General features: G+C 46.0%; 3 protein-coding genes and 1 long non-coding RNA gene across 8 annotated transcripts; 2 read left to right on the top strand and 2 right to left on the bottom strand.

Moving 5' to 3' along the window:
• Positions 1-14450: 14450 nt before the first annotated feature.
• Positions 14451-16878, bottom strand: LOC120964118 (uncharacterized). Of its 2 annotated transcripts, XR_005755774.2 has the most exons (4): positions 16477-16878; positions 15717-16084; positions 15498-15638; positions 14451-15075 (listed from the first exon to the last, which is right to left on the bottom strand). It is a non-coding gene; the product is annotated as an uncharacterized lncRNA (long non-coding RNA). The 2 variants fall into 2 exon arrangements; XR_012183753.1 differs by having other exon boundaries at positions 15498-16084.
• A 1211-nt stretch (positions 16879-18089) lies between these two features.
• LOC109775538 (B3 domain-containing protein Os08g0324300-like) lies at positions 18090-64380 on the bottom strand. 4 transcript variants are annotated; one of them, XM_040391020.3, is made up of 8 exons: positions 64272-64380; positions 23007-23094; positions 20991-21120; positions 20327-20646; positions 20123-20249; positions 19232-19702; positions 18860-19143; positions 18090-18624 (listed from the first exon to the last, which is right to left on the bottom strand). In XM_040391020.3, the coding sequence occupies exons 3-6, from the start codon at positions 21102-21104 to the stop codon at positions 19541-19543; spliced, it is 723 nt and encodes a 240-aa protein (XP_040246954.3). In that variant the 5' UTR covers positions 21105-21120; positions 23007-23094; positions 64272-64380; the 3' UTR covers positions 18090-18624; positions 18860-19143; positions 19232-19540. The 4 variants fall into 4 exon arrangements, with proteins under 4 accessions (XP_040246954.3, XP_073354422.1, XP_073354423.1 ...); XM_073498321.1 differs by having other exon boundaries at positions 20351-20646; positions 64272-64379; XM_073498322.1 differs by lacking the exon at positions 64272-64380 and having other exon boundaries at positions 20351-20646.
• On the top strand, positions 23911-25126 carry LOC141023088 (putative protein FAR1-RELATED SEQUENCE 10). The gene is made up of 5 exons (XM_073499398.1): positions 23911-24045; positions 24120-24185; positions 24279-24404; positions 24485-24657; positions 24712-25126. The coding sequence occupies exons 1-5, from the start codon at positions 23911-23913 to the stop codon at positions 25124-25126; spliced, it is 915 nt and encodes a 304-aa protein (XP_073355499.1).
• Positions 40971-42554, top strand: LOC123494099 (protein FAR1-RELATED SEQUENCE 5-like). The gene has a single exon (XM_073499397.1). The coding sequence runs from the start codon at positions 40971-40973 to the stop codon at positions 42552-42554; it is 1584 nt and encodes a 527-aa protein (XP_073355498.1).
• Positions 64381-72089: the final 7709 nt, after the last annotated feature.

Below are 72089 nucleotides of genomic sequence, written 5' to 3'. Positions count from 1 at the left end.
TCTTGACAATGGCATCCCGTCCTCCATGGCCATCTTCAGAGGAGAAAGAATCTCCTTCAAAAAGAAATGAAGATAGATTGACCTTCTTCTTCCTGAGAATGTAATTGGAACTAGGCACATCAAGTGTTTGGACGGCGATGGCTTGGCGCGGCGGAGGCCAGGGCTGCGGACGCTGCGGATGGCCCTTCGGGCGGCGGCTGCGGTGGCGTGCATGCTGCCTTCAGATCGGCGACGGCGGCGTGTAGGGCCTGGTGGTCTCGTCGGCGGCACCTCCGATCAGATCTGTTCTGACCGGTGCAGCCGGCGGTGGTGGTCATCTCTTCCGTCAGAGGTGGTCGGCCTGAGGCTGGGTGTTCAGATCTCGGGATCCATCATCTGGCACCAGCTGCGAGTCGGGGAGACGTAGTTGCCGGTGAAAACCGAGCCGACGGCGGGCGATGGCGGCGTTCCACGTCGTTACCTTGATGAAGGCATCGTCATGTGACTACCGTCGACCCACTCGTATTGCTCCGGGGGAAACCCTAGGATCTGGTGTTCCAGACCGGACGATGGCGGCACTGCAGTGTCGTTTCTCTCTTGGGAGCATCGTTTTGTGGAGCAGCGCTGGAAGTCAGAGGCAGGAGGTGGAGCGGCTTCGTCTTGCACGGAGCTTCGGTGGAGATGTCGAGTCATACCTGACCGACAGATGCTACGCTTGGTCATGCCTTGTCGGCAGGTGCTACGCACGACAGATCCTCCAAGGGCTTCAAGCTGTGTCGGCTGGTGATACTTGGCAGCATGGCGCTAAGGTGTATCAGTGGCGACCGCGACGTGTTCAGCTGTTTGCGCGCAGGGAGGAGGTGCCGTTGGGCGCCGTGGTGGCGTCGACGATAGCTGGACCGAGCCAGGTTGATGCATCAATACAGTTCTGAAGATGGAGCGGTGGCAGTTGGCGACGGCGGCCTCTGAGCACGCCGGACCAGTGTGTGCCCCAGACCCGGCAAGTGGCTAGGTTGGGGTCTCAGGTCTTAGATGTTAGGCTTGGCTGCGATGTCTGTTTGGTATTAGGCCCAGGCTATTTGCGCCCCTTCATCAACTGGATAGGTGTAGCGACAGTTTGTTGCTTAGACGGCGGCTTTAGTCTTACTGTTGTATGACTTTGTAAGGTCTTGTGAGAATATTTAATAAAGTGGCCGTATGCATCGTCCAGATGCAGAGGCCGGGGGCCATCCTCCTGTTCTAAAAAAAAGAGGCACATCAAGTGTTCCATGGTTATCTTCAGAGGAGAAAGACTCTCCTGCGCCAAGAAAAGAGAACTACTAAATATAGCCATAAACATATGAGAATGATTTTGCCTTGACATGACTCGTCCACTTCCATTTGGAAGTGCCGCTGCCTTTTGGTTGGTGGTGACTCTGGTAGTACCATTTGTATGGGCTGAGGATGTAAATGAGAACTTTTCACAGTTGTGCGCCTTTCTTGCACAAGAGGCGCAAAAGATCCACAACTGAAAGTGCCTTCTCATAGCCAAGTGTATCAAAGATTATGACACTAAACTGGGAGTTTCCATTGTATCTGAATAATATGGTGTCACCCATCTCTAGACCAAAGGTTTTAACAAATATGCCCCATCCCACTGTAAGGACAAGCTTTTCTTGGTTCTTGGCAACTGCAATAATGTAACTGCAACGATTTTTTGTTTCAAGTATCATCTCTCTTGGGAACTCGCCCTTGAAACGCCGAACAAATTCTTCTGAGATGATCTGGAGAAAACAACCAATATTTTTGTTTGAATGAACCGTAACCAGGATAAAAAAAATATAGTCTCTATAATCAAAGTGAATTTGTCTGTTCAATATACCTGACAGCATGGTACAATTTGAACTATGAGGAAATTTTGTGCAAATGAATATACCTGAATGTGCTACCATGCTGGATTCAATCCAGGCATCAAATTAACATGAGACATGAGCAAAAGTTGCAAAGACTACATATAATTGTGTATATGTCTCTAAAGCATTATATATCTCCACATAATCTAAAGTAGAAAGTAGAAAATCGTTGGTCTACAGAAAAACACCGAAGTAACAGATAAAAAGGAGTGTTACTGCATTTGGATATAAATTTACCATCTCATGTTGAAAATCACCCATCATAACCATTAAGAAATATTTCTTTTCATCATCCAAATTTGTGTAGTGATATTCAGTCCAGCTTTTGTATCTTTCAGAAGGCACATCTATCTTTTTAGAAGATCTGCAGTGCAAAATCCATTCGAAGTGAAATTTGGTACCAGGAAATGAAGGCATGAATAGTGAAGACTGGTATTTCACCCGATTTCATGTGCCTTGTTGGGATTTTCTTGGACCTGAGGCAAAAAAGGATCCACAACAACTGATAATGCTTTTTCACGGCCAAGCTTATCAAAGATTATGACATCAAACTGGCAGTTCCCATTGTATTTTAATATTAAGGAATCACCCATCTGTAGATCATACTGTCCAACAAACTGCCTCCAACCCACTGTAAAGACAAGCTTTTCTTGGTTCTTGGCAACCACAATAGCATGACTGTAACCCTTTCGGCTTACTAGCTTGATCTCTCCTGGGATCTCACATTTGAAACGCCACACAAGTTCTTCTGGGAATATCTGCAGAAAGATATAATAAAAAAGATTGGATGGATGGACAGTTTATGCACAAGATCCAGAAGACACTAGTTACAATCAAGGTGTATCTTTGTCTTTATGATACCTGGCTAGTATCTTACAAAAAAAACAAGGAAAATGAGTGTAGATCTTACCTGTATTTCTGAAATAAAAACTATGTGGAATCTGACTGCGACGCAGAATTTAAAGTAGAAGATAGTAGAAACATCAATGGTCTTAAAAAAATAGCACAGATAGATAATAGGGTTACCATCGCATCTCGGAAATCACCCAACATAAGCACCAAGAAATGTTTCTCCTCATCATCCAAAAGTTTATAGCGATAGTCATCCCATAGGTTCAATCTTTCCAAGGACGTGCACATCTTTTTAGCAGCCCCCCCCCCCCCCCCCCCTGCAATGCAAAATTTATTAGCAATGATATAAGCAGACATGTACTCTTTTTTTTGTTGTACTTGACACAATGCCATGTACTACTCCTCAATGTGAATTTGGAAAATTGAAATTTTCTTTATTTTTTGCGAAGGCTAGAAGCTGTATATTATTTTCTCTCAAAAGAAGCTGTAAATTAACCAAGTCCAAGCACCTCTTGACGAAGAAAGTCTACAGACAGGCCGAAGGGGAAATATTCGCCCTCTCCCGCAGTGAGCCTAGCTCGATACCGCACCTGCTCCGCATCACCGGAGTCAGTGATTCATTGTAACTGTGGCCGGATCAGTCACCGGACATTGCAAGGGGACACCAGCAAATGGCAATCCGAGGCACGAGCTGTTTACACGGAGAAGAATGCGAAGGCCGGATAAGGAGACACTCATCACCGCCGAAGAATCTTATTTACGAGACCGCCAACGCCGCCTCAAGCCGACACAGAAGTATTGTGGGTAACTAGATCTGCCATGGATCTGTGGGGCGGCTAGGGTTTTTTTTTTTTTGCAGGGGAAAAGTATTTTCTTTAGTTAGAAGAAAGGAACTTTGATTCAAACCATAAGTAATCGATCAGAACTGGATTTGGGATGGATTGGACAAGAAGAACAAAAATCTCCATGAGACCACCCCCACGCCGCCTCCTACCCTCGTCGTCCCCATGGCCAATGGGGCCTCCCCTCTGCCAACTGACGGCTCGACGTGGTAACCTGCAGAAACCCCCGATGCTCGTTACGCCGCCGGCACCGACCACCCCGCCGGCAGCCGGTTCTCCGGCGTGTCGGAGTCGGAGAGCTCCGTCGACCCCAGCGAGAGCGCCTGCGGCGCAGACCAACACGGCGTGGCCACCGGAAAGACGCATGTCCCTCGTCTCCCACACACGCATAGATGTAATACTTGTGTTGACATTACAAATGGAGAAAGGGAGATGTCAATGTGATGTTGGATCCACAGGAAAAGATGGTGAAAATCGCCTGGGTTATTTAGCACTAGCAGAGGAACAGAGGAAACAGGGTTTTCAGAAAGAATCACCCCCACTACCCATGGAGAACTGAATCGAAAGAAGTCGTTAGGAGATTTAGATTTATTCTGGCATAGGGGCTACGGTTACGATGCTTAGATTTTACCATCTCGTGATTCTTACCTTGCTTATCTTGTCAGCTTTGTTCCTCTTCACGCTGCCTTCCGCTTGGTCCTGCTACTCTGCTGGTAGGATGTGACCAGGCGGTGAGCGGAGAGAGCTCGTCCAGCAGTACTAATCCAGCTCTTGGAGACTGAGTGTTTGTTTGTTACAGTAAAAATAGACGGCCTTAGCATTTGTTGTTTCACTGTCTTCGTGACAACCGAGGCCCCGTGAGCTGCTTTTTATTTGAGTTAACGCATTGTCTCTTAGCACGGTCTTTTAGGATAAGGAAGATACTTAAGCTGGAATATACAAGAGGAATAAAAAGACAAAGATTTTGAAGGATAATAAGATTTGAATAGATAAAAATATTTTGGTATCGTTTGGAACAAAGGTTACAGAACTGTGCAGTAGCGTCGTTGATGAGCTGAACCTGCATATGCCTCCATTCCTTGTTCATTCCATTTTATTTTTCTGCTGGGGGACTGTCAATATATATTGGATGCTGGTTTGCAGTTAACTGTGGGCGAGGTGGTCTGGCATCATGGGGGACGTGGTGGCGTGTAAATGCATGGTGGTGTGTACCATTCTGGGGACCTGCCCGATAATTGGCATCGTTTGCGGCGGGGATGATATGTACCTCCATGGTTCTCTCATCTCTCAACAGCTCAAAGAGGCACATATCACCCATCTTCAGATTGTTGTCTTCTACAAACCGTTTCCATCCATTTCCGAGCCTTTTATCGTAACTGTTTTCACGAAACCACACCGGCCACTCCTTGCCCATCACCTGAAGAGACAAGTGTCGCTTCTCTTTAAGATATGTCTTAGCATAGCGTTTTGGGAAAACCTGATTACAGTGAACAAAAGAGTTAGCAGATGATGGCAATAAGACTCTGTAAAATAACATGTTCAACCGCTTCCTAAATTTGTATGATATTAGGAAGCAATCTCCAATATGTATTTAAGTTCATAGATGTCTGCTTATGAATTTACATTATTAGATAGCGCTTTCATTAGTATTCCACAAGCAGCACTTTACAGTTTAAACAGGCACCTACATGATCGAAAGAAAATGGAACTCACCAGAAAGAATTCTAAAACAATGTTGCACTTGCGCATCACAGCAACAAAGAATGGGATCTCTGGTTGTATGGATTGGCAACTCCAATTTCATAAATGCAACGATTTTGTGTTTCAAGTATCATCTCTCTTGGGAATTCGCCCTTGAAACACTGAACAAATCCTTCTGGGATGATCTGGAGAGGAACAAATAATATTTTTGTTTGAAAAATGGACCGTAAACAGGATAAAAAAAGATACTCTCTATAATCAAAGCAAATTTGTCCGTTCAATAAATCTGACTATATAACATACCAAGGGAAATAGAGAAGACTACTATCATAGGAAGGATGTGATGACAAAAGCATAGTATCTTTACTTTGAACTATGAGGAAACTTTTTGCTAACAAACATCTCTGAATGTGCTACCATACGCTGGATTCAATCCGTGCATCAAATTAATAGGAGACATGATCAAAAATTGCAAAGACCACATATAATTTAATACAAACTACAAAGTAGAAATTTATTGGTCTTCAGGAAAACAACAAAATAACTGATAAAAGGGAGTGGTGTTGTATTTGAATATGAATTTACCATCTCATGTTGAAAATTGTCCATCATAAGCACCAAGAAATATTTCTTCTCATCATCCAAGTTTGCGTAGTGATATTCAATACGGCTTTTTCTTCTTTTCCGAGGCACTTCCATCTTTTGAGAATACTTGCAGTGTGAAAGCCATTTGAAGTGAAATTTGGTGCCAGGAAATAAAGACATGAATAATAAAGTCTAGTATTTCACCCGATTTCATGTGCCTCGTTGCACTTGTCTTGGACTTGAGACCAAAAAGGATCCAGAACAACCGATAATGCTTTTTCAGGACCAAGCTTATCAAAGATCATGACACTAAACTGAGAGTTCCCTTTGTATCTGAATATTAAGGAATCATCCTCCTGTAGATCATAGCTTTCAACAAATTGCCGCCAACCCACTGTAAGTTTTGGGGAACGTAGCAGAAATTCAAAATTTTCTACGCATCACCAAGATCAATCTATGGAGTAATCTAGCACCGAGGGGAAGGGGAGTGCATCTACATACCATTGTAGATCGCGATGCGGAAGCGTTGCAAGAATGCGGATGAAGGAGTCGTACTCGTAGTGATTCAGATCGCGGTTGATTCCGATCTAAGCGCTGAACCACGGCGCCTCCGCGTTCAACACACGTGCAGCCCGGTGACGTCTCCCACGCCTTGATCCAGCAAGGAGAGAGGGAGAGGTTGGGGAAGACTCCGTCCAGCAGCAGCACAACGGCATGGTGGTGATGGAGGAGTGTGGCACTCCAGCAGGGCTTCGCCAAGCACTGCGAGAGATGAGGAGGGAGAGGGGTAGGGCTGCGCCAAGAGAGAGATGTTCTCGTGTGTATGGCAGCCCCAAAACCCCCACTATATATAGGGGAGGGAGAGGGGCTGCGCCCCCATCTAGGGTTCCCCCCCAAGGGGTGCGGCCAGCCCTAGATGGGACTTGGAGGGGCGGCCAAGGGGGAAGAGAGGGGGCGCACCACTAGGTGGGCCTTAGGCCCATCTGAGCCTAGGGTTTCCCCCTTCCCCCTTCCCTGCGCCTTGGGCCCCTTGTGGGAGGCGCACCAGCCCACCTAGGGGCTGGTCCCTTCCCACACTTGGCCCACGCAGCCCTCTGGGGCCGGTGGCCCCACCTGCTGGACCCCTGGGACCCTCCCGGTGGTCCCGGTACGTTACCGATAGCACCCGAAACTTTTCCGGTGACCAAAACAGGACTTCCCATATATAAATCTTTACCTCCGGACCATTCCGGAACTCCTCGTGACGTCCGGGATCTCATCCGGGACTCCGAACAACATTCGGTAACCACGTATATCTATTCCCTATAACCCTAGCGTCATCGAACCTTAAGTGTGTAGACCCTACGGGTTCGGGAACCATGCAGACATGACCGAGACGTTCTCCGGCCAATAACAAACAGCGGGATCTGGATACCCATGTTGGCTCCCACATGTTCCACGATGATCTCATCGGATGAACCACGATGTCGGGGATTCAATCAATCCCGTATACAATTCCTTTTGTCAATCGGTATGTTACTTGCCCGAGATTCGATCGTCGGTATCCCGATACCTTGTTCAATCTCGTTACCGGCAATTCTCTTTACTCGTTCCGTAACACATCATCCCGTGATCAACTCCTTGGTCACATTATGCACATTATGATGATGTCCTACCGAGTGGGCCCAGAGATACCTCTCCGTTTACACGGAGTGACAATCCCAGTCTCGATTCGTGCCAACCCAACAGACACTTTCAGAGATGCCTGTAGTGCACCTTTATAGCCACCCAGTTACGTTGTGAAGTTTGGTACACCCAAAGCATTCCTACGGTATCCGGGAGTTGCACAATCTCATGGTCTAAGGAAATGATACTTGACATTAGAAAAGCTCTTAAGCAAACGAACTACACGATCTTGTGCTAGGCTTAGGATTGGGTCTTGTCCATCACATCATTCTCCTAATGATGTGATCCTGTTATCAACGACATCCAATGTCCATGGTCAGGAAACCGTAACCATCTATTGAACAACGAGCTAGTCAACTAGAGGCTTACTAGGGACATGGTGTTGTCTATGTATCCACACATGGATCTGAGTTTCCTATCAATACAATTTTAGCATGGATAATAAACGATTATCATGAACAAGGAATTATGATAATAACCAATTTATTATTGCCTCTAGGGCATATTTCTAACAGTCTCCCACTTGCACTAGAGTCAATAATCTAGTTCACATCGCCATGTGATTAATACCCAAGAGTTTACCAGAGTCAATAGTCCAGTTCACATCACCATGTGATTGTAATGAATCCAACACCCATGGGGTTTGTTCATATCTCGCTTGTGAGAGAGGTTATTAGTCAACGGGTCTGAACCTTTCAGATCCGTGTGTGCTTTACGAATATCTATGTCATCTTGTAGATGCAGCTACCACGCGCTACTTGGAGCTATTCCAAATAACTGCTCTACTATACGAATCCGGTTTACTACTCAGAGTCATCCGGATTAGTGTCAAAGTTTGCATCGACGTAACCCTTTACGACGAACTCCTTTTCCACCTCCATAATCGAGAAAATTTCCTTAGTCCACTAGATACTAAGGATAAGTTCGACCGTTGTCATGTGATCCATTCCCGGATCACTATTGTACCCCTTGACTAACTCATGGCAAGGCACACTTCATGTGCGGTACACAGCATAGCATACTGTAGAGCCTACGTCTAAAGCATAGGGGACGACCTTCGTCCTTTCTCTCTCTTCTGCTGTGGTCAGGTCTTGAGTCTTACTCAATACTCACACCTTGTAACACAGCTAAGAACTCCTTTGCTGGTCTATTTTGAACTCCTTCAAAATCTTGTCACGTTATGTATTCATTTGAAAGTACTATTAAGCGGTTTTTGATCTATCCTTATAGATCTTGATGCTCAATGTTCAAGTAGCTTAATCCAGGTTTTCCATTGAAAAACACTTTTCAAATCACCCTGTATGCTTTCCAGAAATTCTACATCATTTCTGATCAACAATATGTCAACAACATATACTCATCAGAAATTCTATAGTGCTCCCACTCACTTCTTTGGAAATACAAGTTTCTCATAAACTTTGTATAAACCCAAAATCTTTGATCATCTCATCAAAGCGTACATTCCAACTCCGAGATGCTTACTCCAGTCCTTAGAAGGATTGCTGGAGCATTGCATACTTGTTAGCATCTTTCAGGATTGACAAAACCTTCTGGTTGTATCACATACAACCTTTCCTCTAGAAAATCGTCGAGGGAACAGTATTTTGACATCCTATCTGCAAGATTTCATAAATAATGCAATAACTGCTAATATAATTCCAACAGACTCTTAGCATCGCTACGAGTGAGAAAATCTCATCGTAGTCAACTCCTTGAACTTGTCGGAAAACATCTTAACGATAAGCCGAGCTTTCTTAATGGTGACACTTACCATCTTTGTCTGTCTTCCTTTTAAAATCCATCTGCACCCAACAGCCTTACGACCATCAAGTAGTTCTTCCAAAGTCTATACCTTGTTTTATACATCGATCCTCTCTCGGATTTTATGGCCTCGAGCCATTCGTCGGAATCCGGGCCCACCATCGCTTCTCCATAGCTCGTAGGTTCATTGTTGTCTAGCAACATGACTTCCAAGACAGGATCACGTACTACTCTGAAATAGTACGCATCCTCGTCGTCCTAGTGACTTGATCCGAAGTTTCATGATCACTATCATAAGCTTCCACTTCAATTTGTGTAGGTGCCACAGGAACAATTTCTTGTGCCCTGCTACACACTAGTTGAAGTGACGGTTCAATAACCTCATCAAATCTCTACCATCCTCCCACTCAATTCTTTCGAGAGAAACTTTTCCTCGAGAAAGGATCCGTTTCTAGAAGCAATTACTTTTGCTTCCAGATCTGAAACAGGAGGTATACCCAACTGTTTTGGGTATTCTATGAAGATGCATTTATCCGCTTTGGGTTCGAGCTTATCAGCCTGAAACTTTTTCACATAAGCATCGCAGCCCCAAACTTTTAAGAAACGACAACTTAGGTTTCTCTAAACGGTGTCGTCTCAACGGAATTGCGTGGTGCCCCTTTTAAAGTGAATGCGGTTGTCTCTAGTGCCTAACCCATAAACGATAGTGGTAATTCGATAAGAGACATCATGGTATGCACCATATCCAATAGGGTGCAGTTATGATGTTCGGACACACCATCACACTGTGGTGTTCCAGGCGGTATTAATTGTGAAACACCTTTCACAATGTCTTAATTATGTGCCAAACTCGTAACTCAGATATCTCTATGATCATATCATAGACATTTTATCCTCTTGTCACGACGATCTTCAACTTCACTCTGAAATTACTTGAACCTTTCAATAATTCAGACTTGTGTTTCATCAAGTAAATATTCTCAGCATCTACTCAAATCATCTGCGAAGTAAGAACATATCGATATCCACTGCGTGCCTCAGCACTCATTGGACTGCACACATCAAATGTATTACTTCCAACAAGTTGCTTTCTTGTTCCATCTTACTGAAAACGAGGCCTTTCAGTCATCTTGCCCCATGTGGTATGATTTGCATGTCTCAAGTGATTCAAAATCAAGTGAGTCCAAATGATCCATCTGCATGGAGTTTCTTCATGCATATATAACAATAGACATGGTTCGCATGTCTCAATCTTTTCAAAAACGAGTGAATCCAAAGATCCATCTACATGGAGCTTCTTCATGCGTTCTATACCAATATGACTCAAATGGCAGTGCCACAAGTATGTGGTACTATCATTACTATTTTATATCTTTTGGCACGAACATGTGTATCACTGTGATCGAGATTCATTTTAGGTGCAAGACCATTGAAGGTATTATTCAAATAAACAGAGTAACCATTATTCTCCTTAAATGAATAACCGTATTGCGATAAACATAATCCAATCATGTTTATGCTCAACGCAAACACCAAATAACAATTATTTAGGTTTAACACCAATCTCGATGGTAGAGGGAGCATGCGATGCTTGATCACATCAACCTTGGAAACACTTCCAACACATATCGTCATCTCACCTTTAGCTAGTCTCCGTTTATTCCGCAGCTTTTATTTCGAGTTACTAACACATAGCAACCGAACCGGTATCTAATACCCTGGTGCTGCTAGGAGTACTAGTAAAGTACACATTCATATAATGTATATCCAATATACTTCTGTCGACCTTGCCTGCCTTCTCATCTACCAAATATCTAGGGTAGTTCTGCTTCAGTGACCGTTCCCCTCATTATAGAAGCACTTAGTCTCGGGTTTGGGTTCAACCTTGGGATTCTTCACTAGAGCAGCAAATGATTTGCTGTTTCATGAAGTATCCCTTCTTCCCTTGCCCTTCTTAAAACTAGTGGTTTTACTAACCATCAACAATTGATGCTCCTACTTGATTTCTACTTTCGCGGTGTCAAACATCGCGAGTTGCTCAAGGATCATCTATCCCTGATATGTTATAGTTCATCACGGAGCTCTAATAGCTTGGTGGCAGTGACTATGGAGAACCATCACTATCTCATCTGGAAGATTAACTCCCACTCGATTCAAGCGATTGTGGTACTCAGACAATCTGAGCACATGCTCAACGATTGAGCTTTTCTCCCTTAGTTTGCATGCTTAAGAAACTTGTCAGGGGTCTCATACCTCTTGATGTGGGCACTAGTCTGAAATCCCAATTTCAGTCTTCGGAACATCTCATATGTTCTGCGACGTTTCAAAAACGTCTTTGGTGCCACAATTCTAAACCGTTAGCATTACGCACTGAACTATTACGTAGTCATCAAAACGTGTATGTCAGATGTTTCGCAACATCTACAGACGACGCTGAGGTTCAGCACACAGAGCGGTGCATTAAGGACATAAGCCTTCTGTGCAGCAATGAGGACAATCCTCAGTTCACGGACCCAGTCCGCATAATTGCTACTATCAACTTTCAACTAAATTTTCTCTAGGAATATATCTTAAACAGTAGGAGTAAAGCATAAGTTATGACATAATTTGCAAAGACCTTTTGACTATGTTCATGATAATTAAGTTCATCTGATTATTTAATGAACTCCCACTTAGATAGACATCCCTCTAGTCATCTAAGTGATACATGATCCGAGTCAAACTAGGCCGTGTCCGATCATCACGTGAGACGGACTAGTCATCATCGGTGAACATCTCCATGTTGATCGCATCTACTATACAACTCATGTTCGATCTTTCGATCTCTTGTGTTCCGAGGCCATGTCTGTACATGCTAGGCTCGTCAAGTCAACCTAAGTGTTTCGCATGTGTTTCGAGGCCATGTCTGTACATGCTAGGCTCGTCAACACCCATTGTATTCAAACGTTAGAATCTATCACACCCGATCATCACGTGGTGCTTCGAAACAACGAACCTTCGCAACGGTGCACAGTTAGGGGGAACACTTCTCTTGAAATTTTAGTGAGGGATTATCTTATTTATGCTACCGTCGTTCTAAGCAAATAAGATGTAAACATGACAAACATCACATGCAAATCATAAAGTGACATGATATGACCGATATCATCACGCGCCTTTTGATCTCCATCTTCGAGGCGCGGCATGATCACCTTCGTCACCGGCATGACACCATGATCTCCATCATCATGATCTCCATCATTGTGTCTTCATGAAGTTGTCTCGCCAACTATTACTTCTACTACTATGGCTAACGGTTAGCAATAAAGTAAAGTAATTACACGGCGTTTTTCATTGACACGCAGGTCATACAATAAATTAAGACAACTCCTATGGCTCCTGCCGGTTGTCATACTCATCGACATGCAAGTCGTGATTCCTATTACAAGAACATGATCAATCTCATACATCACATATATCATTCATCACATCCTTTTGGCCATATCACATCACATAGCATACCCTGCAAAAACAAGTTAGATGTCCTCTAATTGTTGTTGCATGTTTTACGTGGCTGCTATGGGTTTCTAGCAAAAATGTTTCTTACCTACGCAAAACCCACAACGTGATATGCCAATTTCTATTTACCCTTCATAAGGACCCTTTTCATCGAATCCGATCCGACTAAAGTGGGAGAGACAGACACCCGCTAGCCACCTTATGCAACTAGTGCATGTCAGTCGGTGGAACCTGTCTCACGTAAGTGTAAGGTCGGTCCGGGCCGCTTCATCCCACGATGCCGCCGAATCAAGATAAGACTAGTAACGGCAAGTAAATTGACAAAATCGACGCCCACAACTACTTTGTGTTCTACTCGTGCATAGAAACTACGCATAGACCTAGCTCATGATGCCACTTTTGGGGAACGTAGCAGAAATTCAAAATTTTCTACGCATCACCAAGATTAATCTATGGAGTAATCTAGCACCGAGGGGAAGGGGAGTGCATCTACATACCATTGTAGATCGCGATGCGGAAGCGTTGCAAGAATGCGGATGAAGGAGTCGTACTCGTAGTGATTCAGATCGCGGTTGATTCCGATCTAAGCGCTGAACCACGGCGCCTCCGCGTTCAACACACGTGCAGCCCGGTGACGTCTCCCACGCCTTGATCCAGCAAGGAGAGAGGGAGAGGTTGGGGAAGACTCCGTCCAGCAGCAACACAACGGCATGGTGGTGATGGAGGAGTGTGGCACTCCAGCAGGGCTTCGCCAAGCACTGCGAGAGATGAGGAGGGAGAGGGGTAGGGCTGCGCCAAGAGAGAGATGTTCTCGTGTGTATGGCAGCCCCAAAACCCCCACTATATATAGGGGAGGGAGAGGGGCTGCGCCCCCATCTAGGGTTCCCCCCCAAGGGGTGCGGCCAGCCCTAGATGGGACTTGGAGGGGCGGCCAAGGGGGAAGAGAGGGGGCGCACCACTAGGTGGGCCTTAGGCCCATCTGAGCCTAGGGTTTCCCCCTTCCCCCTTCCCTGCGCCTTGGGCCCCTTGTGGGAGGCGCACCAGCCCACCTAGGGGCTGGTCCCTTCCCACACTTGGCCCACGCAGCCCTCTGGGGCCGGTGGCCCCACCTGCTGGACCCCTGGGACCCTCCCGGTGGTCCCGGTACGTTACCGATAGCACCCGAAACTTTTCCGGTGACCAAAACAGGACTTCCCATATATAAATCTTTACCTCCGGACCATTCCGGAACTCCTCGTGACGTCCGGGATCTCATCCGGGACTCCGAACAACATTCGGTAACCACGTATATCTATTCCCTATAACCCTAGCGTCATCGAACCTTAAGTGTGTAGACCCTACGGGTTCGGGAACCATGCAGACATGACCGAGACGTTCTCCGGCCAATAACAAACAGCGGGATCTGGATACCCATGTTGGCTCCCACATGTTCCACGATGATCTCATCGGATGAACCACGATGTCGGGGATTCAATCAATCCCGTATACAATTCCTTTTGTCAATCGGTATGTTACTTGCCCGAGATTCGATCGTCGGTATCCCGATACCTTGTTCAATCTCGTTACCGGCAATTCTCTTTACTCGTTCCGTAACACATCATCCCGTGATCAACTCCTTGGTCACATTATGCACATTATGATGATGTCCTACCGAGTGGGCCCAGAGATACCTCTCCGTTTACACGGAGTGACAATCCCAGTCTCGATTCGTGCCAACCCAACAGACACTTTCAGAGATGCCTGTAGTGCACCTTTATAGCCACCCAGTTACGTTGTGAAGTTTGGTACACCCAAAGCATTCCTACGGTATCCGGGAGTTGCACAATCTCATGGTCTAAGGAAATGATACTTGACATTAGAAAAGCTCTTAAGCAAACGAACTACACGATCTTGTGCTAGGCTTAGGATTGGGTCTTGTCCATCACATCATTCTCCTAATGATGTGATCCCGTTATCAACGACATCCAATGTCCATGGTCAGGAAACCGTAACCATCTATTGAACAACGAGCTAGTCAACTAGAGGCTTACTAGGGACATGGTGTTGTCTATGTATCCACACATGTATCTGAGTTTCCTATCAATACAATTTTAGCATGGATAATAAACGATTATCATGAACAAGGAAATATGATAATAACCAATTTATTATTGCCTCTAGGGCATATTTCTAACAGTAAGGACATGCTTTTCTTGGTTCTTGGCAACCACAATAGTGTGACTGTAACCATTTCGAGTTTCTAGCTTGATCTCTCCTGGGATCTCGCCTTTGAACTGCGGCACAACATCTTTTGGGATTATCTGCAGATAGAAATCTTGATATCAATATATTACCTTTATCAAAAAAATCTACGGAAAAAATAGTTTTTTTTTTCGGAACGACGGTTTATGCGAAGATCCAAATGACACACTTGACCAAACTTGACCAGTATCTTAATGAAGGTGTATTGCCTTTGGCTTTCTCACACTTCACCAGTATCTTAATCTTAAGAAAAACAAGGAAAATGGCTCTGGATCTTACTTGCAGTCCTATTTTTTAAACTAACTGAATTGATTATGTGATCTTACTTTCGATTTAGTGATCTTACTTGTGGCCCAATTTTTGTGATTCACAGAAAAACAAGGAATTGACTGCAATTCACAGAATCCAAAGTATTGTACTAGATACTAGTCGTACAAATATCATTGGTCTTAAAAAAAGCACAGATATACAATAGGGTTACCATCGCATCTTGGAAATCGCCCAATATAAGCATCAAGAAATACTGCTTTTCATGCTCCAAATTCCTGTAGTGTTGCTCATCCCGCAGCTTGCAGGTTTCAAAACGCGAGCCCATCCTTTTAGCAGCCCCTCTGCAGCCCCTCTGCAGTGCAAAATTAATTAACAGTGATAGGTGGTAAGAGGACATGTTGTCATGAACAATAAGAAGACTTGTACTTACTAAAGTTCAGAAAAGAAGACTTGTGCTTGACCGGATTTCATGTACTCACTAAATGTGGATTTACTTCACAGAGGGGGGTACTCCTCAATGTGGATTTGGTACTTTGATCCTTTCTTCATCTTTTTTCAAGGTCACAAGCTATGTATTAAGCAAGTCCAAGCTTTAAAAGAACACCCCTTGATGAAGATTAATAATAAGAGTACAAACGGCCCGAGGGGAATTTTTCATCCTCTTCCGAGATGGACAAATTGATGTCTTGCCTTGAGCCTAGCTCGAAACAGCACCTCCGAATCACCGTAGCCATGGAGTCATTGTAACTGCAGCTGGGAGGTAATTAAACCGGACGTTGCCAGGGGCCTCCATTGTATCTGAATGAACAAAAAAAAAACCATAACTAATCGATCAGAAGTTCAGAGCAGGATTTGCGATGGATTGGACAAGAAGAAGAGAAATCTCCATGAGACCACCCAATTTCTCCCGTCTGGCCGAGCTGAGACCATCCAGCTCCCCAACCTCACGCTGCTTACTAATGGAGAAAGGGATATGTGATGTTGGAACCAGAATCACGCCAAGACCCAAGGAAAGGAAAGGAAAGGATGGTGAAAATCGTGTGGGTTATTTACCACCAGCAGAGGAACAGAGGAAACAGGCAGGGTTTTCACAAGGAATCAGCCCTCAATCCGATCGATAACTGTAAATCGAAAGAAGCCACCCCGGGGAGTGGGAATACAATGCTTAGATTTTATCTCGCGATTCTTACCTTGCTTATCTTGTCACCTTGGTTCTCCTTCTCACTGCACTCACGCTCTGCTTGGCCTTGCTACTCTGCTTGTAGGATGTGACCACGCGGTGAGCGAAAGAGCTCGCCCAGCAGTACTAATCCAGCTCCCCAGGACCTCAGCATTCATGTAAAAAAAGAAGAAGAATAGAAGACCTCAGCATCTGTTGTTTCACTGTCTTCACAACAACCGAAGCGTGGTCTTTTTAATTAGAACACGGTAGAAACTTGACGCGGTGTTTTATGACATCACGTACAGCACGAGTATATCATTGTAAATTTGTAATAGGTATCAATGAAAGTATAGTACTCCGTATAACTGACTTCTGCTATACAGTACTACAGAACAAGGGGTGACCGGATCTTTACCTGAATACTACTGCAGTTATGGGCAGAGCGCCGCGCCCGATTACAGGAGGCCGTGTTTCGTTGGCAGTTTTAGGTGGGTCGGATCTCTAGCGTCGTACGTTGTTGACTGGGTTGCTGGTAACTGTACACGTGGTGATCTGGTATCGGGGACGGGTAGATGCATGGCGGTGTACGTGGTGTCTGCATGCTGTCCTGTGTTCTGGCGTGGCCACCTGGCCTGGCTGCATGCATGCGGCTTGTCTCGTGTTGCTGGACGGTGGCACTCCAGCTGACAAAGCGAGAACACCACCATGTCCACCCTGTACCCGAGTCCACTCGGCAGTGACTGAAGCCGACGCTACTGCAGAAACTGATGCTTCCTTCGTTTTTACCAGCCTCTCTGCTTCCTTCCGTGGCCTTCTTTGGCTGTTTTTTCATGCTCGCAACCAAGTTAAATAAACCTTCATACTAATTTATAAACTATGCTGCTTTTTATCTAGAGAGTCATATGATGTTTGCGTGGTGTGCATGGTGGTGTTTGCATGCTGTCCTGTCTCCCGGCGTCGGCATCTGGCAGCTGCATGCTCTCTGTCTCCTGTTTCTGTTCGGTGGCGCTCTAGCGTGGCCAACGGGGAAATATCAGGTGCTTCCATCCTTGAGATGCTTCCTATACTTCAAGTATAAAACATCAATTTTAAATATTTAAAAAATTCTGAAAAAAATTCTGAATGTTCAAAAGAAATGTGGCTACACCCCCTAAAAATTTCAGGTCAAAACTCGAAATGTACATTGAGAAACAAAAAAGACAAATTCAAATATGAATAGTGCCAAATATTGCTTTTGTCTTTTTGTGACACTATTCATGCTAGATTTCACATTTTTCTTTCTCAATGTGCATTTAGAGTTTGGACCTGAAATTTTTAAGAGTTGTAGTCACATTCCTTGTAAACATGCATATTTTTTTCAGAATTTTTTTAAATATTTAAAATTAATTTATTTGAAGTTGAAGCATGGAAAGCACCTTAAGGATGGGAGTACTAGATATTTTTCCCGCGGCCACCAACAAGAAAACGTACATTACCAGTCCACTTCTGTCAGGGAATTCCGCAACATCAGCGTTCAGCAGCATGGCATATCGATCAATTTGGATTTGGCATCCATTGTTTTCCAAACAGCCAACGAAGGACTGGGTTCCACTATGACTACCATAACTAACGAAATAAACCGCGACCACAAAAGCAGCATCCAGAGGGTGCAACAGTAAACTAAAAGGCAGCTAAAAACTACAGCCAGAGGAGTTCCAGGTCTGCGAAGATAACATAACGTCAAAATACAGAGGTACATCAAGCACCAGAACAGTTTCAAGTTTCTACTACTATACAATGTAACCGAGGCCTTATGATCGATAGGATCACTCGTTTACCCCAATATTGACAGTTAGCGATGTGAAGCAACCTCAAGACAGGAGCACGCGCCCCATCCACCTGATGAGCAAGAGCCCCTCTCCGGAACGCCGCTTCCCGGTCAGCATCATTGAGACGTGCCCAATAATTGACAAAATTTGCGCGGATGATATAGACCGTCATGGTTCTCCTCTCATCGGTCAACAGTTTAAAGAGGCAGATATCACCCATCTTCAGCTTGTTGCCTTCTACAAACTGTTTCCATCCGATCCTGAGCTTATTACCGCCATTGTTTTCACCGAACCGCACCCCCCACTCCTTTTCCCGCCGCCGAAGACACATGCTTGGCTCCTCTTTGAGATATTTCTTAGCATAGTGTCTGGGTTAACAGATAATGGCAATAAAACTCTGTAAAATAACATGTTAAATTGCTTCCTAAATTTGTACGATATTAGGAAGCAATCTTCAATCTGTATTTAAATTCAGAGATGACTGGTTATGAATTTGCATTATGAGATAATGTTTTCATTAGTATTTCATAAGCAGCACTTCGCAGTTTACACAGGCACCTACATGACCGATGAAGGACACACATTAAAAAAAATGGAACTCACCAGATTGAATCTTGAATAAAGGTTAGACTTGCGCATCACGGCAGCAAAGATGGGGATCTCTGAGTCTATGGACTGGACCTTATGCTTCACAACTTCCTTCTGAGCTGGAGTTAGTTTGGTCTCGTTCACGGTAATGTAACCGTCCTTCAACCGCTCCTTCTGAATTGATGATAGCCTGACCTTCTTCTTCCTGACGATAAAATCGGAACCAGGCACTTCACGTACTCCATATTCTTCTTCAACTTCACCTACTCCATATTCTTCTTCAGAGGAGAAGCAATCTCCTGTGCCAAGAAATAGAGCTAAATATTAGCTATAAAAATATGAGAATGATTTGCAAGGGAAGATATATCTACAATAGTAAACTGGGACCTGATGACTCGCAGGAGGAAGTACTTATCACGGTGTTCTTGTCTTGACATGACTTGTCCGTTTCCATTTGGAGGCGTGGTGACTCCATTGGCATCTCTTTCCCTATGCTAAATGGCTGCGTTTGTATGGCCTGAGGACGAAAATGAGAACTTTTCACAGTATCAGTAGCACTTGTTCGCCTTTCTTGCACAGGAGGCGGAGAAGGATCCACAAAAACTGATGATACCTTCTCACAGCCAAGTTCATCAAAGATTATGACATTAAACCGAGAGTTCCCAATGTATCTTAATACTATGGTGTCACCCATCTCTAGACCAAAGATCCCAACAAATTCCCCCATCCCACTGTAAGGACAAGATTTCCATTGTTCTTTGCAACTCCAATTACGTAACTGTGGCAATTTTGTGTTTGAAGTATCATCTCTCTTGGGAATTCGCCCTTGAAACGCTGAACAAATACTTCTGGGATGATCTGGAGAGAAACAAGCAATATTTTTGTTTGAAAAATGGACCGTAAACAGGATGAGAAAGATACTATCTATAATCAAAGCAAATCTGTCTGTTCAATATATCTGACATACCAAGGGAAATGAATAAGACTAGTATCTTAGTAACAACGTGAATGCCTAAAGCATATCTTTACTTTAAATGATGAGGACACTTTTTGTGAACAAACATCACTAAACGTGCTACCATGCTGGATTCAATCCAGGCATCAAATTAACATGAGACAAAACCAAAAGTTGCAAAGACTACATATTGTTTGTGTACGCCTCTAAAGCAATATATATCTCCATATAATTTAAATTAGAAAATACAAAAATCATTGGCATACAGAAAAACAACAAAGTAACTGATAAAAGGGTGTTACTGTATTTGAATATGAATTTACCATCTGATGTTGAAAATCGCCCATCATATGCACCAAGAAATATTTCTTCTCATCATCCAAGTTTGCGTAGTGATATTCAGTCCGGCTCTTGCATCTTTCCGAAGGCACATCCATCTTTTTAGAAGACCTGCAGTGCAGAATATATTTCAAGTGAAATTTGGTACCAGAAAACAAAGCAGTGAATAATAAAGTTTAATATTTAACCCGATTTCATGTGCCTCGTTGCGCCTGTCTTGGACCCGATGCAAAAAAGGATCCAGAACAACTGATAATGCTTTTTCACGACCAAGCTTATCAAAGATCATGACATTAAACTGAGAGTTTCCTTTGTATCTGAACATTAAGGAATCATCAATCTGTAGATCATAGTTTTCGATGAATTGCCGCCAACCCACTGTAAGGACAAGCTTTTCTTGGTTCTTGGCAACCACAATAGTGTGACTGTAACCATTTCGGGTTTCTAGCTTGATCTCTCCTGGGATCTCACCTTTCAAACGCCGCACAACTTCTTCTGGGATTATCTGCTGAAAGATAAATCTTGATATCAATATATTATCTTTATAAAGAAATCTGCAGAAATAATTTTTTTATGGAAAGTGTATGCGCAAGATCCAGATGACACTAGTTACAATCGAGGTATGTACTCTTTGCCTTTCTCTTACCTGACCGGTATCTTAATCTTAGAAAAAACAAGGATAATGACTCTGGATCTTACTTGTAATCACCCAAAAAAAAACTATGTGGAAATTTGGTGCAAACTAACTGAGTAGTCTGCCTGTCAAAGGAATTGACTGCAACGCAGAATCTAAAGTAGTAGATAGTAGAAACATCATTGGTCTTAAAAAACACATATAAGTAATAGGTTTACCATCGCATCTTTGAAATCACCCAACATAAGGACCAAGAAATACTTCTTTTCATCATCCAAATGCTTGTAGTATTGCTCATCCGGCAGCTTGCAGCTTCCGAAAGACGTGCCCATCCTTTTAGCAGCCCCTCTGCAGTGCAAAATTAATTTACAGTGATAGGTGGTAAGAGGAAATTAAGTCATGAACAATAAGAAGACTTGCACTTGGCCCGATTTCATGTACTCCTCAACATGAATTTGGAACTTTGATTCTTAAAAAAAAAATCAAAGGGCACGTCTATATATAACCAAGTCCAAGCTTTTACAGGAACACCACTTGATGAAGATAAAGTTACAAACGGCCCGAGGAGAATTTGTCATCCTATCCCAACCTGCACAAATTGATGGCTTGCCTTGAGCCTAGCTCGATACAGCACCTGCTCTGAATCACCGTAGCCATGGAGTCATTATTCTGTCATTGTAACTGCACCCGGGAGGTACCCGGACGTTGACAGGGGACAATAAAAATGACAATCCGAGGCACGACCTATCGACCTGGAGATGAAGGGTCAGTTCTTTTGGGTGGCTTAATAAATAAGCTGCCTCTCCCCAGCTTAAAAAATAAGCCGCTCCCTAAATTTGTTGAGGCTTCTAAATTAGTTATCTCATAACTAGTTCATAAGTCCCAATGAGTGACGAAGGCGGCGTATGGGAAAAGTTGGGAGGAGGCGGCTTATTTTTTAAGCAATCAAAAGAACTGGCCCGAAGGCGAAGGCAGGACGAGGAGACCCAACCCCACATAAAGAAGCCAAAAACACCGCCGCAGGATCTTATTGACGAGATCACCGAAGCGGCCACGAACCAAGGCATAACCGCATAAGCATTGTTGTTTGACAACTCTCCCCCACGACCCGACGGATCGGATCTGTAGACAATAATACTGTATTCACGTCCATGTGGCGAGGCTAGAACTAGCGTCACCACAACGTGGAAGGGCCGGAGATTCATGGTCTGAATCGCGCCGACGCCCCCATTGCCGGAACAAACGTGACGAGGAAACTAAAACCTGAACAACCAGACAGAGGCCACACGAGCGTGAAGATTCATGGTCTCCTCCGCCTCCTGTCAACCGAAGCTGGCCACGGGGGCGAGGGAGACCGATCGAATCCGGCAGCGAGGAGATCTGTGTGGTAGCTAGGGTTTGTTTATTCTGAATCTGAATTAGAAGAAGAAAGGAACTTTGATTCAAAAGCCACAACTAATCGATGAGAAGAGGATTAGCGATGGATTGGACAAAAGAAAAGGAACATTTCTCCAGGAGCCCGATTTCTCTCGTCTGGCGGAGCTGAGCTCGTCCCACCTCGCCAACCTCACGCTGCGTCCTATCCTCGTCCCCATGGCCCGTGGGGGATGGGGCCTCCCCTCTGCCAACTGACGGCTCGACGTGGTGACCTGCAGAAACCCCCGATGCTCGTTACGCCGCAGGCACTGACCACCCCGCCGGCGGCCGATTCTGCGGCGTGTCGGATAGCTCCCTCGACCTCACCGAGAGCGCGTGCAGTGCAGACACGGCGTGGCCACCACCCAAGAAATCGTCTGGGTTATTCAGCACTAGCAGAGGAACAGAGGAAACAGGCAGGGTTTTCACGAGGAATCATCCCCAACCACATCGACACCTAAATCGAAAGAAGCCACCACGGGGAGTTATTCTGGGATTGGGTTTCATCTCGAGAGCGCGTGGCCACCGGCATGCGCATGCATCACAACCTTGCCGTCACCCTCCCCCCTCTCTCCACGCACAAATGCGCTTGTTTTGACCACGTTACTAATAAAGGGAAATGCGATGTCGCATCCAGAATCATCCGAGTTACTGCTATTTAGCTCTACTAGCAAAGGAACAGAAGAAAGAGGATTTCCGTAAAGAATCACCCCCAACCCCAACCCCATCCCCATCGACAACTGAATCGAAAGAAGCCACCCCGGAGAGTTATTCTGGGATTGGGAATACGATTACGAATACGATGCTTAGATTCTTACCTTGCTTATCCTGCCGCCTTTGTTCCCCTTCTCGCTGCCTTCCGCCGGCCTCTGCTAGCTACTCTGCTAGTACTAGCAGTATGTGACGGAGCCCTGCTCCGGTGCTCCCCCTAACCTAATTTCCGAGGGGTATTTTTGTTCCCGCGAGTTTGTTTTTTTCCTGGCCCGCCGTAGCCCAGATCCAAGGCCTGTTTAGCCCTGTATAACCCAGATCGTATACGTACAGTACCCTGATCCGAAAAAAAAACATCACACGACCCACGTCCACGTAAGACCTGCCGAATCCAATCATTCACGCAGCTCCATCAATCTCGCGAGCATTGACACAGCTCCATAAGTCACGTGGTAGATCTCCAGCGGCGGCTATCTCGTCGCCGGCGATCTCGTCGGACAGCGGGCGCGACAACATCGTGAATCTCCAACGAGCGCGCACAGGTACCGCATCCCGCGTCCCCCCTCTAGTCTCGCTCGCGGCAACATCGAACGAACTGCCGCCGCCAGTGGTAGTGGTTAACCTAGCGGGGCGGGTAACCTAGCTACCCGGCGGCGCATGCGATCGTGGATCTTGTTCCGGTAGTGCTGCTCCTCGTGATCTGGGTTCACGTAGCGTCGGTTGCCGTCGGCTGTGCGCACCACCAGTATCGTTATTTGATGTGGCGGCTAACCTAGGTATCCGGCGGCAGAGGTAATCACAGATCTAGCTAGGTATTGAGATCGTGCAGTTCCTCGCGATTGAAAGTGATCACGACGGGTGCCGTGGCCATCTTCCTTACTAAGTTTGGCAGATCTGAACGGCCTTGGTTGCGGTTGTTTACATAACATCCGTGATCGTGTGCTATGTGTTGTATATTTCATCATTGATAATGTTTGCACATGTGATGATACATATTATTGGTTGTAGGAAATGGCGGACAAGGAGTTAACTGATATCATGGTAGACATGGAGTTTGGAGAACTGATGAAAGACTGGATAGAAGATTGGTCAGATGATGAAAATTCAGATCGGTCAGAGAATGGGAAGGAATGGGACGATCTTAATGTGAGAGGCATTGTCATGTTGTAATTTTTTGGTGGCGTCCGACAATATTAAATCTTTGTGTTGAAAATTTATAGATCGATGAGCTTGATGATGATCAGGAAAACAACTCGGAGCTCTCGAATGAAGATTACATTAGTCAAGTACGTAAGTGAAAATTTTTGTTGGCATGCAAATTGAATTTCTTCTGGAATATTATATGATAAGTAATTATGTATTTGTGTTGTATTTTTCAGTTCATTTCCGAATGTCATAATGCGTATAACTATTACGGTGAATCCGACGCGGAGACATGCCTTAACGACGAATCATTAGACACACCTGATTCTGGGGAGTCCCAGTCGTCGGTCATCATGAGTGAGGTATGTGTGTAATCAATGTTCTATGGAAGTAATGTTAAACCATAGAAAACTGTTTTCATGGATGTTGTTTGATTGTGTAGGTGACACAAGATGATGGGGCAAAGAATGTCCAAGATACTGCCAGTGCAGATGATAAGAGGGATATGTTCATGCAGATAATGGAAATGACCTTTACGTCTCACAATGCTGCGTATGATTTCTACAACAGCTATGCTAGAGATAATGGTTTCAGCATTAGAAAGAATAAGGTCAGGTATAGCAAAACAGAGTCACGTCATATGCATTATAGGCGGTTTGTTTGTTCCAGACAAGAAAAACGTGACAGCAAGTTGCTAACAGAGGAAGGACACAGCCGTAGGCTCAGAGCCGAGACACGCTGCTTTTGTGAAGCGCACCTGCCCGTCAAGCTTGACCAAAAGCGTGGGGTTTGGTATGTTGAAAGTTTTGAGGACAAGCATAGCCATATGTTGGCAGGACCAGACGAGGTACCTTTTCTTTGGTCCCACAGAAAAATCAAAGAGTACCAGAAGCATGAGATAATGTCCATGGGAGCTGCAGGGATTAGAATTCACGACATGATGGATTGCTTCATCAGCAAACATGTATGGTACGGCGGTGTTGGTTTTACCAGGCGTGAAATATACAACCTTTGCGCCAAGGAGAAGAGGAAGCTGCTTTCAAAAGGTGATGCTGCCACAGCCATAGGTGTGACGCCCGAATAATTAGGCTACAGTAATCACACGTTAATGATGCCACGTCACCACGGTTACTGTTGTTAATCTCGCATTAGTTCACAACCGATTCAAATTCAAATTTGAATTCAAGTCAAACAATAAAAATTTCCAAACATTAAAACTAAAATGCTCTAAACGTGTCAAATAATTCATGAGTAATAATGGTGTAGAAACCACATACATGAAACATGATTAAATGCTCAAAAGTAATTAACATGGTGGCTAAAACAATTAAATAATGACTTTTGTATTTTATAAAATCCTAAACTGTTTTATTTGGAAGCCAAGCTTTTTATGGCAGAGGCTTAATTTATAACACCAATTTAGGCGCTAATTATTTATCTTAATAGAGTTTAAATAAATTAGAAGTTAAAAGAAAACAGAAAAAAAATACAAAAGAGAAAACAAACAAAAAAAAGAAAGAAGAAAACCCCCTGGACCGTGGCCCAACTGGGCCAACCCACCAGGCCCAGCCGGCCAGCCCACCCACTCCCTTAACCCCCCTGACCCCGAAACCCACTCACCCACCGACACTCCCCCCCCCCCCCCCGAAAATATCTCCCCCCTCTCCCCCGATTGGATCGGGATCGAGAGGAGGAGACCGCCGACGCCGCCGCCCGGATCGCCCGACGCCGCCTCGCCCTCGCCGGCCTGCCTCCTCCTCCTCCCCACCGGTCTGCCTCCCCCGTCGCCGGTCGTCTCCGTCCTCCTCCTCGCCCCCCGTTGCCCTGGACCCTACTCCCCGCCGTGAGCCGCCGCCTTTTCTCTCCTCCTCTCCCCCTGTCCCCGTACGCACGCACGCGCGCACGCTCCGCTGTGGCCGCGCCCTCTCCCCCGCTGCTCCCTCGTCCCGCAGCTCCACGCCAGCACGCGCGCCCGCGCCCGTCCCGCACTCGCTCCCCTGCCGCCGCGCCCCTGCCCCGCAGCGCCCTCGCGCGTGCACGCCGCCCGCCTCACCTTGCTCGCCTCCTCCGTGCCCGCTCTCTGTTGGCCCCATGCTCGTCGTCCTCACCGGCCCAGCGAGCGCACCCCACTGCTCGCCGCCTGCCTCGCCCCACCTCGCCGGCGCAGAAGGCCACCCCACGCCACGGCCTCCTCCCCGCTGCTCCCCGCGGCCCCGGCGAGCACGCCCGCGCCCGAGGGCTGCCGCCTCCGCCCCGCAGCTTCTTCACCGCCTCGACCACCGCGGGCCCCCTCGCCCGCCACCGCAGTCGTCCCTCCGCCGCCCCCCTTGGCCTGGCTGTCAGGACCCCGATTCTATGTCACACCGATCTAGCCTGTAACACCTCATATCACTTTGCGGCCTCACGCACGGTATTCCCACGGGTGTCGCCTTACCATGGCCCGGGACCGTTTGCGCCTTTTGGCTCACGTATATGATAATGTCGCTAGCATCCATATGACAAAGAACCCGGGCCGACATGACTAGTCGTGAACCCAAAGTGGCACTAACTTACGGGGACAGGCATACGTGAATCAACATCGAGCATGTCGGTCAGCAGCGTGCGAATCCGGGCTGTAGCACTGGGCTAACAGGACTCCGGGAACCCGGGTTGTAGCAGGCTAGGCAGGACTCCGGATGTCACCGCGTGACATTTCCCCGAAGGGACAGACACAAGAACGAAGTGAATCACATGCCGGCCAGTCAGGTGTCCGGAGCAGTAGTGCTGGGCTAGCAGGACTCCGGTGAACCGGGCTGTAGCGGACTACTATGGCTCATGGAAGCACAAGACTACATTTCCCCATAAGAGAGGCTACCAAGGATAAACAACTAGGTTGTCGGATCCCACACATACCAAGCATTTCAATCATACGCGCAATATGCTCGATATGTGTAAATACAACATGGCATCACAACATAACTCTACGACTCAAGTACTTATTCATTAGGCTCTGAGGAGCGAGATATTACAAACATGGGTCTTATGACCCAACATTCAGAGCATACAAGTCAAAGCACATGCGGAAGCTTAACATGTCTGAGTACAGACATCTACAAATGAAAAAGGCTGAGAAGCCTGACTATTTACTAGATCCTGCCGAGGGCACAAGATCGTAGCTGAGGTATCAAGCTAAACGTCGAAGTCCACACAGAACTACTAGCAAGACCGACGTCTCTCTGCAAAACATAAAATAGGCAAACGTGAGTACAAATGTACCCAGTAAGACTTACATCAGAACTAACTACATATGCATCAGTATCAACAAAGGGGGTGGTGGAGTTTAACTGCAGCAAGCCAGCTTTGACTCGGTGGCTATCCTAAACTACGACTGCAAGTAACTCTTTTGAGGTGGCGCACACGAGTCCACATATTCACCATATCAATACTCCACTATGGATCCGCTCCCATCTCCCTACGAGAACGCCATCCATAGCACTCACGCTTATCTTGCGCATTTTAGAGTATCCACTTTCACTTGTCTATGAACTGTTATAGGCAACCCAGAAGTCCTTTACCGCAGACACGGCTATTCGAATAGATGATGTTAACCCTGCAGGGGTGTACTTCGTCACACACGCTCTCACCACTTACCGCCGTTTACACGACATGTACTCGGCAACCTTCAAGCGGAAGCCCAGCGAGGGTGTCGGCCACAGCCTACCTAACACTGAAGTCTCTAGTCCAGGTTTATCACCTATTCAGGTTCCATCCGCAGGGAGTCCGGCCGAGGTTTCCACATACGGCCCCGAACAATGTGTGCAGGGTTCCCGAGACACCAAACGGGCGCCCGGCATGCCCGGCCACGTGCCTACCGCATCACAGCCCACCCCTCGGGTCAGCGCTGTCCACGGCCTCCAGCATACTACAAACACCAGAAACTACTTGCAACTCCTGGACAGAGGACAAGGGTGGTTAAGAAGCCGAGAGGGTCCATTGATTTCGGGCCCAATGCGTGGTAGTAACTGTTTCATGGATCACAAACACAGAACTCAGTTCCTGAGGACGGCTTCAATGAGACAACCCACCATGTACTCCTACATGGCCTCTCACCGATACCTTCACCAAATCGTGTTCACGCACTTAGCTCTCACACAGCAGGACATGTTCACAACTTTCCAATTCATCCCCGATGAATCAGACCTGACACAACTCTAAGCAATAGCAGGCATGACAAACAAGCATGAATGAGTAGGCACATCAGGGCTCAAACAAGTCCTACTCATGCTAGTGGGTTTCATCTATTTACTGTGGCAATGACAGGTCATGCAGAGGATAAGGGGTTCAACTACCACAGCAAGTAACAGATGAATCGTTGTTGTCCTAATGCAGTAAAAGAGAGCAGGAGCGAGAGAGTGGGATTGTATCGGAATGAACAAGGGGGTTTTGCTTGCCTGATGGAGTGGTAGTAGGATACTGCCCTTCAGTCGGATAATCGTGAATATCCTCGGAGGCAGAACCTACCACGAAGAATACATCGAAGCACAATCAACACCAAGCAAGTGGAACAATATGATGCATGCATGAGACATGGCAAAATGAATGTATTGGGCTAATGCAACTAAGACCAGATGGGTTTGGACCATTTTGAATCAAAGATTCAAATTCCAAGCTCATAAGTGGCTCTTATTAGTGCTTTATCTAGTTCTGTACTAAACAGCAGGTTAATGTGCTTAAACATGCATGAAACCAGTACAGATGGAAAGATTGGATTTTTCTGATCATTTTTCATATATAAATCTTTTCATTCTGAGCTATAGATTATTTTCTATGATTTTTTGAAGTTTGTGGTATTTTCTGGAATTTCCTGTATAAAAATAATTCCAGTAATTAAATTAATGCGTCAGCATTGCGTCAGGGTGACGTCAGCTGGTCAGCGGGGTCGTCCAGGTCAAACCTGACGTGTGGGGTCCACACGTCAGTGTCACTGTTAGTAAACTAACTAATTTAGAATTAATTAAAAGTTAATCCAGGTTAATTAGCAGGCGGGCCCCACTTGTCATTGACTCAGGGGAGGGGGTCAGCCTGGGTCAAACGGGGTCAACTCCCCGGCGTTTAGCCGCCGGCGAGGCCAGACGCGGCGGCGAGCCACGGGTTTGCCCTACGGGGCGCCGTTTGGCACGCGGAGCACAGCTACGGGATGCGGACGCTCGTCCGCATCCAACCGTGGGGGTGGCGCGCCCGGGGAGTGGCCGGAGTGGCGCCGGCGACGAGCTCGGCGGCGGCGCGTGCGGGTGAGCTACGTGCAGTTGCTACGGAGCTCGAGAGCGAGAACGAGAAGGGGGAAAAGGTAGCGGAGCTCACTGCGGTCACGTAGAAGCAAACGACGCGGTCGGGGACGGGCTGACGACGTCGGGAGGTCGCCGGCGTTCTCGGAGCAGAGGCGGCGAAGTCGAGGGTGCAGGGGGCGATGCAGGCCGTTCGGCGTTGCCTGACTCGGCTGAGAGGACGAGGGCGTCGAGACGGAGCTGCTGGACAGCACGGGAAGGCGAGGGGAGCACGGTGGCTGCGAGGTTCACGCCGGCGCGAGCTCGGCAGCGTCAGCCATGGCGGAGGCGAGGCGAGGGAGAGGTGCAGTGGGCGAATGAGGTGTCGGGGCGGTCGAGCGGGCGACGTGGGCGTCGTCCAGATCCTCCAGAGGCGCGGGCGGCAAGCAGGTGACGCCGTGGCGCGCGCGGCGGCGTCGCGGTGTCCCTCCTCTGCCTACTGGCAGAGGTGGGGGATGACCGGCACGGCCGGGTGGGCTGGGCCTCTGCTGGGCCGCGGGTGGGCGCTAGGTAAGTGGCCTCTGGCCTTTCTCTCTCTCTCTCTCTCTCTTTTTCGAATTTAAATTGTTTTTCTATTTTTCTGTAAGTTTGTTGCATTATTAAAAATACTTAGGCATCTCCTAAAATCACCAAAATGCACATGGCCACTGTTTAGAATTTATATGGCATGGAACATTTTAGTTTGGAATTATTTGAGCACTTGAAATATTTTATATTATTTAAATGCCCAAAATCAAATAGCTAATGGATTAATCCAGTGACCTTAAGATGTCCTAGAAATTTGTGCATCACTTTTGGCAGTGGTTTAAGACCAAGGCAGAGATGATGAACATTTTAGAAGGGCATTTCAGGTTCATTGAAATTATTTTTAGTAAACCCTGGTTGTTAACAGGGGGTGCTGGGGTTTCTGTCTTCCCCATTTCAAGTTTCTGGAAAAAAAAGAAACATGATGCAACACTCTAATGCATGAACTAGCTAGGATGTGACACTGGCCGCCGGCGCCGGCGTGCGCCGCGCGCGCCCAGCGCCCTCGGGCATGCGCCCCTCGGGTTGCGCGCGCGCCCCCCTTGCACACGGCGCCCGTCGCCCGCTCGGGCGCACACCCGCACCCGAGCGCCCGAACCCGATAGGCCCCTATGGGCCTATGACATATGGGCCCCGCCCACAGAACGTGTTTTAGAAAAAAAATAAACGAAAAAAAATTAATAATTAAAATAAAATAAAAATAATATCGTTAATTAATTAAGACAATTAATTTACTTAATTAATCCTGTTAATTAATCTAATTAAGCCTAATTAATTAATCTAATCACTTAAATTAAAATTAACTAATCCTGTTTAGTTAACTAAGTCAATGACCAGTGGGACCCACACGTCAGCGACCCAGCCAACAGTTCTGTTGACTGCTGATGTCATGATGACGTCAGCAAACACTGTTCTGGATAATGTTGTATTAAATTAATTAAATAAATGCTAAAATTAATTTAAATCTTTTAAAATTCATATAAAATAAACCGTAGCTCGGATGAAAATACTTTCTACATGAAAGTTGCTCAGAACAACGAGACGAATCCGGATACGCAGCCCGTTCGTCCACCACACATCCCTAACGTATCGAACTCGCAACTTTCCCCCTCCGTTTCATCTGTCCGAAAATGCGTAACATCGGGAATACTTTCCCGGATGTTCCCCCCTTCGCCGGTACCACCTACTGCCGCGTTAGGACACACCTAGCACCGCTCATTGTCATGTCACGCATCGTCATGCTTATGTTTGCAATTGTATTTACTGTTTCTTCCCCCTCTTCTCTCCGGTAAACTACAAGACCGACGCTGCTGCTGCCCAGTTCGACTACGGAGTTGACGACCCCTCCTACTTGCCAGAGCAACCAGGCAAGCCCCCCCCCCCCCCCCGTGATCACCAGATATCGCCTACTCTACTCTCTACTGCTTGCATTAGAGTAGTGTAGCATGTTACTGCTTTCGGTTAATCCTATTCTGTTGCATAGCCTGTCACTGTTGCTACAGTTGTTACCCTTACCTGCTATCCTACTGCTTAGTATAGGATGCTAGTGTTCCATCAGTGGCCCTACACTCTTGTCCGTCTGCCATGCTATACTACTGGGCCGTGATCACTTCGGGAGGTGATCACAGGTATATACTATATACTTTATATACATGACACATGTGGTGACTGAAGTCGAGTCAGCTCATTGAGTACCCGCAAGTAATTCTGATGAGGGGGCTGAAAGGACAGGTGGCTCCATCCCGGTAGAGGTGGGCCTAGGTTCCTGACGGCCCCCGATTGTTACTTTATGGCGGAGCGACAGGGCAGGTTGAGACCACCTAGGAGAGAGGTGGGCCTGGCCCTGGTCGGCGTTCGCGGATACTTAACACACTTAACGAGATCTTGGTATTTGATCTGAGTCTGGCCATTTGGTCTATACGCACTAACCAACTACGCGGGAACAGTTATGGGCACTCGACGTCGTGGTATTAGCCGAAGCTCTTCTTGACGTCAGTGACGGAGCGGCGCGCGCCGGATTGGACTGGAACGCCTGCTAGGCTAGGTCTGCTTCCGGTCGCGTACGCAACGTGCAGGTGTGCAATGGGCGATGGGCCTAGACCCCTGCGCGCATAGGATTTAGACCGGCGTGTTGACCTCTCTGTTGAGCCTAGGTGGGGCTGCGACGTGTTGATCTTCCGAGGCCGGGCATGACCCAGAAAAGTGTGTCCGGCCAAATGGGATCGAGCGTGTTGGGTTATGTGGTGCACCCCTGCAGGGAAGTTTATCTATTCGAATAGCCGTGTCCCTCGGTAAAAGGACGACCCGGAGTTGTACCTTGAGCTTATGACAACTAGAACTGGATACTTAATAAAACACACCCTTCCAAGTGCCAGATATAACCCGGTGATCGCTCTCTAACAGGGCGACGAGGAGGGGATCGCCGGGTAGGATTATGCTATGCGATGCTACTTGGTGAACTTACCACCTACTCTCTTCTACATGCTGCAAGATGGAGGTGGCCAGAAGCGTAGTATTCGACAGGATTAGCTATCCCCCTCTTATTCTGGCATTCTGCAGTTCAATCCACTGATATGGCCCTTTACACATATACCCATGCATATGTAGTGTAGCTCCTTGCTTGCGAGTACTTTGGATGAGTACTCACGGTTGCTTTTCTCCCTCTTTTCCCCTTTCTATACCTGGTTGTCGCAACCAGGCGCTGGAGTCCAGGAGCTAGAGATCCCGAGGATGATTCTGCATGGAGTTCGGCTTCGAGGAGTAGTTAGGAGATCCCAGGCAGGAAGCCTTGCCTTTTCGATCGTTGCTACTTTTGTGCTAGCCTTCTTAAGGCAAACTTGTTTAACTTATGTCTGTACTCAGATATTGTTGCTTCCGCTGACTCGTCTATGATCGAGCACTTGTATTAGAGCCCTCGAGGCCCATGGCTTGTATTATGATGCTTGTATGACTTATTTATGTTGTAGAGTTGTGTTGTGATATCTTCCCGTGAGTCCCTGATCTTGATCGTACACATTTGCATGCATGATTAGTGTACGGTCGAATCGGGGGCGTCACAAGTTGGTATCAGAGCCGACTGCCTGTAGGAATCCCCCTTTCCAACTCCTTGGCCGAAGTTGAGTCTAGTCATTGCTAAACTTTTACTGACATGGCTGTGTGGCTTACGGGCCCACGTCGCCATTGGGTGGTATTAGGATCTTTTACTCCTTGTCTATACTCTGGGACTCTGATCTCTCTTTTATTCGGGTTAAGTGAGTTTTGCTAAATCTAACATTAGGATCTCGTTATCACTTTCACCCGAAGAGCCCCTTATTAGTGATGATCGTCTGCTGCACGTGAAGACCCTGAAGATACTCTCCGCTGATAACCCGAGAACTTGTGTTCATCGCTTTTGCAATTCCCTTTCATCGATAAACTCCTGTGGATAACCACGTATACTCGCCATTCATACAATGTTTCCCAGTTGATCTTGTTATTACAAGATACCCCGAAATTCTCTCTGTTGTTCCGAGAATCCTTTGAGCTTACTGCCTTGCTGTTCTTTGTCACCTGAATACCCCTACGGATAATTCTCGCACTTACCGAGTATCCGCTCATCCCCAGTTGATTCAAGTATTTCACAAAAGTGTTCAAAATACCATTCGATCTTCCGAAAATCCTCAGGAGCCTTTTGCTCTTGAATTTCTTGCTTACTTGCATTATGATTAATCTTAAGTCTCGTAATCTTATTGGCATCTCTTGTCATTATCATTTTGAGTCCGTTGATTCAATCTGTTGCGAATGCTCGCAATCCTCAATCAGAGCCTAGAATTCATCCTTCCGGCTCAGACGTCATTTGAAACGTGAGCTGGTTCTCGCCAATCAAATTGTCGTCGATTTTGCCCCTATGTCTATTGAACTTATCCATCCTTGATCAGAGCGTCTGTTTCTGATCCTTCGCTTTGTAAATCATAATTCCTTTGCAATTGAGCTCTAAGTTACTTAGTTGTTTCTATAATCCAAGGTCTTTGCATTGATTCTACCTCTGGTTATGTGCCGATACTCACATCAGATCCTTTATGGACCATCAGAACCTTGTTGGATTTTATCCGACAACGTCCTTCATATTCAATCACTTTGGAAGTTCTTTCCCTGATACATAATGCCTTTAGTAAATTGTATCCTCTCGTTTTGTCACCCATGCTCTACTATCGAGCTTGAGTTATTTACCCTTGAAGCTTGTGGTATATGTTTCCACGATTCCCCGATGGGTTGAACCTATGCCTTTCATAGTATGTGTGAACTCAAAAGTTTTCATGAGTCATACTCTTCTGGTATTTTGCCAGATAAAAATTTTCAACACTGCAACTTCATCAAACGCGAGAAGTGAATGAAAGGGTATGCATTGTAGAAGTGGGAGTCGACATTGAACTTTGTGTTCATGCCCATGGACACGATGTAGATCCTATCATAGAAGCTTCTTGTAATAATAACTATTTCCTTGATATGATATCGTCTAGTATCTGTGTATTGATCCTTTTGCAATCGTGGTTTCGACCATGTTCTCCTTTAAATACCATTCTCGTGCAAGTTTAAGCACTTGTCCTCTGCAGAGCAATACCCCCGTCCAACCTCTACTTTGGTCTGTCATCGAGTATTACCCCCCCGGTATCTCGAGAATGCCAAGGAACTACTTAACTTCTTATGAGTTCTTCATCACCTAATATTCTTGCCGATTCCAATTTTTCCAACGGGTTCTGAGTTGTTAGAACCCCTCAAGGACACCGATAAGTGAATCAATTTCGCACTCCGATTCAATAACTCTAAGTAATTTTTGTTGCTTACGAGTTTAAAATCCTTCAAGTCATTCCTAGCCTGCTCGGCTATGTCATTATCGTGCCGAATTTAACTGTGCTACCTGGACCTTCCCAGCGCACAAATTTCGACAGTGAGCTAATCTTACGTCGATCTTCCTAGTCATATCATTCTTCCTTGAACAACAAGCTTGATTTCAAGTTTGTGTCGTACCCGTGGTTCGAATAACCTTTTGCTTCATCATACCTTTTAGCTTGATGTCATCGTTGATCGATTACATCTTCATGAAATCTCTCGACAAATGTGTCGTGATCATCATCTACATTCTGAGCTCTTCCAAGATATCTATCGAAATTCAGGATGAGAAATACCATCCTTGCCCCTTGATGAATTGTGTTATCATCGACAACATTCTTGCCTCCCCCAACACAAACTTGTTCATATTTTGTGTTGTATCTTGATTTCCCTGCTATCCAACTTATGTTATGTTCTACCGTGGAGTATTACCATCTTTGATGTCAAGAATGTCGTGAGCATTACTCCACCTCTTAAGAATTCTTGGTACAGTGATACTTCTCACCATCACCATTCTTTCTTGGTCCCCGTGTTGTTTCTAAACGAAATACCGACAAATGGTCTGTGATGTGTAAATTCTAAACTTCTAGCAACCCTATTGCTCTAAAGTTATTGGTCTATAGTTTCATTCTACGTCTATGGCTTAATGAATCATCATTCGAACATTGATCGTGCTACCTATCCCATATTTCGGGTGCACATTTCAACCAATGTTTAACTGTGAATCTTTTCCTCGAGCACACATCATTAAGTCATTCGATCTAGCTAATGTTATCTCCTTGTTCACATAGTTGTGGAAATCCATCTTTTGGAAATCTCAATGGATTGTCGCTGAGTCAATCAGTCACCTCCTCACCTCTCCTTGATTTAATGATGAACCCTTGTTTGGAACTCGCTTCCATAGTTCATCTCCCGAGAATCTTACATTGTCATCTCGTCAATTTGTGTTGCACCTTTTCTCCTCAGGCATCCTGAGCCTGAGTTATCCTGACACCAATCAGATCTGAATCTCTGTCAGATATGATGGTTGGAACATATTTCCAAGAGTTATAACATTGGTCTATTTATGACCCGGTAAGGTGATGTCATGCCTAACACACCTGGCCGGAGGACCTATTGTTATAAGTTTTCCTTTTTAGCAAGGTTAGCTATTCTTCCATGAGGAAATTGTAAGACTTACTCTATAAGTTGTTCCTGATGGATCCTTTGTGTATCCATAGCCTGATCTTACCTAATGACCATGTCAATGCTATCTCGAAGCATGTCTGTGGTACTCCGGTCTTCAATAAAAACATTTGAAGCACAATGCTAAATTTTCGTTATCAATTATTAAAACACCGTTGTTTGCGTAATGTCATGAACTTCCACTTCCCTAACCTAAATGGTTCTTTTCTAACCATTGTCCTTGGGAAGGATATACCCCTAAAATATGTGTTTAAACACATTTTCCTTTCCTTTGTTCTGTTTCATCTGATAATCATATTTTCCTTTCCATTGGTTGGTTTAATGTTTCTAGTGATCATTATGATCTAAGCAGTATTAATTCCCTGCTTGTGCAAACACCTCGGTGTACAACTCTGTCAGTAAGACCCTGTTACTATTGTTGGTGACATTCCGGTAACCACCGATGGACGAGAACTTTGCCTATTGGTCCGCCTCGTTTCAACGAGCAGGAAAATGGTTCTCTTCGTCCCTCGCCCTTGGTACCGACGATGTTGCTGACATATAACTGACAGGCTACCCTCTGACATGCCTTGCTATCATGATCGTGCAAGATGTCACCGCCCTTCCTACTTTAACCACATGGCGGGCCCATAACCCACAGTTCCACAGGATCAAAACCTGACTCTCCTGTGCACCCCCTGTTCCCAAATTTATTCATCGCGCGTGGCCTCGTATGTAATTCACGGACCATCGTCCTACTGATCTATACTGGCATCAGACATAATACTTATTCCGATTGCTTTGAACCCCTTTCACACTTTGTTTCAGGCTTCGAACGATTGCCTACCCGTTTGAAACTTCTCATGGTACTTTCTTACTTGCTCTCGGCTTTTTCTTAAGATTTAGTTCAAGAGTTACTTTCCGCCACCTTCCCCGATGATATTGACCAGATAGTCAACCTTGCAGAGGTCCATTCTTCCGCTATGCCCCCTTATTCTTTCTTAAGTACGACGGAGATCCCGAAGAAAGGACGACAACTTCATCATGATGACCTGAAGGAGAGAAATGAAGACATCAATGTATTGGACCGGCCTCTTCGAGAAGAGCAAGCCAGGATGAGAAGACTCATTAGAATTTCGCAACCAAATTCCATCCCCCTTACTCCACCTCTTAAATCTCGGGACGAGATTTCTTGTAGTGGAGGAGAATTGTGACGCCCGGATAATTAGGCTACAGTAATCACACGTTAATGATGCCACGTCACCACGGTTACTGTTGTTAATCTCGCATTAGTTCACAACCGATTCAAATTCAAATTTGAATTCAAGTCAAACAATAAAAGTTTCCAAACATTAAAACTAAAATGCTCTAAACGTGTCAAATAATTCATGAGTAATAATGGTGTAGAAACCACATACATGAAACATGATTAAATGCTCAAAAGTAATTAACATGGTGGCTAAAACAATTAAATAAATGACTTTTGTATTTTATAAAATCCTAAACTGTTTTATTTGGAAGCCAAGCTTTTTATGGCAGAGGCTTAATTTATAACACCAATTTAGGCGCTAATTATTTATCTTAATAGTGTTTAAATAAATTGGAAGTTAAAAGAAAACAGAAAAAAATACAAAAGAGAAAACAAACAGAAAAAAGAATGAAGAAAACCCCCTGGACCGTGGCCCAACTGGGCCAACCCACCAGGCCCAGCCGGCCAGCCCACCCACTCCCTTAACCCCCCTGGACCCCGAAACCCACTCACCCACCGACACTCCCCCCCCCCCGAAAATATCTCCCCCTCTCCCCCGATTGGATCGGGATCGAGAGGAGGAGACCGCCGACGCCGCCGCCCGGATCGCCCGACGCCGCCTCGCCCTCGCCGGCCTGCCACCTCCTCCTCCCCACCGGTCTGCCTCCCCCGTCGCCGGTCGTCTCCGTCCTCCTCCTCGCCCCCGTTGCCCTGGACCCTACTCCCCGCCGTGAGCCGCTGCCTTTTCTCTCCTCCTCTCCCCCAGTCCCCGTACGCACGCGCGCGCGCATGCTCTGCCGTGGCCGCGCCCTCTCCCCCGCTGCTCCCTCGTCCCGCAGCTCCACGCCAGCACGCGCGCCCACGCCCGTCCCGCACTCGCGCCCCTGCCACCGCGCCCCTGCCCCGCAGCGCCCTCGCGTGTGCACGCCGCCCGCCTCACCTTGCTCGCCTCCTCCGTGCCCGCTCTCCGTCGGCCCCGTGCTCGTCGTCCTCACCGGCCCAGCGAGCACACCCCACTGCTCGCCGCCTGCCTCGCCCCACCTCGCCGGCACAAATGGCCACCCCACGCCACGGCCTCCTCCCCGCTGCTCCCCGCGGTCCCGGCGAGCACGCCCGCGCCCGAGGGCTGCCGCCTCCGCCCCGCAGCTTCTTCACCGCCTCGACCACCGCGGCCCCCCTCGCCCGCCACCGCAGTCGTCCCTCCGCCGCCCCCCTTGGCCTGGCCGCCGCCGCCGGCGTGCGCCGCGCGCGCCCAGCGCCCTCGGGCATGCGCCCCTCGGGGTGCGCCCGCGCCCCCCTTGCACACGGCGCCCGTCGCCCGCTGCGCCCGCTCGGGCGCACACCCGCACCCGAGCGCCCGAACCCGATAGGCCCCTATGGGCCTATGACATATGGGCCCCGCCCACAAAACGTGTTTTAGAAAAAAAAATAAAAAAATAAAAAATGAAAAAAAAATTAATAATTAAAATAAAATAAAAATAAATAAATAAATATAATATCATTAATTAATTAAGATAATTAATTTACTTAATAATCCTGTTAATTAATCTAATTAAGCCTAATTAATTAATCTAATCACTTAAATTAAAATTAACTAATCATGTTTAGTTAACTAAGTCAATGACCAGTGGAACCCACACGTCAGCGACCCAGTCAACACTTCTGTTGACTGCTGACGTCATGATGACGTCAGCAAACACTGCTAAAATTAATTTAAATCTTTTAAAATTCATATAAAATAAACCGTAGCTCGGATGAAAATACTTTCTACATTAAAGTTGCTCAGAACGACGAGACGAATCCGGATACGCAGCCCGTTTGGCCGCCACACATCCCTAACGTATCGAACTCGCAACTTTCCCCCTCCGTTTCATCTGTCCGAAAATGCGTAACATCGGGAATACTTTCCCGGATGTCCCCCCCCCCTTCGCCAGTACCACCTACTGCCGCGTTAGGACACACCTAGCACCGCTCATTGTCATGTCATGCATCGTCATGCTTATGTTTGCAATTGTATTTACTGTTTCTTCCCCCTCTTCTCTCCGGTGAACTATGAGACCGACGCTGCTGCTGCCCAGTTCGACTACGGAGTTGACGACCCCTCCTACTTGCCAGAGCAACCAGGCAAGCCCCCCCCCCTTGATCACCAGATATCGCCTACTCTACTCTCTACTGCTTGCATTAGAGTAGTGTAGCATGTTACTGCTTTCGGTTAATCCTATTCTGTTGCATAGCCTGTCACTGTTGCTACAGTTGTTACCCTTACCTGCTATCCTACTGCTTAGTATAGGATGCTAGTGTTCCATCAGTGGCCCTACACTCTTGTCCGTCTGCCATGCTATACTACTGGGCCGTGATCACTTCGGGAGGTGATCAAGGGTATATACTATATACTTTATATACATGACACATGTGGTGACTGAAGTCGGGTCGACTCGTTGAGTACCCGCAAGTGATTCTGATGAGGGGGCTGAATGGACAGGTGGCTCCATCCCGGTAGAGGTGGGCCTGGGTTCCTGACGGCCCCCGACTGTTACTTTATGGCGGAGCGACAGGGCAGGTTGAGACCACCTATGAGAGAGGTGGGCCTGGCCTTGGTCGGCGTTCGTGGATACTTAACACGCTTAACGAGATCTTGGTATTTGATCTGAGTCTGGCCATTTGGTCTATACGCACTAACCAACTACGCGGGAACAGTTATGGGCAGTCGACGTCGTGGTATCAGCCGAAGCTCTTCTTGACGTCAGCGATGGAGCGGCGCGCGCCGGATTGGACTGGAACGCCTGCTAGGCTAGGTCTGCTTCCGGCCGCGTACGCAACGTGCAGGTGTGCAATGGGCGATGGGCCCAGACCCCTGCGCGCATAGGATTTAGACCGGCGTGTTGACCTCTCTGTTGAGCCTAGGTGGGGCTGCGACGTGTTGATCTTCCGAGGCCGGGCATGACCCAGAAAAGTGTGTCCGGCCAAATGGGATCGAGCGTGTTGGGTTATGTGGTGCACCCCTGCAGGGAAGTTTATCTATTCGAATAGCCGTGTCCCTCGGTAAAAGGACGACCCGGAGTTGTACCTTGACCTTATGACAACTAGAACTGGATACTTAATGAAACACACCCTTCCAAGTGCCAGATATAACCCGGTGATCGCTCTCTAACAGGGCGACGAGGAGGGGATCGCCGGGTAGGATTATGCTATGCGATGCTACTTGGTGAACTTACCACCTACTCTCTTCTACATGCTGCAAGATGGAGGTGGCCAGAAGCGTAGACTTCGACAGGATTATCTATCCCCCTCTTATTCTGGCATTCTGCAGTTTAGTCCACTGATATGGCCCTTTACACATATACCCATGCATATGCAGTGTAGCTCCTTGCTTGCGAGTACTTTGGATGAGTACTCACGGTTGCTTTTCTCCCTCTTTTCCCCTTTCTATACCTGGTTGTCGCAACCAGGCGCTGGAGTCCAGGAGCTAGAGATCCCGAGGATGATTCTGCATGGAGTTCGGCTTTGAGGAGTAGTTAGGAGGTCCCAGGCAGGAGGCCTTGCCTTTTCGATCATTGCTACTTTTGTGCTAGCCTTCTTAAGGCAAACTTGTTTAACTTATGTCTGTACTCAGATATTGTTGCTTCCGCTGACTCGTCTATGATCGAGCACTTGTATTCGAGCCCTCGAGGCCCCTGGCTTGTATTATGATGCTTGTATGACTTATTTATGTTGTAGAGTTGTGTTGTGATATCTTCCCGTGAGTCCCTGATCTTGATCGTACACATTTGCATGCATGATTAGTGTACGGTCGAATCGGGGGCGTCACAATAGGCATCATGGCCAGTAGGAAACAGAGGGATCCTAGCTTCTTTTTCGAGTACAAGCTAGATAAGGAAGGACATTTGAATAGGATGTTCTGGTGCGACTCCCAGTCTCGTCATGACTATGAGGACTTCGGCGACGTGCTTGTATTTAACAGCACATACAAGATGAACCGCTATGGTATGCCATTCATACCTTTTGTTGGTCTTAACAATCACCGGAAGACCACTGTTTTTGGTTGTGCCATAGTTTTGGACGAGACCGAGGAGACATACGTGTGGCTTCTGCAGACTTTTTTGAGGTCCATGTGTCAAAAGATGCCTAAGAGTGTTATCACAGACGCCGACGCTGCGATGATCAAGGCAATTCGCGAAGTCTTGCCAGACATGTGGCACCGTATATGCACGTGGCACATAGAGAAAAATATGAAGATTCACCTCAGTCACAAGTCCTTGAAGGAGTTCCGAACTCTTCTGTACTACAGCACGTCCATGGCCACGTTTGAGGAGAGATGGCACGCATTTTCCAAAAGATGGCAGACGGAAAAAACTGTAACATGGTTGAGGCGGATGTATAAGAAGAGGAGACTGTGGGCCGCGGCTTATCTAACAGAGGGGTTTTGGCTTGGCATGAAAAGCAACCAGCGGAGTGAAAGCCTGAACTCGTGCCTTCACCTCCACCTAGACGGTGAAATGACCCTGGTGGATATGATTTTGCACTATGAGAACGCCGTTGTGCGTATCCGTGAAAACGAGGCGCGAGATGACTGCACGGCCTCACAAAGTTTACCGGTGCCAGTTACTAGCTCGAGGGAACTTGAGATAGCTGCTTCTCACGTCTTCACTCCAGCAAACTTCTATATGTTGCAAGATGATTTTAGAAAAATTGACGGCATGGAGATTGTAGAAATTAAGCTGGGAGACGGATCACAGCAGTACATCGTGGCCTGGAAGAATAACCGGAAGCGCCGTTTTTGGGTGGAGTATACACCAGTAAATTCCGCAGAAACTATAAGGTGCAGCTGCAGAAGAATGATTCGAAAGGGTCTACCTTGCAAGCACATATTCCATGTACTGAAGCACTTGAACATATCTGAAATACCGAAGTGTTTAGTTCTTGTTCGGTTCACGAAAGAAGCAAGGTTGGGACTGCCCGCGATGCGCACAAGCGATCTGTTGGGATTTGGTTGGACTGGGGCCGGGGAAAGAATGAAATATAGCCAGGTCAGTCTGTTAGCGTCTGAAGCTATGCATGCGGCATGCAAACACCCTGCTTTGTGGGATCAGTTACAGGAGAGTTTGAAGGCTGTGATAGCTAAGAGTCATGAGTATGATCTGCTACAGGAAAATTTGTTGAAGCAAACAAATGACATCAGTAAGTGTGCAGTTGAATATGTGGACGATGGTGAAGGCAACATGATTGAGGTTAAAGATCCTATGAAAGTGTCAAGCAAAGGTGCAACAAAGGTAGATGAGAGCCGCCCTGTCTCGAAAAATGGTAGACCACTCTCTTTTGATGAGTTGAAAACCCGGTGCGGCGCTTGCAAATTGGTAGGACACACTAGACGTAGCAAGAAATGCAAACTAAATCAGAAGTAAGTGTTTGTATGCATTGTGGATTATTAAATTTTGTATCATTCATTAACTTAGCTTGTCTTTTATCATGTGCAGAAAAGTGGAGAAGGAACAAGAGTAGAACACTTGCTTCAATTATTTACTGTGTTAATCGGCTGGCTCATACTTTGGCTATGGTAGCTGTAGGCGATTGTGTTTCTTTGGTTTGGAGGCTTTCGCCCCCTGATTGTATCCTTAGTGTATTAGCAGACGAGATCCCAGTCTTTGTTTAAATAAAGTAAGATGTTCTCCTCTAAACAAAAGTCAAAAAAATCCTTTACTGTGTTATGACCGGGGCGGGAGGTAGAAAGAATATTGTACATTTCCCCTACCCACGTCCTAAATGCCATTAAATAAGTAACTGTGCCACTCTCCTCCCCACAACACACTCACCCACCTCCCACGGGCGCCGGTTCGAACTCCCCTCTTATCCCCACCTACAGTAGATCGAGAAAACCCTCACCGGTGACCGCTGCAGCCGCCTCCATGGAGAGAAGTCTCGGCTGGCAGAGAGCGATGATGGACCTCGCCGGCGATGACGAGGGGTGGCGCGCGCAGTTGACGGAGGTGTGCGGCTGGTTCCCCAGCACGGAGATGTTGGTCAACCACGCGTGTGGCCTCTTCAAAGTCCTCACCGACACCGAGAGGAAGCGCGCCTTCCCCTATGGCCGCGGCGTCCCGCCGGCTGTCCTCCTCATGTGGGCAATGCAAGAGGCCATGCTGAGCGACTCCCCTGTTCAACGCGCAAGGTGGTGGATGTACCACTCCACCACCATGACGCTGCGGCCAGATTCAGCACGCGTCGCGTCGAGGGCGGAGCGCGTCGACGTCGAGCTCGCTCTCCCTGCGCCCGTCAGCCCGGACTACCAGGTCCGCCACGTGCTGAAGCCAGTGCTGCCATTGGGCTCTGACGTCATGGAGGACGACGTGGAGGAGGTACTGGTCATCCCTGATGACCATGAGGAGGGCGATGAGAACGCTGTGCAGATGGTAGCGCCGGTCGCCGTCGAGGGTGGCAAGACAATGCCCATCGACGTCGAGCTCCTTCCCCTCCTCCCTGACATAGTGAAGGTGGAAGAAGAGGAGTGGCTCAGGATCAGGTGGCTCAGGATCAGGTGGCGCAGCTGTCGAACAGAACGGCGGTCAAGAAGAAGGCTTCTCCGTGTGTGGTGCGCCGCTCACGCCGCCTCAAATTTCTGAAGAAGTGAAGATGGGCACAGTTGCTGAAGGAGGAGGAAGCTGCTGGTTATCTTAAGTTAGGTATGCTGTTATATGTTTCAGCATATAAGTTAACATTGTTTTGGGTTTGATGTTGGTTAGGTATGCTTTTATATGTAAGCATATAAGTTATGCAATCGGTACGGTTTGATCGGGTTCTTTGTGGCTGAAGAACTGAATATCTACTGCTCACCCTAAGTGTCAAGTTCAGTTAAATTTCTGAATATTGAATATGTATTGTTGCTTTGATTCAGTGTTGCATCAAAGGAGGAGGAAGCTGCTAGATGTTGCTCCTATGTTGCAACAAGACAATGAACTCGGCTGCTGCATAAATCAGTAGTGTTGCTAGGTGATGTGCCCATGTGCATCACATACCAAATATAGAACATGCCAAAAGTGCATTGTCTGCCAAATATAGAACATGCCAAAAGTGCATTGTCTGCCAAATATAGAACATGCCAAAAGTGCATTGTCTACCAATCATGATGGCCCCATGTTATTTATGCTGCAATCTCTGTTACACTTTTCCCATAAACTGAATAGCAAATAATTCAGCAGCATTTCATCATGTCAATTACAATGATGTCAATAACTTTATGAACAATCTACTTGCTAACTATGACAGCAATCATAATGGCAAGCAGGCCAAGATACAGAAGACCTCCAAATCCTAAAATCCTATCCCTATAGAGCAATATTTCCTTGTGCATCTTAACCATTGCCCTCTTTTCTTTCTCATTCCTTTTAATTTCAGCTTCATATTCTGTAATCTTAGTCTCCAGTTTCTTGTTCTTCATGGCAAGATACTTAATGCCTGACTTTGCTTTGCTATCCCACTCCCCATCAACCCATTCAACATACTCAGAAGTGATATCATCCTAAATAAATCATGAGCAATTCAAGTCATTTTATAACTGAACTTGTCACTGCAAGCGTTAAACACTAAACTTTTTTGCAGCTTGACCGCAATAGCAGTACTAGTTTGAAGATCATGCTCAGTAGACTAACCTCAAACACACATCCCCCGAGTGCGCTGCGAAAATTGTCTGCATCTATGCAGACACTGCCACCAGGAGTTTCCTGATGACCACATAGATGAAGCTTGTCATGGCCACAGGTGATGAATTGTGGGCGATAATGCTGGGATGTAAAGAACAACAGTAAAGAACTTACCTTTTTGCCACCAAAGTGTAGCACTGAAGAAACCCTTGTTGGAAATATGCCCTAGAGGCAATAATAAATGGTTATTATTATATTTCTTTGTTCATGGTAATTGTCTATTATTCATGCTATAATTGTATTGTCCGGAAATCGTAATACATGTGTGAATACATGGACCACAACGTGTCCCTAGTAAGCCTCTAGTTGACTAGCTCGTTGATCAACAGATAGTCATGGTTTCCTGACTATGGACATTGGATGTCATTGATAACAGGATCACATCATTAGGAGAATGATGTGATGGACAAGACCCAATCCTAAGCATAGCATAAAAGATCATGTAGTTTCGTTTGCTAGAGCTTTTCCAATGTCAAGTATCTTTTCCTTAGACCATGAGATCGTGCAACTCCCGGATACCGTAAGAGTGCTTTGGGTGTGCCAAATGTCACAACGTAACTGGGTGACTATAAAGGTGCACTACGGGTATCTCCGAAAGTGTCTGTTGGGTTGGCACGGATCGAGACTGGGATTTTTCACTCCGTGTGACGGAGAGGTATCTCTGGGCCCACTCGGTAATGCATCATCATAATGAGCTCAATGTGACTAAGGCGTTGGTCACGGGATCATGCATTGCGGTACGAGTAAAGAGACTTGCCGGTAACGAGATTGAACAAGGTATTGGGATACCGACGATCGAATCTCGGGCAAGTAACATACCGATTGACAAAGGGAATTGCATACGGATTGATTGAATCCTCGACACCGTGGTTCATCCGATGAGATCATCGTGGAGCATGTGGGAGCCAACATGGGTATCCAGATCCCGCTGTTGGTTATTGACCGGAGAGGCGTCTCGGTCATGTCTGCATGTCTCCCGAACCCGTAGGGTCTACACACTTAAGGTCCGGTGACGCTAGGGTTGTAGAGATATATGTATGCAGAAACCCGAAAGTTGTTCGGAGTCCCGGATGAGATCCCGGACGTCACGAGAGGTTCCGGAATGGTCCGGAGGTGAACAATTATATATAGGAAGTCAAGTTTTGGCCACCGGGAAAGTTTCGGGGGTTACCGGTATTGTACCGGGACCACCGGAAGGGTCCCGGGGGTCCACCGGGTGGGGCCACCTATCCCGGAGGGCCCCGTGGTCTGAAAGTGGAAGGGAACCAGCCCTTAGTGGGCTGGGGCGCCCCCCTTGGGCCTCCCCCCATGCGCCTAGGGTTGGGAACCCTAGGGGGGAGCTTCCCCCTTGCCTTGGGGGGCAAGGCACCCCTTCCCCCCCTTTGGCCGCCGTCCCCCCTTGGAGATCCCATCTCCCTGGGCCGGCGCCCCCCAGGGGGCCTATATAAAGGGGGGGAGGGAGGGCAGCAACCTACAGCCTTGGGCGCCTCCCTCCTCCTCTGCAACACCTCTCTCTCTCTCGCAGAAGCTCGGCGAAGCCCTGCCGGAGACCCGCTACATCCACCACCATGCCGTCGTGCTGCTGGATCTCCATCAACCTCTCCTTCCCCCTTGCTGCATCAAGAAGGAGGAGACGTCGCTGCACCGTACGTGTGTTGAACGCGGAGGTGCCGTCCGTTCGGCACTCGGTCATCGGTGATTTGGATCACGGCGAGTACGACTCCGTCATCCACGTTCATTGGAACGCTTCCGCTCGCGATCTACAAGGGTATGTAGATGCACTCCCTTCCCCTCATTGCTAGTAGACTCCATAGATGCATCTTGGTGAGCGTAGGAAAATTTTAAATTATGCTACGATTCCCAAGAGTGGCATCATGAGCCAGGCCTATGCGTAGTTACTATGCACGAGTAGAACACAAAGCAGTTGTGGGCGTTGAGTTTGCCAATTCTTCTTGCCGCTACTATTCGTTTCTTGTTTCGGCGGCATTGTAGGATGAAGCGGCCCGGACCGACCTTACACGTACGCTTACGTGAGACAGGTTCCACCGACTGACATGCACTAGTTGCATAAGGTGGCTAGCGGGTGTCTGTCTCTCCTACTTTAGTCGGAACGGATTCGATGAAAAGGGTCCTTATGAAGGGTAAATAGAAATTGGCAAATCACGTTGTGGTCATACGTAGGTAAGAAAACGTTCTTGCTAGAAACCTACAAACCACGAAAAAACTTGCAACAACAATTAGAGGACGTCTAACTTGTTTTTGCAGCAAGTGCTATGTGATGTGATATGGCCAGAAGATGTGATGAATGATATATGTGATGTATGAGATTGATCATATTCTTGTAATAGGAATCACGACTTGCATGTCGATGAGTATGACAACCGGCAGGAGCCATAGGAGTTGTCTTTATTATTTTGCATGACCTGCGTGTCATTGAATAACGCCATGTAATTTACTTTACTTTGTTGCTAAACGCGTTAGCCATACAAGTAGAAGTAATCGTTGGCGTGACGACTTCATGAAGACACAATGATGGAGATCATGGTGTCATGCCGGTGACGAAGATGATCATGGTGCCCCGAAGATGGAGATCAAAGGAGCATGATGATATTGGCCATACCATGTCACTATTTGATTGCATGTGATGTTTATCATGTTTTTGCATCTTATTTGCTTAGAACGACGGTAGTAAGTAAGATGATCCCTTATAATAATTTCAAGAAAGTGTTCACCCTAACTGTGCATCGTTGCGAAGGTTCGTCGTTTCGAAGCGCCACGTGATGATCGGGTGTGATAGATTCTAACGTTCGAATACAACGGGCGTTGACGAGCCTAGCATGTACAGACATGATCTCGGAACACACGCAATACACTTAGGTTGACTTGACGAGCCTAGCATGTACAGACATGGCCTCGGAACACGGAGGACCGAAAGGTCGAGCATGAGTCGTATAGAAGATACGATCAACATGGAGATGTTCACCGATCTTGACTAGTCCGTCTCACGTGATGATCGGACATGGCCTAGTTAAACTCGGATCATGTTTCACTTAGATGACTAGAGGGATGTCTATCTGAGTGGGAGTTCATTATATAATTTGATTAGATGAACTTAATTATCATGAACTTAGTCTAAAATCTTTACACTATGTATTGTAGATCAAATGGCCAACGTTGTCCTCAATTTCAACGCGTTCCTAGAGAAAACCAAGCTGAAAGATGATGGCAGCAACTATACGGACTGGGTCCGGAACCTGAGGCTCATCCTCATAGTAGCCAAGAAAGATTATGTCTTAGAAGCACCGCTAGGTGATGCACCAATCCCACAGAACCAAGACGTTATGAACGCTTGGCAATCACGTGCTGATGATTACTCCCTCGTTCAGTGCGGCATGCTTTACAGCTTAGAACCGGGTCTCCAAAAGCGTTTTGAGAAACATGGAGCATATGAGATGTTCGAGGAGCTGAAACTGGTTTTTCAAGCTCATGCCCGGGTCGAGAGATATGATGTCTCCGACAAGTTCTTCAGCTGTAAAATGGAGGAGAACAGTTCTGTTAGTGAGCACATACTCAGAATGTCTGGGTTGCACAACCGCTTGTCTCAGCTGGGAGTTAATCTCCCGGATGACGCGGTCATTGACAGAATCCTCCAGTTGCTTCCACCAAGCTACAAGAGCTTTGTGATGAACTACAATATGCAGGGGATGGAAAAGACCATTCCCGAGGTATATTCAATGCTGAAATCAGCGGAAGGGGAGATCAGAAAAGAACATCAAGTGTTGATGGTGAATAAAACCACCAAGTTCAAGAAGGGCAAGGGTAAGAAGAACTTCAAGAAGGACGGCAAGGGAGTTGCCGCGCCCGGTAAACCAGTTACTGGGAAGAAGTCAAAGAATGGACCCAAGCCCGGGACTGAGTGCTTTTATTGCAAGGGAAGTGGTCACTGGAAGCGGAACTGCCCCAAATATTTAGCGGACAAGAAGAAGGCCGGCAACACCCAAGGTATATGTGATATACAAGTAATTGATGTGTACCTTACCAGTACTCGTAGTAGCTCCTGGGTATTTGATACCGGTGCGGTTGCTCATATTTGTAACTCAAAGCAGGAATTACGGAATAAACGGAGACTGGCAAAGGACGAGGTGACGATGCGCGTCAGGAATGGTTCCAAGGTCGATGTGATCGCCGTCGGCACGCTACCTCTGCATCTACCCACGGGATTAGTTTTAAACCTCAATAATTGTTATTTAGTGCCAGCTTTGAGCATGAACATTGTGTCTGGATCTCGTTTAATTCGAGATGGCTACTCATTTAAATCCGAGAATAATGGTTGTTCTATTTATTTGAGAGATATGTTTTATGGTCATGCCCCGCTGGTCAATGGTTTAATTTTGATGAATCTCGAACGTGATGTTACACATGTTCATAGTGTGAATACCAAAAGATGTAAAGTTGATAACGATAGTCCCACATACTTGTGGCACTGCCGCCTTGGTCACATTGGTGTCAAGCGCATGAAGAAGCTCCATGCAGATGGACTTTTGGAGTCTCTTGATTACGAATCATTTGACACGTGCGAACCATGCCTCATGGGTAAGATGACCAAGACTCCGTTCTCCGGAACAATGGAGCGAGCAACCAACTTATTGGAAATCATACATACCGATGTGTGTGGTCCAATGAGTGTTGAGGCTCGCGGAGGATATCGTTATGTTCTCACTCTCACTGATGATTTAAGTAGATATGGGTATGTCTACCTGATGAAACACAAGTCTGAAACCTTTGAAAAGTTCAATGAATTTCAGAGTGAGGTTGAGAATCAACGTGACAGGAGAATAAAATTCCTACGATCAGATCATGGTGGAGAATATTTAAGTCACGAGTTTGGTGCACACTTAAGGAAATGTGGAATAGTTTCACAACTCACGCCGCCTGGAACACCTCAGAGAAATGGTGTGTCCGAACGTCGTAATCGCACTCTATTGGATATGGTGCGATCTATGATGTCTCTTACCGATTTACCGCTCTCATTTTGGGGCTATGCTTTAGAGACTGCCGCATTCACTTTAAATAGGGCTCCGTCGAAATCCGTTGAGACGACACCGTATGAATTATGGTTTGGGAAGAAACCTAAGCTGTCGTTTCTAAAAGTTTGGGGATGCGATGCTTATGTCAAGAAACTTCAACCTGAAAAGCTCGAACCCAAATCGGAAAAATGCGTCTTCATAGGATACCCTAAGGAAACTATTGGGTATACCTTCTACCTCAGATCCGAAGGCAAGATCTTCGTTGCCAAGAACGGGTCCTTTCTGGAGAAGGAGTTTCTCTCGAAAGAATTGAGTGGGAGGAAAGTGGAACTTGATGAGGTGATAGTCACCCCTTCCGAACCGGAAAGTAGCGCAGCGCGGGAAAATGTTCCTGTGGGGCCTACACCGACTGGGGAGGAAGTTAATGATGATGATCATGAAGCTTCGGATCAAGTTACTGAACTTCGTAGGTCCACAAGGACACGTTCCGCACCAGAGTGGTACGGCAACCCTGTCATGGAAATCATGTTGTTAGACAACGGTGAACCTTCGAACTATGAAGAAGCGATGGCGGGCCCGGATTCCGACAAATGGCTAGAAGCCATGAAATCCGAGATAGAATCCATGTATGAAAACAAAGTATGGACTTTGACTGACTTGCCCGATGAGCGGCGAGCCATAGAAAACAAATGGATCTTTAAGAAGAAGACGGACGCGGATGGTAATGTGACCATCTACAAAGCTCGACTTGTCGCTAAGGGTTATCGACAAGTTCAAGGGGTTGACTACGATGAGACTTTCTCACCCGTAGCGAAGCTGAAGTTCGTCCGAATCATGTTAGCAATTGCCGCATACTATGATTATGAGATATGGCAGATGGACGTCAAAACGGCATTCCTTAACGGCTTCCTTAAGGAAGAGTTGTATATGATGCAGCCAGAAGGTTTTGTCGATCCTAAGAATGCTAACAAAGTGTGCAAGCTCCAACGCTCAATCTATGGGCTGGTGCAAGCATCTCGGAGTTGGAACATTCGCTTTGATGAGATGATCAAAGCGTTTGGGTTTACACAGACTTATGGAGAAGCCTGTGTTTACAAGAAAGTGAGTGGGAGCTCTGTAGCATTTCTCATATTATATGTGGATGACATACTATTGATGGGAAATGATATAGAATTCTTGGAAAGTATAAAGGCCTATTTGAATAAGTGTTTTTCAATGAAGGACCTTGGAGAAGCTGCTTATATATTAGGCATCAAGATCTATAGAGATAGATCAAGACGCCTCATTGGTCTTTCACAGAGTACATACCTTGACAAGATATTGAAGAAGTTCAGTATGGATCAGTCCAAGAAGGGGTTCTTGCCTGTATTGCAGGGTGTGCAATTGAGCACGGCTCAATGCCCGACCACGGCAGAAGATATAGAAGAGATGAGTGTCATCCCCTATGCCTCGGCCATAGGGTCTATTATGTATGCCATGCTGTGTACCAGACCTGATGTAAACCTTGCCGTAAGTTTGGTAGGAAGGTACCAAAGTAATCCCGGCAAGGAACACTGGACAGCGGTCAAGAATATCCTGAAGTACCTGAAGAGGACTAAGGATATGTTTCTCGTTTATGGAGGTGACGAAGAGCTCGTCGTAAAGGGTTACATCGACGCTAGCTTCGACACAGATCTGGATGACTCGAAGTCACAGACCGGATACGTGTATATTTTGAATGGAGGAGCAGTAAGCTGGTGCAGTTGCAAGCAAAGCGTCGTGGCGGGATCTACATGTGAAGCGGAGTACATGGCAGCCTCGGAGGCAGCACAGGAAGCAGTCTGGATGAAGGAGTTCATTACCGACCTAGGGGTGATTCCCAATGCGTCGGGCCCGATGACTCTCTTCTGTGACAACACTGGAGCTATTGCCCTTGCGAAGGAGCCCAGGTTTCACAGGAAGACCTGGCATATGCGTCGCTTCAACTCCATTCGTGAAAGTGTTCAAAATGGAGACATAGATATTTGTAAAGTACACACGGACCTGAATGTAGCAGATCCGTTGACTAAACCTCTCCCTAGGGCAAAACATGATCAACACCAGGATGCAATGGGTGTTCGATTCATCACAATGTAACTAGATTATTGACTCTAGTGCAAGTGGGAGACTGTTGGAAATATGCCCTAGAGGCAATAATAAATGGTTATTATTATATTTCTTTGTTCATGGTAATTGTCTATTATTCATGCTATAATTGTATTGTCCGGAAATCGTAATACATGTGTGAATACATGGACCACAACGTGTAACTAGTAAGCCTCTAGTTGACTAGCTCGTTGATCAATAGATAGTCATGGTTTCCTGACTATGGACATTGGATGTCATTGATAACGGGATCACATCATTAGGAGAATGATGTGATGGACAAGACCCAATCCTAAGCATAGCATAAAAGATCGTGTAGTTTCGTTTGCTAGAGCTTTTCCAATGTCAAGTATCTTTTCCTTAGACCATGAGATCGTGCAACTCCCGGATACCGTAAGAGTGCTTTGGGTGTGCCAAACGTCACAACGTAACTGGGTGACTATAAAGGTGCACTACGGGTATCTCCGAAAGTGTCTGTTGGGTTGGCACGGATCGAGACTGGGATTTGTCACTCCGTGTGACGGAGAGGTATCTCTGGGCCCACTCGGTAATGCATCATCATAATGAGCTCAATGTGACTAAGGCGTTGGTCACGGGATCATGCATTGCGGTACGAGTAAAGAGACTTGCCGGTAACGAGATTGAACAAGGTATTGGGATACCGACGATCGAATCTCGGGCAAGTAACATACCGATTGACAAAGGGAATTGCATACGGATTGATTGAATCCTCGACACCGTGGTTCATCCGATGAGATCATCGTGGAGCATGTGGGAGCCAACATGGGTATCCAGATCCCGCTGTTGGTTATTGACCGGAGAGGCGTCTCGGTCATGTCTGCATGTCTCCCGAACCCGTAGGGTCTACACACTTAAGGTCCGTTTACGCTAGGGTTGTAGAGATATATGTATGCGGAAACCCGAAAGTTGTTCGGAGTCCCGGATGAGATCCGGGACGTCACGAGAGGTTCCGGAATGGTCCGGAGGTGAAGAATTATATATAGGAAGTCAAGTTTTGGCCACCGGGAAAGTTTCGGGGGTTACCGGGACCACCGGAAGGGTCCCGGGGGTCCACCGGGTGGGGCCACCTATCCCGGAGGGCCCCGTGGGCTGAAAGTGGAAGGGAACCAGCCCTTAGTGGGCTGGGGCGCCCCCCTTGGGCCTCCCCCCATGCGCCTAGGGTTGGGAACCCTAGGGGGGAGCTTCCCCCTTGCCTTGGGGGCAAGGCACCCCTTCCCCCCCTTTGGTTGCCGCCCCCCCTTGGAGATCCCATCTCCCTGGGCCGGCACCCCCCCAGGGGGCCTATATAATGGGGGGGAGGGAGGGCAGCAACCTACAGCCTTGGGCGCCTCCCTCCTCCTCTGCAACACCTCTCTCTCTCGCAGAAGCTCGGCGAAGCCCTGCCGAAGACCCGCTACATCCACCACCACGCCGTCGTGCTGCTGGATCTCCATCAACCTCTCCTTCCCCCTTGCTGGATCAAGAAGGAGGAGACGTCGCTGCACCATACGTGTGTTGAACGCGGAGGTGCCGTCCGTTCGGCACTCGGTCATCGGTGATTTGGATCACGGCGAGTACGACTCCGTCATCCACGTTCATTGGAACGCTTCCGCTCGCGATCTACAAGGGTATGTAGATGCACTCCCTTCCCCTCGTTGCTAGTAGACTCCATAGATGCATCTTGGTGAGCGTAGGAAAATTTTAAATTATGCTACGATTCCCAACAACCCTAGCCGTGGGTTCTCCCGGCCCGCTGCCGCCCATGAAACCCTCGTCCCCTGTTCCACTCGATCCGCCGCCGCTGCCTCCTGTGCCACTGAATCCGCCCCACCTGCTTGCAGGACCCAGTGTTCGACCTAACTTGCGGTCGCCACCGCTCTTCTCGCCGCAGCCGCCACCGCCCGACGCCCAGCTCGCTGTCATGCTTTCGCCGTCGAGATTTGGAGGCGCAAATGGAGAGAGATGGCTAGGGATTTGGAAATGGAAACGAGAAAAGGGGAAAGATCGATGTGAACCTGGCAAAATGGGCTGGTGTAGCGCTGCCGGCACGATAGCCCGCCTGTGGGGCCCCTCACGTGGTTAGATGGGCCGTGCCTGGCATCATGGTGAGTACAGAAAAAGTTAATTATACATATAATAAAAAAACGACGGGTTTGTAAAACAAAATAGAAAAACATGATGCCTGATAACACGCGATAGAGCCAACGAGCTGACATGACTAATTTTGATTAGTGTAATATTACATTTTGGCTTGATATATTTACTTATCTATCATGACTACTTTTCATAATCATGTGATGACGGGGAATTACCAGGAGATTATGCAAGATGATGACATGCACATAGCTAAGGCAGAAGGCTAAGCTTGGTAGAGTTTTAAAAAAAGTAAAGATTGTGAAAATTTTAATATGAAACTTACGAGAGCAGTTGAAGAGAAAAATAGACTATTATAAAAAATTGGAGAACGAGAAAAATATTAAGCAAGAACACTTGATAAGTGAAGCCGTGAAAAATACAATTATAAAAGTTTGGAGAACGAGAAAAATATTAAGCAAGAACAATTGATAAGTGAAGCCAAAACTTTATTGGTACGACCAAATTGTCTTCTCCGAGCGAATTGTATGACCGAATTGTCTGATACGAGCGAATTGTCTGACAGACACATACACATGTATGTGTCACAATATTCGAGATGCCCTATTTATTACATAAAAATGATAGAACCTCTTAGATAATCATGCCGTCGAAACCTTCGACCGGACTAAATCCAAACCACTAAAACTTCAATCTTGCATGCCGCATGAATTCTTCAGGCGCGCCTTTTCCTTGCGATTTCGCGAATTTTGTTCTTCACACACTCCATCGTGTTCGAAGGTGACATAATCAACTCCGTGATGAAATATCTTCTCCTTGCGTCAATGGTGGCCTGCAAAAAATGACATAAAGGTTACATGAACCGAAGTTGCTACACGACCATAGTAGCTAGTTTACAAACGTAAATAACAGCATACGTGTGAAAAAACGCGGGTCATTCGGTCCCCGTCCCAATGTTCTAGACATTCTGTGACAAAAAGGCCACAAGAGTTCCTGGTACATATGCAAACATTAGCGGTGGGCAATACGAACATGTGTGTTGTTGTTTGAATGTGCATGATGTCCTATTAACTCACCCATCCTCTTGCTGGGGCATGTCATACTCCTTGATAGGCCACTTACTTACGTCCGGATATTTCCCTTGTGTAATAAGATTTGCTAGGTGCATATCGTGTGCTATAGCCATTCGCTATAAAGAGGATAGTGTTAAAGAATAATCATAAACAACATGTAAGACCAATGGTACAAATGTTGGTTATATTACCAGTGCTTTCACAGTCTTTTCTGTCAGGTCCAGAGGATAGAGCGAATCGAGAACTTGGAATTCTTGCTTGATCAAGTGCATGACCACGGTCATCCAGTGGGCATTGTCGATATTCAACGCGATATACGTCTACAGTGCAAAAAACCATTGTGGATCAAACGAAATACTTGATGAAATGTCCTGTAGTGAAGAATTACAAACATAACGTACCTTATCACGCACAGTATACTCATTCGTGACTCTATTAACTGCTCCAGCTTTGGACAGAGCACTATCCATGTTGCAGCTCGACGACAATGGATCGTCTCATGCGATAGCACGATCTACAAGGAATTTGGACCTCCACGCTGGACAAAGGTAACGATCATGACCAACGCGCAGCTCCAAATGTCCCATATAAGCATCAATTACCTTCATAGAATATCAGGGCATTACATGTTGAAAGTTGAGACATAGATTATTGAGAATTTTAATAACGGGACATGCAAGTAGTACTTACATCGTCCGACAGCCATCTGTGAGTTAGTACCGGTCGAATCCTTTCGGAAGTCAGAGATATGCCACGCCCTTCACTGTAGTAAACTTTCTTCCCCTTATTTTTCTCGGTGCTAGCAGCTAACTCGACAAATGAAACAGCTGCATCAATTATTTCCGGCGTCAACTCATCTGCCACAACCTCCGGCTCATGATTTTCAGAAAACAGAGCTGCATGAAATAATATGAAAGTCAACAATGGTGATCATATGCATTCGTAGCATATAACAAAATAAGAAAGTTAGTTACGATACCTCTAGTAGCAGTAGAAGTACCGGAGGGTTTCTGACCACGGTTGGGATGCCTGCTGGGCTTGTCAAGTGCGTAGGGGGATTCAAATTTCTTAGGAACGGTTCTCTTGCGCTTACCGGACATAACTTCCTCATCCTTATCGATTGTTGCACCCTTTTTTCCATTCGCCTTAGCCATGAACTTGCTGACAGAAGATGGACAAATGTCTATGTCCGATGAAGGTGCTTGAGTAGAAGTACCAACGACCCAAGGGTTTTCGGGTGTAGCGCCACATTCATCATTACGCCTAATAGGTGAAGCTTCCTTGTGTCCATTCATCTTCGGTGGGGTTTTCTATTTGGCAAACAAAATCGTGTGAACATTTCAGCACGTAAATAAATTAAAGGAGAAAATTATAGACAGAAATATATATACGTAGTACCTCAGGTACGGTTTTATGGTTGGGAACCACTTCATCAGGCTGCGTCATGTCAATGACAGGCTCTCCGCGTGAGTCTATGTCATCCTTGTACACGAATTCCTTCTTTTCATATGGACCGTTCTCGAACGAATCCAGTTCTTCATCCACATCATTGTCCGCGGATGGCACGGCAGCAGCCGGCTTGTACATGACACCTGATTTGTTCAACTTCTTCGACAACCTCTGCAATAGAAATATAAATTTAGTAATTCTAGCATGGTTTAAAACAGAAAACATACTGTAAACTATAAAGTTTGGGCGTGACACCTCAGCAACTTGATCAGGGATTTGCCTCATCTGGGTGTGTATGAAGTCCATGCACCGCTTCATTAGAAGCTCCATCAAATCTTCCGACATTGGGGCTGTCGTCGACTTCTTTGCGTTTCCATTTAGAGGCTTGGTTTTTGGCTTCATGGTAGGCGCATTATTTGGGATGTTGGGCTCCTGAGCCCTATACTCCTAGGTGATATTATTTTCGATCTGCATGCGATATTGAAGTACATGTGATGAATAAAAAATAAATATTATTAAGTTACAAAACATTTAAGAAAGACAGAACACAATGACTTACCCTAACGTTACCACGGCCGCGCCCATTGTCATAGTCGAACCGATCTCTCCTAGTGGCTGCACCTTCGGTCCAGTTCCTCATAAGAGGTTGTATGGACAAGTTGGGATTATAGGCGCATTCGCCTTCGACCGGTTGCACCTTCTCCCAGTACAAGTACTACAAAAAATAAGGATTTAGAGTTAGTACAATACATCACATAAAATTGCAATGATATGATAATTGACATTATGCAACAGGTCTCATATGTGTACCTGCAAGAGAGCCAAATTGCCTTTCGGCCATTGGCGGAGGTGTTTGCCTTTCTTCACTATGCGAAGGCAATCAAGGAGAACACGCATGGTGAAGGCATTCCAGTTAATCTTTGAAATACGTTTCACATCATCGACCAAAGCGTAGTACTGCTTTGGCACAATCTTGCTCGACATGGGAGCAATAATTGTTCCTAACAGGACAAGGACTACTTTCCGAAGGAAATCGTCGTCGGTGGCTTTACTTTTAATTATGTCCTCAATGAGATTATCTATCACTATGTTTTCTGATGTCTTACTGAGAAATTGTGGCGGCACCCGCTCCTTGATGTCCTCGCCTTCTTCAGTCAGAATGTCCGAAGCGTACAGTCCTTGGTTCTCGAGGTTAAAGATGCACTCGACGTCGATCGCACCGAGAGTCACCTCCCCAACCTGCTCTTGTATAATGAATCTGGCCGTGCTGGCCTGAAAATTCTCAATCATATACCTAATCAGTAGGGTACGCATCTTAATAGATGGTATCTGCAGCATGCTGCGCAATGTTGTATCAGCCACTCTAGCGCGTTGACAGCTCGATAGAGCTGCAACAAGCTTGCACCATTTCTCAACGGCGCATACTATTTCTCCATTCAGCTCGTCCATCCTGTTGAAAGAAAATATATAACTTCGTGACATTAGCGAACACTAAAGCAAAAATAACAATAGACATGCAAAAATATAAAACTTTTTGGCAGTAGCTAACACTAATGCAAAAATAACACTAATGCAAATACAAAACTAGCACCATGTATACGGCAACATGCAGCCAAGTGTGTGCTGACATGAGGCAATAAAAAAATAACTACAATTGGTAATTGAATTTACTTGCATCTGATCAAGTTCTTTGAGTATCAGATAAATTATATAATCAATAAATTTAATATGGTAAACTGTTACTAATTCGTCTGGTTGTCTTATTAACAGGGTGACAAATTGATCAGCTGTAAATAACTAGAATCTATAGCAATGGTACCTATTTGAGGTTCATCAACATCTAATGCTAATAACTCTTTAATGTTCTATGTGCACAACAATATAATTGGATCGTGTGACAAAAATATAATTGGATCATGTGACAAAAAATCTATTGCATCATGCTTCTCGAGAAACAACATCTTATTCTACCATGCTATGAAAGAACCAAAGATTGTTTTCATCTACGCCATCTGGTCAGAACGTATCTAGTCGAGTTGGTACTAGTTGAAAATATGTGGTAAACCTAAGTCCATCAAAGCAACGAGACGGAGGAAGTAGCTTGCTATGAAGGCGCGAGGTAAGGAGGACAATTTACTTGATCGGTCGACGAAGATGAAAGAAGTCGGCGATGCGTTGTCGACGTAGTTCGTCGAGGTCGGCCTGCACGTGCGGACGACCTTGATCTTCTCGGGGTTTTTGTGGCGTGTGGGATGCGGCGGATGAAGCTGTCGACGACTCGCCGGCAGGAGGCGATCTAGTCGACGACATGTGCGAGGAGGAGGAGATTATATACGAGGTCGACTCCTAGGTCGTCGTAACTTCCCTGTGGCCAATCTCAGGATCTATATTTTCCTCCGTTGAAGCGAGGCAACGTGCTCCTCAATCGTAGGGATTAGGAACATATGGATTAGCACGATCCCAGAATTGTGTAATAGAACGGCAACTACTCTCGTGATCGACGTGCATGGAAAGCGCAGCGTTGTGGGCCCCAACAATATGGATCTGACAGTTATTTGCGGTCTGGGCCGGCCCACCTACCTGCATTGTTTCTTCCCTCAAAATAAATATCATTGGTTCTTCCCTAAAAAAAACTCTTTGTGACACCTATTAGTTATTGTATACTTGTATATGTTCAACAATATTTATAGTATCTCTATCATTTCTACAATATTATACATTCAAATGTATTGTTCCTCTTTCCCTTTTAATTTGGTTTTCCTGTTATTTTATGTTTTCTCCTTCTTATTCCTATTTTTTTGTTCATATTTCATAATTCCATATCACTTCTTCTCATTGTTTTCAATTTCATTTCAAATATGTATGATTAAATGTTTTCCTATTTATGACTTCCTAATCTGTGGGATCGGCAAGGAAAACCACTTTCAGACCTGCCCTCCGGCAGACCCGAATGGTCCTGCTTGTACATGGTGCATGTGGAGGCATGCATGAGATGACCCCAACTTTTGGGACCATGTGGGCATGGCCAATGTGGTCCCCCAGGGAAGGTGTGCACAAATTCGGACACAAAACGCACGTTGCGTCACGTGGGGGCAGTGTTGTAGGGTTTTGTCGCCGGAAAAACCCTAGAAAATGCATTGAGTGTCGGAAATGAACGATACTTGTCATGCATGCATGCCATGGTCATCCTAGGGTATGCATAAAGTTTGGGATCATTTGGTGGGACCGTCAAGGAAAACCACTTTCAGACCTGCCCTCCGGCAGACCCGAATGGTCCTGCTTGTACATGGTGCATGTGGAAGCATGCATGAGATGACCCCAACTTTTGGGACCATGTGGGCTTGGCCAATGTGGTCCCCCAGGCAAGGTGTGCACGAATTCGGACACAAAACGCACGTTGCGTCACGTGGGGGCAGTGTTGTAGGGTTTTGTCGCCGGAAAAACCCTAGAAAATGCATCGAGTGTCGGAAATGAATGATACTTGTCATGCATGCATGCCATGGTCATCCTAGGGTATGCATAAAGTTTGGGATCATTTGGTGGGACCGTCAAGGAAAACCACTTTCAGACTGCCCTCCGGCAGACCCGAATGGTCCTGCTTGTACATGGTGCATGTGGAATCATGCATGAGATGACCCCAACTTTTGGGACCATGTGGGCTTGGCCACTGTGGTCCCCCAGGCAAGGTGTGCACGAATTCGGACACAAAACGCACGTTGCGTCACGTGGGGGCAGTGTTGTAGGGTTTTGTCGCCGGAAAAACCCTACAAAATGCATCGAGTGACGGAAATGAACGATACTCGCCATGCATGCTTGCCATGGTCATCCTAGGGTGTGCATACAGTTTGGTCTCAATTGGTGAGACCGAGAAGATAAACCTGCTTCTAGTACATGGTGCATGTGGAGGCCTGCATGCGAATGTCCCAACTAGATTTGATTTAATAATATTCAAGTATCAAACAGAAAATAAAATTTATAATTAGGAAGGACAACATATTATCTTACATTTAAAAAATAATTCAAATGTAAAAAAGATAAGATCTGTTAGAATGAAGAAGTGCAATAGAAGATAACATATTATCTTACATTTTGGAAAATATTTCAAATATAAAGAAGAGAACAAATATTAGAATGAAGAAGTGAAATAAAACAAAACATTTTATCTTACAAACTAAAAATATTTCAAAAATAATAAAGATAAGAAATATTAGAATGAAGAATTGAAATAAAACACACCATTTTAGTTTATATTTCGTAAATATTATCAATATACAAAAGAGAACGAACAAATGAAATAAAACACAACAAAATTTGGCATATTTTTTTAATTTTAGTAAAAATTGTTAGAAATAATATAGAAAAAATAGATTTGATTTTAAATATTAGAAATATAAACAAGAAAAGAAATTTTGGAGTTAAGAAGTGAAAAACAAAGAAAATATAAAACAGATCAGCGCGCGGGTAAGGCTGCCCTGGGCCAGCCCGCCCCAATTGGGCCCAAGGCAGAGCCGTGCAGGGCACAGCCGTGGGGTGGTGGGAGTTTAGTCCCACCTCGCCAAACGAGAGAGCGCCGCATCGGTTTATATACCCGGCTGCGACTCCCCTCCCAAGCTCCTATCATATGCAGGCAGTACATTGCCTAACTCTCGTCCCCTCTGCCCCGTGGGGCCTACTAGCAGCAGAAATTCTGCACCACGGGCCTGCATCCTGGCCCATGAACGGCTGGGTTCCTAGTCGTATGCAGGCCGGGGTGTATGAATTCCCCTGCTCTGGTAGGTGGGCACATTTTTTTGGCATTTTGCCATGTGTTTTGATCTTCAAATCACACGCTAAATTATACACATGCTCACTTGCATTCAATACACATTTTTTTTGCATATATGACAAGTTAATGTTTTCACATGCAAATCATCTAATAAATTTTACACATGCTCACTTACATGTAATACACATGGATATTAATGGGATTTCAAAAAAAATGAGGCCGTGGTGTATGAATTCTCCTCCCACATGCATGGCATGGTCATGGTAGGGTGTGCAAAAAGTTTGGGATCATTTGGTGGGACCGGCAAGGAAACCCACTTTCAAACTTGCCCTCCGGCAGAGCCGAATGGTCCAGCTTGTACATGGTTCATGTGGAGGCATGCATGAGATGACCCCCACTTTTTGGGAGCACGTGGGCATGGCCAATGTGGCCCCCCAGGCAAGGTGTGCACGAATTCGGACACAATACGCACGTTGCGTCACGTCGGGGCACTGTTCTAGGGTTTTATCACCGCAAAACGCCTACAAAATGCATAGAGTGTCAGAAATGAACGGTAGTTGCCAGGCATGCTTGCTATGCTCATCGTAGGGTGTGCATAAAAGTTTGGTATCAATTGGTGAGACCGAGAAGAAAAACCTGCTTGTAGTACATGGTGCAAGTGGAGGCATACATGCGATTGTCCCAACTATATTTGATTTAATAATATTTCAAGTATGAAACAGAAAAGAAAATTTATAATTAGGAAGGACAACCATGAAAAGTGAAATAAAAGACAACATTATATCATACATTATTTAAATTTATAACTGTCAGAACAAAGAAAAGAGGAGAATATAGAAAACAGAAGAAAAATTTGAATGAATAAGTGCAATAAAAGACAACATATTATCTTACGTTTAAAAAATAATTCAAATATAAAAAAGATAAGATCTATTAGAATGAAGAAGTGAAATAAAAGATAACATATTATCTTACATTTTCGAAATATTTCAAATATAAAGAAGAGAACAAATATTAGAATGAAGAAGTGAAATAAAACAGAACATTTTATCTTACAAACTAAAAATATTTCAAAAATAATAAAGATAAGAAATATTAGAATGAAGAATTGAAATAAAACACACCATTTTAGTTTATATTTCGTAAATATTATCAATATACAAAAGAGAACGAACAAATGAAATAAAACACAATAGAATTTGGCATAATTTTTTAATTTTAGTAAACACTGTTAGAAATAATATAAAAAAAGAGATTTGATTTTAAATATTAGAAATATAAACAAGAAAAGAAATTTTGGAGTTAAGAAGTGAAAAACAAAGAGAATATCAAACAGGTCAGCCCGCGGGTAAGGCTGCCCTGGGACAGCCCGCCCGAATTGGGCCCAAGGCGGAGCCGCGCAGGGCACATCGCAGCGCACAACCGTTGGGTGGTGCGAGTTTAGTCCCACCTTGCCAAGCGAGAGAGCGCCGCACCGGTTTATATACCCGGCTGCGACTCCCCTCCCAAGCTCCTATCAATTGCAGGCAGTACATTGCCTAACTCTCGTCCCCTCTGCCCCGTGGGGCCTACTAGCAGCAGAGATATTCTGCACCACGTGCCTGCATCCTGGCCCATGCACGGCAGGGTTCCTAGTCGTATGCTGGCCGTGGAGTATGAATTCTCCTGCTCTGGTAGGTTGGGCACTTTTTTTTGGCATATTGCCATGTGTATTGATCTTCAAAACACACACTAAATTATACACATGCTCACTTGCATTCAATACACATTTTTTTGCATATATGACAAGTTAATGTTTTGATCTTCAAGTCATCTAATAAATTTTACACATGCTCACTTACATGTAATACACATGGATATTAATGGGATTTCAACAAAAATGAGGCCGTGGTGTATGAATTCTCCTCCCACGTGCATGCCATGGTCATGGTAGGGTGTGCAAAAAGTTTGGGATCATTTGATGGGTCCGGCAAGGAAAACCTCTTTCAAACTTGCCCTCCGGCAGACCTGAATGGTCCGGCTTGTACATGGTGCATGTGGGGGCATGCATGAGATGACCCCAACTTTTGGGAGCATGTGAGCATGGCCAATGTGGCCCCCCAGGCAAGGTGTGCACGAATTCGTAGGCATGATTGGCACATGTGGGTCACCATGTTTAAGAGAGTTTGGGTGATTTGGAGGTGGTGGGAAAAATCACATTTGTTCAAAAACTGGCTTAAGTTAGACCAAATGGCCCCTCCGGAATGCGGTCATTTTTTCGACCACCTCCAAATCACCTCAACTTTGGCACACATGCTCTCTTGCACAAACAAAGGTAGGTTTCCAAGGTTTATATTTTTTGAATTTTTTATTAATTTATAATGCCCTCTAGACTGACTGGTCAAAACATCGGTCTATATCTCAGGAGGGGCATTGTAAAATATTCTTTTTCCAAATTTTCTTTCATAGGCATGATTGGCACATGTGGGTCACCATGTTCAAGAAAGTTTGTGTGATTTAGAGATGGTGGGAAAAATCAAATTTGTTCAAAAACTGGCTTAAGTTAGACCAAATGGCCCCTCCGAAATGGTGGGCGATGCGGTCGGAGGTGGTTGCCGTCCACATTTATATGATGGGACGGCTTTGGAATCTACCCGTGACACGTGCTGCCCCACGCGCGGGCGGCTCCACGCGTGCACGAAACGCCGCCATATACAAATACGTATACGGCCGGGCATACGATCTAACCGGGCCCGTACGGGCCTCACAGGGCTCCTCGACGGCTATACGCGGGGGCAACAAAGACGATCGTGCCCCTCGTTATGAACCGTTTTTGATTCATCCTGGCTGTCGATGTGTTTTTCCACCTCACGTTCAGCCCAGAGGAGCACCAGAGCAGAAACGGTATGTGACGACGTTGAGCGGAGAGAGCTCGTCCAGCTCCTCTCTCAAGACCTCAGCATTCATGTAAAAAAAATCTCAGCAATTGCTGTCTCACTGTCTTCACAACAACCGAGGCCCATTGGTCTGGAATCACTCACCCTCATTAACATTTTAATTGACTAAGTTTAACCAGTACAAAAATGCAGGGCACATTATATAATTATTTTATTAGCGAGCTAGCAGGACGAAACCATGGTGGTGTAGCCTGTAACGTGCTCTCCTACGAGCCTGTGCTAGCTGGTTTCAGACCTATGGCACTGGCACCCTAGGACTAGGGCTCAGATAAAGCTGTGTTGTCAAATCGTGGCATGGCTTCTCTCTCTGCAGGTATGGTGGAAGTCCCAGCCAAACTTTTTTCTGGAGGACGCAGTTCTTGGCTTTTTTTTTCAAGAGTAGTTTTTTTTTCGCGAATACGCAAAGCTTGCGTATCATTTCATTGATAGAAGGAAGAAGAAAGAGGATAATAAATGATACAACATATGACATGAACGCAAGAAGGCATAATCATGATGTCCGAAGTAGAGAGAGGCGTTCAGCTCAACCTTCCTCCAGCTGACACTTGTTAACCTTCAACTGTGGCTGCAGGATCAACAATTCCTCATGCTCGATGGTAAGCAGGCTTCTCCCCTGGTGGTTATCCATCCTTTACCTGCGGAATCGTAACTCTTAGTGGAGTGATTTTACTCCTCTAATCGGTTATCAGGGATCGATTAAAAATGCACTTAACTATCTTCATGTAGAGGTGGGGTACTTGCAACGAAAGCTGGTGGAGACTGAGCACCTTTGTGTCAAATCGCATGCGCATCCTGGCGTGAACCCGATGCCAGGCAGTCAGATTGGGCTCGGGCTCTAGTTTTTGTCCCGAATAAAGCATAAAATATCTACAAAATAGGGTTACCGTGAAAATAATGGGTTAATAATCTATTTATATATTTGAAATGACTAGATTAATGGTTTTAAATATAAAAATGCCAATGTGTACTAATTTTGTCTGGAGTGGAGCTCGGGCTTTTAAAAGATCAGCCCAAGGAATGCCTAGGTTTACTTTGTAATTAATGAGCTGATGAATGTTGCCCGCTCAAATAAAAATGCAGTCCGCTTCTTGGAGCGTCTTGCTTAGAGCATCTCTAGCAGACCTCGCATCCTGCCGACTCGCAAAACGCGTTTGCAGTTCGTAGAAAAACGGCTTTACGGACCGGCGCAGACGGTCGCAGAGGCAGACCCGTATAAAATGATATTCGCGGAATATGCTCTTTTACGGGGTCTGGTCTGGCGCCGGTGCCGCCGGTCTGCAAATATCAATACCACACCATAAAAACAAAACAAAATAATTATCAATACCAACACAATACAACAATCATCCACATTACAAATAATTATTCAAATCACCGAAGCAAACTAAATAATGCAATACAAAACTTGTCCCGAGTACAAATAACACATGAACTAAATAAAAATGAATAGAAAAATGAGTTTGTTACTGTCCAGCCCTTTGCCAATGGTGCTCAATGAGATCCTCCTGAAGCTGAAAGTGGGTGTTTGCATTTTCAATCTCCTTGCATGTTTGAAAAAAAGCTCTAATGCAGTTAGGGTCTCTAGCTGATTTAACACGGCTACCCACATTGTCGTAGAAGAACTCCAAGTTCATGTGTCTCTCATCTTCGAGAATCATATTGTGAAGGATAACACAGCATGTCATGATGTTTTTCAAGGTCCGCTTGTCCCAAAAATGAGCAGGACCACAAACAATGGCAAAACTAAATTGCAAAACCCCGAATGCTCTTTCAATGTCTTTTCGGGCTGCCTCTTGCACCCTTGCGAATTCACATTATTTTTTTGTTTTGGGTTCTTTGATGCTCTTGACAAATGTGCACCAAGGAGGGTATATACCATCTGCAAGATAGTACCCTTTTGTGTATTCATGCCCATTGATAGTGTAGTTGCAAGCAGGAGCATCACCACTAGCAAGCCTAGCAAACAAATGAGACCGTTGCAACACATTGATATCATTGAGAGTGCCCGGCATACCAAAGAAGCAATGCCAAATCCATAAATCCTCGGATGCTACGGCCTCTAGCACAATTGTTGCATCACGAGACTTGCCACAATACATTCCCGGCCATGCCTTCGGGGAATTTTTTTCAAGTCCAGTGCGTACAATCAATGCTACCTAGCATGCCAGGCCAACCTCTCCTCTCATTAGATGCCATCAATTTCTTTGTGTCATCCTCGTTGGATGTCCGAAGATATTCAGGACCAAAGACACGGATGATCACTTTGACAAATTTACGCACTGACTCAATTGTGGTATCTTCACCAATGCGAAGGTACTCATCGGCATAGTCAGCCAGAACGTCGTATGCAATCACCCGCATAGCTTCCGAGATTTTTTGATATGCACTAAATCCCTTCAAGCCCGCAACATTTCTTCTTTGAGTAAAATAGCGACAATTTGCCTCGCAAGCTTGAACAATTTTCACAAAGAGGGATCGACGCATTCAGTACCTTCTCCGAAAGAAGTGCGGTGGATATGTTGGATTCTCCACGAAGTAGTCTTGCATCAACATCTCGTTCCCGAGATGGCGATTCTGAGGAATGCAAAGACGCCCGACGGTTGATCCTCGCCGCCTCTTTCGGTTCTCGTCTTCGTGCTCCTTCAAGGCAAGAGCCATCACCGATGTCTGTTGCCGAAAGTTTGCAAGCAGCTGTTGGAATTTTGCTAGTAGGCCTTTGGCCCAAAGCCCAATGTCTGTTGTCGAAACGCACGTCCGAGCCGAGGACAGAGCTATGCACGTTGTCTATATTTTTGCTGCCTGGGAAAAATTAATGAGTCATTAATTAATAATTAATGGACGCGTTAATTACTGAACTGTTTCCGATTCTTTTGCATCGTGACGACTCGGACGTGGGTTTACTCCCACGACCTACCCGGCCCGCACTATATAGTCAGGCAGACGTCTACCCTAGCCGCGGCCGCTTCGTATGGTTTCTCACCACCGTTCCAGATCATTGCGCCGCCAAGCAAGTCTTCTCCATCCCTCCTTTCGGCGTGCACCGGGAGACGGGACAGCAGGCCTCCGGAACCCCGCCTCTCGTGATCCTGTACGGGAGAGGGGCGATCAGGTTTTTGGGGAGCGCACTCGCGCGACTGCTGGCAGCGACGACTTCACGAACGACGACTTCTTCCCCGACCTCGGCAACCTCATCCTCGACGACATGGGCGACAACGTCAACGCCGGCGGTGCTGCTCCCGCTGCACCGTATGTGATTCTATCCTTCCTGTTCGAGATCATGGTAGAATTCATGTTTCTAGTATGTGCCCTAGATGTGATCTATTCATCTTCTATGCTAGTTCGCATGATTAGTTCAATCTCTGCTACTGTAGTCATGATTTATCTTCTGTTTATTCGGATTAAATCTCATAGTAATTTGCTCATATTTCCAACAATCCAAAAACCTGATCATAGGCAAGTTACTCCGAGTGGTTTTGTTGCGTATCTGAAGCCGCCAGCCTTTAAGGGGGCACAATATAAGAGGTGGCGCACGAGAGCAGTCTACTGGTTTTAGACCATGGGCTGCTATGACGCCACCAAGGGCAAGCCTGAGGGCGATCTTAATCCAGCACAACTGGAAGCTTTTGAGAAGATCGATACTCTCTTTAAAGGCGCTCTTCTGAGTGTTCTGGATGATTCCATTGTGGATTCGTATATGTCGTTTGAAAACGGCAAAGACATGTGGGCTGCGCTCGACGCCAAGTTTGGTGCCTCGGATGCTGGCAGCGAGTTGTACGTCATGGAGCAATTCTATGACTACAAGATGACTGATGAGCGCTCTGTTGTACAGCAGGCTCATGAGATACAGTCGCTCGCAAAAGAACTTGAGTACTTCAAGTGTGTGTGTTGCCGGAGGCATCATTGCCAAGCTTCCACCTTCATGGAACAATTTTGCTACTTCCCTGAAACACAAGAGACAGGAGTTTTCCGTTGCGGATTTCATTGGTACTCTTGATGTTGAAGAGAAGGCGAGAGCAAAGGACACATGCGCTCGAGTTGCTGGGAGCTTCTAGTGCCCACATGGTACAGAAGAAGAACTTCCAGCCCAACAAGTTCAAAAACAACAAGAACAAAACTCAGGGCAAAGGCAAGTTTGATACAAAGAACAAGCCATCACATTCTACCAACTTCAAGAAGAATTCTCATAAGAAGGGGAAGGGACTTTGCCATGTCTGCGGTGATCCTAATCACTGGGCTCTGAAGTGTCCTAACCGCTTTGAGGAGCGCGAACATGAGAAGAGCGGCAAGTCCGCTAATGTTGTCATCGGTGATACTGATATGAAGGTATCAGGGTACAGTATTTTTCCTACCATCCTTTCAGTATTTCAATCCCCTGATTGGTTAATTGACACCGGTGCCAATGTACATGTTTGTGCTGATGCCTCCATGTTTTCTTCTTACCAGGCCACAGGGACTTCTCCCGTGCTGATGGGGAACGGGTCACATGCCATCGTTCGAGGTGTTGGTACGGTCGATCTGAAGTTTACTTCGGGGAAGACCGTGCGTCTGAAGAACGTTCATCATGTGCCGTCCATCAATAAAAATCTCGTCAGCGGTTCCCGTTTATGTCGAGATGGTTTTAAGTTGGTTTTCGAATCCAATAAAGTTGTAATTTCTAAGTATGGACAATTTGTTGGAAAAGGCTATGAGAGCGGAGGCTTGTTCCGCCTGTCATTGTCAAATATTTGCACTAAAGTTATTAATAATGTTTGCCACAATAATGAGTCTGATATTTGGCATTCACGACTTTGTCACATTAACTTTGGTTGCATGACGCGGCTAGCCAATATGAATTTAATTCCGAAAATCTCTATTGTCAAAGGCTCTAAGTGTCAAGTATGTGTGCAAGCTAATCAACCTCGCAAGTCCCATAAGACTGCAGAGGCAAGAGACTTGGCACCACTATAGCTTATACATTCTGATCTTTGTGAGATGAATGGCGTGTTGACAAAAGGTGGAAAGAGATACTTCATGACGTTGATTGATGACTCCACTAGACATTGTTATGTGTATCTTCTGAAATCAAAAGATGAGGCTTTAACTTTCTTCAAAAACTATAAAGCTGAGGCAGAGAACCAACTTGATCAAAAAATTAAACGGCTTAGGTCCGATCATGGTGGAGAGTATTTTTCCAATGAATTTGATCTGTTTTGTGCGGAACATGGTATAATCCATGAGAGTACGCCTCCCTACTCACCTCAGTCAAATGGGGTAGCCGAAAGAAAGAACCGAACTCTACCTGATATGGTTAGCACCATGTTAGACACATCTGGTCTTTCCAAGGAATGGTGGGGGGAGGCGCTAATGACTGCATGTCATGTCCTAAACCGAGTTCCCACAAAGCATAAGACCATGACTCCATTTGAGGAATGGGAAAGGAAAAGATTGAAACTCTCTTACCTACATACTTGGGGTTGTTTGGGGAAAGTCAATATACCAATTCCCAGAAGCGCAAGCTTGGACCAAAAACCGTGGATTGTGTTCTTCTGGGCTATGCTTTTCATAGCGTTGGCTATAGATTTTTGATAATAAAATCTGAGGTATCCGACATGCATGTTGGTACGATTATGGAGTCGAATGATGCGACTTTCTTTGAGGACATATTTCCTATGAAGGATATGTCGAGTTCATCAAACCAGGAGATACCTACTCCATCTAGTGAGGAACTCGCTGTAATTCCTGAACCCACCATTGCGATGGAACACGTTGAGAATCCTATTGAGGGTGACAATGGAACTCCCATGAGGAGTAAGAGACAGAGGACTGCAAAGTCCTTTGGTGATGATTTCATTGTGTACCTTGTGGATGACACACCCAGGACTATTTCAGAAGCCTATGCATCTCCTGATGCTGACTACTGGAAGGAAGCTGTTCGTAGCGAGAGATTCCATGTTAGCTAACGGAACCTGGGAGATCACTGACCGTCCTTATGGGTGCAAACCTGTATGATGTAAGTGGGTGTTCAAGAAGAAGCTTAGACCTGATGGTACGATTGAAAAGTACAAGGCACGGCTTGTGGCTAAGGGTTATACCCAGAAAGAAGGTGAAGACTTCTTTGATACTTACTCACCCGTGGCTAGACTGACCACAATTCGGGTGCTACTATCACTGGCTGCCTCACATGGTCTTCTCGTTCATCAAATGGACGTTAAGACGGCTTTTCTCAATGGAGAGTTGAAGGAGGAAATTTACATGGATCAGCCAGATGGTTTTGTAGTACCTGGTCAGGAAGGAAAGGTGTGCAAGTTATTAAAGTCTTTATATGGCCTTAAACAAGCTCCTAAGGAGTGGCATGAGAAGTTCGAAAGAACATTAACTGCTGCCGGCTTTGTAGTAAATGATGGTGACAAGTGTGTGTACTATCGCCATGGTGGGGGCGAAGGAGTTATTCTTTGTCTGTATGTCGACGACATATTGATCTTTGGAACCAAACTTGATTTAATCAAGGAGGTTAAGGATTTCTTATCTCGCTGTTTTGAGATGAAGGATCTAGGAGTAGCTGATGTTATCTTAAGCATCAAGCTGTTGAGAGATGAGAATGGTGGGATCACACTACTTCAGTCTCACTATGTGGAAAAGGTCTTGAGTCGTTTTGGGTATAGCGACTGCACGCCTTCTCCAACTCCATATGATGCTAGTGTGTTTCTTCGAAAGAATCGACGGATTGCTAGAGATCAACTGAGGTATTCTCAGATTATTGGCTCGCTTATGTATTTGGCGAGTGCCACGAGGCCTGACATCTCGTTTGCTATGAGCAAGCTGAGTCGGTTTGTGTTAAAACCGGGAGATGATCATTGGCATGCGCTTGAGAGAGTTATGCGCTATTTGAAAGGCACCGCTAGCTATGGGATTCACTACACCGGGTATCCAAGGGTATTGGAGGGTTATAGTGACTCAAACTGGATATCTGATGCTGATGAGATTAAGGCCACAAGTGGTTATGTTTTTACACTTGGTGGTGGCGCTGTTTCCTGGAAGTCTTGCAAGCAGACCATCTTAACGAGGTCAACTATGGAAGCAGAACTCACAGCATTAGACACTTCCACTGTTGAAGCAGAGTGGCTTCGTGAACTCTTGATGGACTTACCTATGGTTGAAAAACCAATACCCCCTATCATGATGAACTGTGATAATCAAACTGTGATCGTCAAGATAAACAGTTCGAAGGACAATATGAAGTCCTCAAGGCATGTGAAGAGGAGACTAAAATCTGTCAGAAAATTGAGGAACTCCGGAGTTATTACGTTGGATTATATCCAAACGTCGAAAAACTTGGCAAATCCCTTCACAAAGGGTCTGTCACGTAATATGATAGATAATGCATCGATGGAGATGGGTCTGAGACCCACCGCATGAGTTGTCCATAGTGGTAACCCACTCTATGTGATCGGAGATCCCGTGAAGTAGAAGTGGGAGACAAGCTGTTGGTCAGCTGAGAGGAGAGTATCCCTATAATAATTATCCCACTCCGTGAAGATGCAATACTCTCCTGGTCTGCATGGCAGGTTGATACTTATCTTAATGTGTTCCAAGTGGCTTATTCGGGTAAGCAGAGATGTTGTCCTGCAGAACATCTCCTGAGGAACACACCTATATGAATTTGACTGTTAAACGTCGCAGTATGTGAGAATTGGGTGTTCTCTAATAAATTCATGAAAGGCCCTGGAGTATGACGTATACGCTCCACCCGCGGGGAAGCCTTGCGGCAGCCCAGTATCGGTCAAGAATTTGTGTGA

This window comes from Aegilops tauschii, chromosome 5 (assembly GCF_002575655.3).
Source record: "Aegilops tauschii subsp. strangulata cultivar AL8/78 chromosome 5, Aet v6.0, whole genome shotgun sequence".
NCBI classification, from domain to species: Eukaryota; Viridiplantae; Streptophyta; class Magnoliopsida; order Poales; family Poaceae; genus Aegilops; species Aegilops tauschii.
Note: the sequence above shows the minus strand (reverse complement) of the source record. Positions and strands in the feature narration are given on the sequence as shown.

Excerpts from the sequence above, each read along its gene's own strand:
- LOC109775538 (XM_040391020.3), bottom strand. The coding sequence starts at position 21,104 with ATGGGCACGTCTTTCGGAAGCTGCAAGCTGCCGGATGAGCAATACTAC. Across the intron at positions 20,647-20,990 it reads GTGATTTCAAAGATGCGATG|CAGATAATCCCAGAAGAAGT; the intron begins GTAAACCTATTA and ends TTTATCTTTCAG. Across the intron at positions 20,250-20,326 it reads AACGAGGCACATGAAATCGG|GTCTTCTAAAAAGATGGATG; the intron begins GTTAAATATTAA and ends TCTGCACTGCAG.
- LOC141023088 (XM_073499398.1), top strand. The coding sequence starts at position 23,911 with ATGGCGGACAAGGAGTTAACTGATATCATGGTAGACATGGAGTTTGGA. Across the intron at positions 24,186-24,278 it reads ATGAAGATTACATTAGTCAA|TTCATTTCCGAATGTCATAA; the intron begins GTACGTAAGTGA and ends TGTATTTTTCAG. Across the intron at positions 24,658-24,711 it reads ATTAGAAAGAATAAGGTCAG|ACAAGAAAAACGTGACAGCA; the intron begins GTATAGCAAAAC and ends TGTTTGTTCCAG.
- LOC123494099 (XM_073499397.1), top strand. The coding sequence starts at position 40,971 with ATGGCCAGTAGGAAACAGAGGGATCCTAGCTTCTTTTTCGAGTACAAG.